Source organism: Sceloporus occidentalis, unplaced genomic scaffold, assembly GCF_023333645.1.
Source record: "Sceloporus occidentalis isolate IW3139 unplaced genomic scaffold, rSceOcc1.0.p SCAF_271, whole genome shotgun sequence".
Lineage (NCBI taxonomy): Eukaryota > Metazoa > Chordata > Lepidosauria > Squamata > Phrynosomatidae > Sceloporus > Sceloporus occidentalis.
Window position 1 is genome coordinate 201,858 of NW_028317251.1, and position 71,365 is coordinate 273,222.

The window sequence follows — 71,365 nt, forward strand, 5'->3', positions numbered from 1 at the left end:
AATTTTAAATCTAAAAATAAAAAGCTATTTGTGTGCGTCGTTTTTGTGTCGACAAATTGCAGCTGAACCAACAACGTAAGTAATTATAAAGTGAGCAGCAGGAAAAAGTAAAGTAAGCAACAGGAAGTTATAAAGTGAGCAGCAGTGATGGTACCAACAGGAAGTTATAAAGTGAGCAGCAGTGATGGTACCAACAGGAAGTTGTGTTATGGGTCGCACATAATTACGTTGCGAGGGGCAGGAAGTTGTATCGGGAATAAAAAAATATAATTTTTTGGGGTGTTTTTATTTCTCATTTAAATATCTAATTATATTGGGGTGAAAACTGTTTTATGCCTCATTTAAGGGGGGCTTATTATGAATTTTTCATTCGAAATCAGTCTTACTTTTAGTAAGTTAGTGGGGATTTAACCGTTTGAAGGGAGGATCATGCATCGGCCCTTGCTTTGGCCCTCAGAGGGTCAGTTAGAAGAGGACACTGGAGGCGCAGCGCGGAAACACAATCCGTGACGCCGTCAGGGCGCTGACCCCGTGCGGGCAGGGTGCGCGCTGCGCCGTCTCAGGTTTGCCCGGCAGATGCCAAGTAAGCGGGAGATGCGGCCGTCTCATGGCATCGGATCCTGCAGGAAAGCTGAGACGGGCTTGGTGACCGAATCAGAGCAGCCACCGGTGTCCTCAGGTACCTTCTCCGAATAAATAGCCTATTCTAGCGTCGCCATGGTAACGGGAAAACTAAGTGGGTTGACGGGCCCCACGGGTCTCACATCTGAGTTTTGCTCCCCTGCCGGGCGATCCGATTCAAACTTGAAGATGAATTGTCCGAAACTGCGGCTCCTGCTGATTCTGCATTTTACTGCCTCGGTCGGTGAGTTTTATTCCATGGGGGGGGGTAGTTTTTTTTTTATTAAACAATCCTCAATATACAGAAGCTGCGCCCCCCGGGGATCCGCGCACGCACCGAGCAGAGAGCGCGTCTGTCGCACGCGGGGTCCTTTCCACAACCAACTCTCCTCAAAGAACCCGAGTCTGTCCGGTTGCTGCGGACTACAATTCCCACTATATTCATCCAAAAATCCAGCTGCTCTCTGTTTCCATGGAGACCACAGCAGGCATTATGGGGATTTAATGAAACCTAGTCTTATAAAGATATCATTAACCAAATTGTCTTAACAAAGTACAAGCGAGAATATTATTCCAAAGGAGGAGAACGAGAGACCGGAATCTAACTCTAGAGGCTCAGAGGAACGGAACAAACTTTAACTTTACAGAGAGGGTGCTATATAAGTGGAACAGCCTCCCAGCAGAGGTGGTAGAGGGTAATACAGTGAGGGGATTAAACATGGACGGCATAGACATACGGCTCCTGAATCTAAGACGAGACCAACGACTGATTAAGGTTTGAGTCGTTACAGCAGGAGAAACGGGAGACTAGAAGGGGGCCGGATGGGGCCGCTCTGCCGGCAGGGTCTGGGTTTTCGCTTGTAGTGCAGCGAGATAAAGCCATCGAGGGACCATGGTGCCTTTTGCTGCCTCTTGGGTTTCATTAATGAGACAATGTTTCAAGGTGACATCGCCCATCATCTCCGCACCAAACACTCCACGCTCCTCGCCCCGGAGACGTTTTATATGAAACGAGGAGACCTCAATCACAGCCAATTCCAGGAATTCTGGAGCTTCCTTTATTAGCATTTTTTTTTTATTCGCCGTCTCAGTGTCCAGGAATCGGCGTCACTTTTATTGTAAAAAGCCAATTAATTGGTTAAAAAAATGTTCTCTCCGCGCAGAGCTAGAAATTCCCGCAGGGCGTTCGCGGCCCCCGACATTTCAATACGATGTCACCGAGACAACGAGCGGGAGAAGCCGATACATCGTTACAATGGTTACATCGTTACAATGGTTACATCGTTACAATGGTTACATCGTTACAATCGTTACATCATTACAAAGAATTCTATAACGGGTCTAGAATGTAGGCAGTCAGAGCAGGTTATATAACGGGGGGGGGGGGTAAATGTGCTGCGTTGAAGCCCCTGGCAGATGTCCACAGGTCGACGGGGCAACTTCTACTGCTGGAGGTATTAAGGATGACAATTAATGGATTGATTATTTGTTACCCCATCAAGGGGTATAACTACAAAATTCAATTAACTGGTTAATACGATGAAGCAAAATAGTTTATTACATACATGTTACTTCATTTCAGGGCTGGGGTATCAAACCAGTAAATAGGGCCTTGGGGGGGGCAATAAATCCTGGAGCCGGCCCTGACACTCCATGGATGTGAACGCTTCTAACACGGTTGTGGTTGATTGTTTGAGTTTCAGGCGAGGGTCTGCGGAGCATGCAGCGTATCATAGGAGGACACGTCGTTTCGCCGTATTCCACCCGGTATCTCGTTTCCTTGAAGAGAAGCACAGGACTCCATTTCTGCGGGGGGTCCCTGGTCAGCAGGTTCTGGGTCCTCACAGCCGCCCACTGCAAAATCCAGTAAGGAATCGAGTTCTTCTAGTACTTAAAGGTGTTTATTTCAGTTTAAAACTCTGTTTTTTTGGAAAGGCCTCTTTAATGTTCCCACATAGAGGCCAAGCGCTCCGCCATCTTGTATTTGACCTCTTAAGGGGCTGTAACAAGATGACTTATGTTGGGGGGTTTCCTGGGATCCTGACTATTCAAGCTCAATATATTGAATTTGTTTTGTGATATCAGCTCCTTAATCCAAAGGTACATTCTGACGTCATCCCCTTCATTAGGCTTGTGATGTCATCGCAGGACATGATGTTACCGAATAGGAAGGTGTCATTTGTTTTTACCTCTTTTGCCACCAGGAAGAAGCAGATGCTAATAGTGGCCGGAGAGTACACTCTCTCTGTGTTTGAGGGCACAGAACAGGTCTTCCGCCCGGTGAGGCTGGTAGCCCATCCTGATTACAGCCCATCCTCGAAGAATGCGGATATTATGCTAATCAAGGTGAGGAGCCTGCAGTTTCACCCCTGAGTGGGGTCATCGAGCGACAGAGCCCACTACAAAGACCAAAACGATCAAAAATGTCCCTCCTTTCCTGAAATGCCTAATTTTCTTCTGTGACTCTTCCCTCGCCCTCCGCGGCCCCGGCGTGGATCAGACTGCCCTCTAGTGGCCGGCCGGTGAATCACGACTTTTCGCTCTTCTGTTGAAATGTTTCGGTTATTATGTATCAGATTATTGGTAACGATGTCTCTGCCCCGCAGCTAAACCGCCCGGCCCTGTATAATTCCTTTGTCTCGATTGTACCCCTGCCAGCTCAGGGGTTGGCACCAAGTGAGGGCCGCTTGTGCCAGGTGTCTGGTTGGGGATACACCAGCGTGACCGGGGGGAAGGCGTCCGATACCCTGAGGAGCGTTAAGCTGCCCATTGTCCCGGTCCGGAGGTGTAATGCTTCTGCTTCGTACGCCGGACACATCACGAGCAATATGATCTGTGCGGGATTCAGTACCGGGGGAAAGGACGCCTGTCAGGTGAGTGTCTTACCACCAGGGGGCAGAATAGATACAGAACCCAGGAGAGCATTGAAAGGGAAGGGGGGGGTGTTGGGGGATCTAAAGGGGCAGAGCTTCGATTTTAGATTTAGGAACAGGATGCATGTAAAGGGGGGCAGCCACGCGTGGTATCAGACGGCTTCACGGAGAAGACATGTTGGTATGCAGTATGCCTATCCCATGCATGTTTAATCCCCTCACTGTATTACCCTCTACCACCTCTGCTGGGAGGCTGTTCCACTTATCTACCACCCTTTCAGTAAAGTAAAACTTCCTTCCATCCCATTAGAAAAGGCGATTTTATTACAAACAAAAACTCAAAAATTTAGACAACCTGACCAAAAAAGTGCGACTTTTAACATTTTATAAATAATCCTAACCCAAAAACGTGATTTCCAAACCGTGGCGACCGCTTACACTGCGCGATCCCGCGAAACGCGTTTCTAAGCCGTCGCATTTTGCGATGTTTTCGCGGAGTTGGAATTTTCGGAGAAGGATTGGTATCCTAGTAACGCGGTGCCCCTGATGTCATTAATCATAGTTTTATCTCGTCTTTCTCCGCGTGGCGCGGCCGTCGGTTTACGGGAAGCCAGGAGCCTCATCCATTACCCGTTTGTCGCGCTGAGGTTTGTTTTCAGATAAGGAGAAGCGAAGCTGTTCTGCACACGATGTTGGGTTTTGGACACTGGCCGGAGGGTCCCTTAGGGATGAAATGCATTTAATGTATGTTTTTCTCTCTTATTTTTCAGGGGGACTCCGGGGGGCCGCTCGTATGTGACGGAAGGGTATTTGGGATTGTTTCGTGGGGTCACAGCTGTGCAAACCCCAGATACCCAGGCGTATACACGGCCGTGGCCAGTTTCCAGAAGTGGATTTATAGAACTATATTTTAAGAAGATCATTCGGCTGTTTGAGATTTTCATCCGGCTCTACTGGCCGAAGACGTCAACAAAACGTCCCACGACCCAGCCGGCAATAGTCAACCTAAATGAGCAAGGACCCCCCAAAATAGCCCCGTTAAATGACTGTCTCCAAGGAGACGTTGTAGAAGGTTCTAAGATAGACCTTGCCAAGGATCCAGCCGGTGGTACCTCGTTACTCAGCTGCTTCTGTAACCAGATGCCCCCGGTGGTCGTGTGATGAATTACATGCAATACACACAGCTGCCAGATTACAGCAGGGGGCAGGGGTAACTAGAACGCAATAAGGAACCCCCCAAACATCTTTTCCCTCCCTGGCCAACGCTGTCCTTAAACACTCACTATCCATATCCATTGTGACTAATTGCAGAGAAATGGGTGGAATTCAGATGATTTAAGCCCAGTGACGGGGTGTTTTTATACGATTTAAAGAAGATTACCAGGTTTAGGGCTGTGAACCCTAAATGTTCCAAAATTTGAATTTTCAATAAAAAAGAAAGACTTCTTCCGTGTACTGAAGGGTGGATGGGGTGGATGGGGGGTTAAAAACAAGTGGGGTTAATAGAGTAAAAAGAACAGGCGGGTGGAGGAGAGGGGCTGCACCCTGAATTACCCCAAAATGTCTGACGGCTGCCGTGCGTAAAACAGCTTAAGGTGCAGGAGCAGCGAGCGTTTCTCTGTTACGTGATAATGACGGCGATGATGATGCTGACGACACAAGAATGTTCTGTGGTTCTTCAGTACAAGAACGAGGCTCTTCTTCAGGGCTTTCTCAGTAAATATCCCGAGCTGGGGCTAAGGGCTCAGGCCGTGGCCCCTGGGAGTCATTACCGGCCCCCCATCTCTATATATGAGTTCATTTCAGCCGATGGTGCTTTGGGAATGACAGAACGTCGCGGCTCCTCCAATCCTTCCCGGAACGTCGAGGGAATGTATTGATCGGGTAAAGTGTCACGACCTGCGGTGGAGAAAGACGTGCCGCGGATTAACTCTTTATGGCGGCTTGGATGAAGGAGATATTGAACAAAGGTCCATGCCTGCCAAATGTCCTGGGGTTTAGTGGAAAAGTCCTGCTGTCCAGGATGCATCTTCCAAAGATACAAAGTTACCGATAAGCGTAACATGTAAAGCTCTATGGAAGGACGCGCAGGGCGGGATAACATCTAAAAAACCCCCATGCCAGAGAATATTCCGGAAACTATTTTAGACACCGGGAAACTCGTGAAATATTTATATGGGTCGGAAAACAAAAGATCCTGCCAGAAACAAACCGCGAATTGATTACAACCCATTAGTGCGCCTTAAATAACCCATCACAATAAACAAGAGGCTATTTCGGGGAGGGGGGGCAGCAAGCCGCGTTAGCGAGACGTCAGCCGAGGCGCCGTATCGCTACAGGACGGAAAATCTGTTCAAATCAACAACAACAAAAAACAAAAAAGAAACATTTTGTGTGGGTGGGGAAAAAAAACCAAGTGAAAATATTTATGTAAATTAGAGTGCTGCTCGTACATCGGGGCATCGGGCACTCAAAGGGTTAATGCCGGTAGGGGCAGATATCAGTGGCCTCAGGTGGGCCCTTTGGCGGAAAGAATACGGGAATGATTTCTGGCCCCGTATCGATTTGTCCTCCAGAAAGCCCTTTTTTGTGTGTTTACTAACGCGATGGCTTTAGGTTGTCGTCATGGAAACAGTCGTGACGGCATCAAGTGGAACTGGAACATCTGGTTTTCGAATGCCGTGTCCTTCTCTTTGGAGATTTGCGCTAGTATAGGAGTCACGCCGTTCTATGTAGGCACACGTAGCTATGGAAGTATTTTAACCCCGTGGGGGGGGGCATGGGAAGGCTTGGCGAACCAGTGGGGTAATAATTGGGGTCATAAGGCCCAGCTGTCTGACTCCACACTCTAACAGAATGGACGTAGCTCCTTATTGTATGGTGAAGTCAGAGTGTGATGTCATAACCGGGCGCCAGCAGACTGCGGAGCCAGACAGAGGAGCAGAGATATGGGGGGGTAGATATCACTTGAGGGGGGTCCCCTAGTAACCCCTCCCCCTTACTTTCTGCTTTTCCGTTGCTTATTGGGTCCCAGGAAGGGAATTTTCTCACCTGATTACAAATAGTAGAAATTCCCTTTTTTTTCCCCACAAATGCTTTAAATTTATGATTTTTCCATTATTTTTTTTTTTTAAATCAAATTAAGCATTATTAGCTAAATCGTATGACCCGCTCAAGACATTGGGGTATAAACACCGCTGATGGGGTAGATCTTTCGCTTTGTCATTAACCATTTCATTGCTGAATGAGGAGCGTAACTCTTGTTTCCCATAATGCCGTTCAGCAGTTCCCATCCATCACAATGCCGATAACCCGAGTCTGCCCGATGGATTGTCTTCTGAGTAATAACGATGTATAATGTGACGCGACCCCCCGGGGACCTTCTACCCACCTCTTGGTACATTTCAATATGGAAAATGGGGGGGGGGCATTTTAACCCTTTGTGTTCCTCGGATTTCTTTCACGCCAAGGGTCAGGCACGTACCAAGCATATTCCGCACCGCAGATATAAATCACGGCCACCAACGGTCCGTTGACCTTAATCTTCTCCTTGAGGAGTCGGATTTTTGTCCAAAATATTGCCCGAAAGTGAAGATTTCCGGGCGCGGGTGGCAGCGGCTGCTGGGAAATATTTCATTACAAATATTTGTGGGTTTTTTTGTTTTTTTTTTAAAAATGACTTTTCCATGAAAACATTTAACTAAAAGGAAAGTGTAATTATTGACGCAGGGCTCGGCAGGCGGGCGATCGATATTTAATGTACTTTTGTGTTACGGAATGAGAATTCTTCGGCTAATTTTATTAATGCAATAAAAAAAAGATTTAAAGCCGTGGGCTTCTTTTAATAGTTTTACTAAAAATGCGTGAATTAATAACATTAACGCAGCATTAAATTGGTTACATTTCCTAATTTAGAGACAGAGTTCCTGTTTTGGGGGATTTCAGGGATTTTTTTAGGGTTTTTTTTCCGGTTTATTTTTATGTTTTTAGGCTCTTTTTGAAGCGTTTTATCTCGCGAGGAAGTCCTTCTCGGCAAACACAAAAAAATATATTTTCCCGAATCCGGAGGAAATGACGAAGTCGAGGACATTTGTCGATTTTGTCTAAAAAAAACCCCATATTAATGATTATTGCAGCGTTACGCAATATGATGGCGCTACAAGAAAACCATAAATAACAATTTAAAATAATTTAACCCCCGCATTCCCACATTATATTTGATGGTCTATATCATGCCTTTAGGTTTTTAGGGTGAAAAGCTCGTATTTTAGGGTGAAAAGCTGTTTTTGGGGGCTTTAGAGATGTCATCCGAGGAGCAAAGAACTTAAAGAGCCCGGAAAAAGCCGTCGTATTATTTAAACTTAACCCCTAAGTGGAAGTGTGTTTTCAAATCTACAGATATTCCATATTTTAACGCCGTTTTCTAATTTCCAGGTTTGGAAAACTGGAAAGAAAAGCCATTCAGATAAATTTAGAAAGCCCGGGTATGAGTGACACCATGTCTACCGGTAAAAGCTCTAAAGAAGCGCAACCATAAAACAGTTTGCATCACGGCTACACATATTCATTCATGGGCAGAAAGGGGTTAAAAGGTACTTTTTTAACACAAACTGTGTGTTTTATGACAGTATCAGCAGCCGCAGGCATGTGTGGATCTCAGGCATGCATTCAAAGGCAAATAAAGACGTCAAAATGAATTTTAACCCTTTGGGGTGGAAGTAAAATGTATTAACCTGCTGATAGCCAGAGCGCAGGTCTTTTATCTCCTCTGCAGCATGGAACGGGTTAATCAGTGATCTATTTCTTTTTCCTTTTGACCTTGAACGAGGTAACCGTAAATTTAGATAGGACTAAAAGGGGTATATTGCCTGATAATTAACCCTTAAAGGATCAATATAGAGGCAGGGTGCTCGCTAGAGTTATATTACTGGGAGAAAAAAAATCCCCAGGGGCAAATATTTACACCCAAAATAAATCCGGCTGCAGAAACGAATGACGGAACCAAACGCAGAGTGTTTCAAGTGACAACAGATAATAATCATTTACAGTAAATAGTTCAAAAGGTGAAACTAGTTCCAAATAATAATAATAATGATAATAAAAGCTATTTGCCGATATGTTCCACACGATACAAACCATTAGGGCCACACGGAGCTGTTGCAGAACCCTTTTGGGTGTTGAGAGGGTTAAATCCTCAACCATGTTCTGCCGCATATGAAATAATTCAAGAGTTGAATGTTATCAAGGGTTAATTTATTTACATAATAAATAAATAATCATCAATATTGTATATATAGATCCAGATCCATCTGGGTGAAGGCAAAGTCGCCTCCAATGTCTCTCCCTGATCCAGATACCAACCCCTGGCGCATGGTGATGATGGGGAGTGACCTGGCAGCGGTATAGTTAATAACACATGGGGAGAAGAGCTGGCAATCTAATTGAAGGAAAGCAGATTGGCAGCTCTCCTGCCCAAGATGTTCTGCAGCAGATGAGGATTTATCTGCACCTGATCCTGAATTAAATAGAATGGATAACCTCCCATGGGGGGGGGGGGAGTATCTGACACCAGTTGCCCCCCATCTACTGTGCATCTTGGTTACCCCCACAGTGCAGTATCAGCATATAGTCCTGAGGGGGCACTTCCAGAGCTGGGTGGGGGGCTTGTAGGCACAGCTGAGGTTTTTGCACAGGGCTCTTTGGATGCTCAGCCTCCTCAGCTCATTGGCCAGTTCCAAAATCGTGTCCCTCTCCTGCTGGGCAGTGAAATTCTGCCCCGGGCTGCCCCGCTCTTCCTCTGCATCCTCCTCTTCCTCCAGGATGGAGCTGAGCCTAGGGTAAGTCTTGATCCTCTCTGCCGATGGGTGATAGGGGCAAGTTCCATTCAGAAGCTTCCTCTTGGGCATCAGGGGCACTACAGAGCTGCCCAGAAGCTCCTGCTGCCCCCTCCTGAAGTCACTTTGCCTCTTCAGCCTCTTAAACTCGTTGAAGGCAGCCAGGGAGGTCTGGCCCAGGGTCAGTGCCATGGCATGTGCCTTTTCTGCCCTAGACACCAGCACAGCATGGCACCTCAGCACCACAGCCTTGTTCTTGATCTGGTGCCTGTAGACCCAGGAGAAGACCTTTGGGTGGCCAGAGTCTGCTGAGCAGTAGGTGATCCTGTGCAGCAGGTAGGAATGCACCGCTTTCCTGGAGCCCCTGGGGCAGGGGGTCATCCTGATCCCAAAACCCCCCAAAGTCATCTTCATTTTGGTGCTGAAGCCCCCAAACTCACTCTTCTGCCAGATCTTCTGGACACAGTCCTGGGTGCAGCCTTCTCCTTTGGCCTGGAGGGTCACAGCATTGCCCAGGTACCACACCGTGTAAGATGGCTCTTCTTTATTCAGCTCCACCTTCTGCTTCCTGGGGCTGAAGACACTGCCCAGGGGCAACTGGGGCAGGAGGTCAGGGCAGGAACGCAGGAACAAGGACAGGGCAGAGGAGTAACTCAGAGCTTTGCCCTTCTTCTCTGTCTTGACCAGGACGAACTTGTTTCTCCTCCAGGGCAGCATGCTTGGCAAGGGTCCTTGGCCAGGGCAGAGGATTTCATCAGGTCCACCAGTGGCTCTGGGCGAGGAGGCTTTAAGCAGCAGATGGATGTGAATTGCCTCCTAGCTATGGGAGGGTAGAAGAGAAGACACGTGGACCTTCCTCCTCCTAGCAGTTCCACTCCCCACACAACCTCCCCTGCTACTCCATTAACTGCCCCTCTTGCCCCACAACAGGTTAAAGAGCAGGGGAGGTGGGGGGGGGGCAGCTACCCAAACCCCATTCAATGAGAAAAACAAATACCCCCATGCATAACCCCTGGAGCCCCCTTCTGGCATTTAAGGGGTTAATATAGGCTATTCATCTTTTTTTTTCTTCTCTCCCCAAATCTTGTAATTATGTATATTTAAAAAAAAGGGGGGCATTTAAATAATTTAACCCCCTGTGTTCTGCGCTGGGAATAGAGTTTCGCTTTGTTTCAAAACAATGGTTTGTTTGTTTGTTTAAACAGAGAGATGTAACAAGAATGATATGAAATGTAGCAAGGTTTTTAGTAAATAAATGCAGATGCCTGGGGGCATTGAGGGGCATTCAGGGGCTTCCAGGGGCAATTCACAGCATCGTGCGGCCGAGTTAATCACACAGATGCTTGAACACAGTTGGCGCGTCGGGGAATGAGTACCTACTGTCAGAATTCCATATGGGAGCACTGGGTAGCCAATTGGCTGCTCAATCCTGAACCCCTTATACGTTTTAGGAAGTTTTACTTTACTGAGAGGGTGGTAGATAAGTGGAACAGCCTCCCAGCAGAGGTGGTAGAGTGTAATACAGCGAGGGTATTAAACATGCATGGGCTCCTGAATCTAAGACGAGACCAACGACTGATTAAGCTTTGAGTCTTTACAGCAGGAGAAACGGGCGACTAGACGGGGGCCGACGGGGGGCCGATCTGCCGGCTGGGTCTCGTATTGTGACCTATTTGTAAATCGCCGCGTCGGCCCAACCTGCCCGTAATAAAAGTCCCTGCGTAAAATATTCGATAATTAAATGGGTTTTCATAACAAAAATGAATGGAAATGACGCGGCGGCAGAAAACGTTCTATATATATAACAGCCGTGTTCGGTTTCTACGGTAACTAAACTTCGAAAATTGATGTCAAATAACCAACTTCATAGGGTTGCCATGGAAACTGCCACGCATGGGGAATTAATATAGAAATAAATATTTGCCTTTTCTTGACTCTGCTGTAACTTCTTGTATCTGAACCGTACCAGGAAATGGCACGTTCCAGATCATTCAACACCCCGCTGCTGGGAGCCTGTTCCACTTATCTACTACTCCCTAAGTATAAACTACATGTTGCTCATGTTTTTTTTTCATTTTCTTAAGCTTGAATGAACAAGAATTCCTCTTATTCTCCGCTGTGCTGTATGCAGGAGCCGCCATCGCGGGGTTAAATCGCCCCGTCGCTTTGAGATATCTGTGATAATAGCGTTACGGAGGGGCCTGCGCGGCTGGAAACAATCTCTAGCGCTAGAGGCTCATGCGCCGTCCGCTAAACCAACGCGGGGAGACAACAGGACCATGGGAAATAGAGGCATAATATTATTATTATTATTATCGTTTGTTTTATATAGCACCATCATATTCCACAGCGCTGTACAATGGGGGTGTTTGCATGAATCCCCTTATCCTTTTGATCCCAAGCATTCTTTCTTGTATTTGCATGTTCTACTTCCGCTGGAAGTCTATTCCAGGCATCTACTACTCTTTGGAAAATGCTGTGAATTCTCAGCCGGCCCTTCCCCGGCGTTCCAGGCGGAGAGAGGCGAGGAAGGGGTGCGTCTGGTCGTGTAATAGTTAAACGGCCGGTGCGGGGCGGGGACTGCGGCGTAATGCGACCCCAGATCGGGGCGGCTGTCTGATGAGTGACAGCTTCCCGGGAGCATGTGTGGGCGGGGGTAGCTTCATGCCCTCACTGCACGTCATCAGTCAGCGCCTGGCCGGGGCAGGAAGTGAGTGACAGAGAGGGGTAAGGGGACAAGGCTTAACTCTTTCAGTGCCGGGCAGTGTGTGGGGTGCATGGTGTCATAGCTCAGCTGCGTGACAAAGGGGGCTCGGGGACAGAGAGCTGTATGGAGCGAGACCCCCAATAGTAGGGGCAGGTGTGGAAAGGCCATAGGGCAAATATGGCAATTGCTGGAGAGGGGGCAGCGGACCTCTTTAAGTGTATTAATTGTATTTGTCGGTCGCTTTGCTTCCAATGCTATATTTTAACAATGACCTCTTACATGTAGCACTGGGGGCATGAGGGGCAAGGTCATCCCCTTCGTGAAGTGTTACCGGCAGCTCAGGGGGCAACAAGTGACATCAGTATTAACGTGTGCTAAGCGATGCTGTGGGGGTATTAGCGCATCTTTTACTCCGATATCTCCCAACTCTGGAATCCAGTCAGGCAAGCAAGAGTCTACCCGTGTCAGTTTAACCATTTCAATGCCGACATGTGGACGATGGCAGGAAGAAAAGAATCCGCTTCGGCACCGGGCTACTAAATAATACGCTAAACACAAAGTTACAAAGTCGTATTTATCGTGAGCCCGCGTTCTATCCCTGTTATATAAAGTAATGCGGATGTTTGACACGCAGATGGAGTTATGTTTAGATTTTAGAACGTATCCGTATCGGCTGATACATTGTATCTGCCAAAGCAAAACAAATAGATTTATTAACACAGCAACGTCTGAGATCGTTACAGTACTGCTGGCTGCAATGAGCTTCTGCTGCGGCAACAATGTGCGCCAAATACAGCTTCTCCTTCGATCTGATGGACGTGGAAAGACAGCAGCTTCAAAGGGTTAATAAAGTTTACTTATAAATGATAGGGGTATCAAGGGTTATCACTACCCCAAAGATTACTCGGAGTGCCCCTGAATACCCCCTGCCTATAACCGATTGGGCAGGTGACATGTTGGTCTGGGGACATCTGCCTCTGGTAATTGGTTGGTAGTTTCCCTACCCCAAAAAAAAAGACTTTTTTTCTATATAGCTTGCACTAAAAAGTAGGTCTTATGGGTAAGACCCCAAATTTAACTCTTTCCTCAATATATCTGCTTTAAATTGAAAAAAACCACCCATTTCTGGGAAGTTTCATGGAGCGTAACAATCCGTGAAGCTCCCAATCCTTTGCAGTCATGTGATAAACGGCATTCTACTCCTAATACTCCCAGTCGGCAGGGTAAGTGTGCGCCTTTACCTCTCTCTGTAGGAATGGAGACCGGCGGGCGTCCTTCCCTCGGACAGGTCATTCTCTTGGCCTCCAGCTCGGCTGCAACTGCCCTGTTTTATTCCATCTACCGTAGTAAATACAACTCCGCGCGGACCCTAAAGGTAAGGTGCCGTCGCCAACCTGCCGCTAGGCACTCGGGGCGACTTTATTTACGGAGGGGCCTGCGCGGCTGGAAACAATCTCTAGCGCTAGAGGCTCATGCGCCGTGCGCTAAAACACCGCAGGGAGAGAACAGGAAGCGGCTTGCGACTTCCTGCTCGGGCCGACCAATGGGATTCCGATGCCGTCTGCACTGAGGGATCATGGGAAATTGCATGAGTTGTATTGGCGGTGACTCTGATGGCTGTCGGAGCCGGAGATTCTAAATAACTTTCCATGAATTCGTATTTTGTTGTTAATGTTAAGGGAGCCAGGAAGATATCGCTGAGCGATGACCTTCAGAGCATCCTCCTGGAGCTGCCCGGTAGATGCGTCCCGTACGCGGTTATTGAAGGTGGGCAGGATTCCCTTTTTCCGGAATAAAGCAGACCCTGTGGTGGATTTCCGGCGGTCCGTTCATGGCTTGTCTTTGTGTTCCAGGGGTTGTGAAATCTGTAAAGGACTCTCTAAACAGCCAATTTGTGGAAAACTGCAAAGGCGTGATCCAGCGGCTGTCGCTGAAGGAACACAAGATGGTTTGGAACAGAACCACTCATCTGTGGTGGGTATCCGCGCCGGCCCCCGGTCACACCGGATCCAACGATTGTAACTCCCGCTCCACTCCATTTTTGTATAAATATTTCCGTTTATTTTCTGATTTCCTTAGGAATGACTATGAGAAAATTATCCACCAAAGAACAAACACGGTCCTCTTTGACCTGGTACCCGATGACGGCGTCGGACCCGGGGTAAGGGTGGTAAAACCCTTAGACGCCACCGAGTTGGCTCTTGAGATGGTGTACGAGAAGTTCCACCCAGCGGTGCAGTCGTTCACCGACGCCGTGGGCCATTACATCCTCGGAGAGCGTCCCAAGGGAGTCCAAGAAACAGAAGAGATGCTGAAAACCGGTGCCACCATAACCGGCGTGGGGGAGTTGGTTCTAGATAACAAAATTATTAAGCTGCAGCCTCCGAAAGCGGACATGCGGTATTACCTGAGCAACCTGGATTTCGAAGCGTTGGTGAAGAAACAAGAAGCTCAGGTCCGGCTCTGGAGGATTCTGAGTTTGGTTTTCGGTTTCGCCACCTGCGTCAGCCTGTTCTTCATCTTGAGACGTCAGTACCGGCATCACAAGGAGAAGCAGCGCTTGAAGAAGCTTCAGAGAGAGTTTCAAGCGGCGACGGCTCGGGTGGAGAAAGAAGGCGGCGAGGACGTTCGCAACCTGTGCGTCATCTGCCTGAGTAACGAGAAATCCTGCGTGTTCCTTGAGTGCGGCCACGTCTGCTCCTGTTACGAATGTTACCAAGCTCTTCCTGCCCCCCAAAAATGTCCCATCTGTAGAAAGGAAATATCCAGAATGGTTCCTCTCTATAACAGCTAAGACGTAGAGCGTGGTGGGAAGGTGGACATCCTCCATCGTCCTGAAGGAACCTGCGATGGGCTTCTGGCATTGCTCGGCCCGCTCAGGGGAATCTGACATCACTGTCTCTTCGTTATGAAAGCTTGAATATTTTAATTTGGTTTTGGAACATGGGATCCAAAGATTTTCCTCCAATACAAAGACCAAATCTAAAGAGCTTCCAAAATAAATTCTGCTTTCTTTGGCAAAGAAACGTTCTTCTTTCTAGCAGCCGGTTAGACTTTTTTTGGAAAAACGTGTATTTTTGGGGGGTTACTTGGTAAAAAAAATAAATAAATAAAAAAAAATTACAGGAAATCCATCAAAATGGAAACAAAAAAAATTGTTTTCGCTTTATTTTTATTTTCAAACCGACAACGCCGGTAACTTAAATACGTCGATGTCATAATCCTACTCAAAATAAGATTTTCCTTTTAAAAAAAAAATAGAGACATTTTTAAGGTTAAATCTCTATAAATTGTATCAACTACTCTAGAACCAAAAATATTGTCATGGGAAGAAAAATATTAAGAGATAGGAAGGAAGAATCAAATATTCATTTTGAATCACCAATTTTCAGACTATTGTTTCGTTACCATGGTGATTGGGCAAAAGTATTGCGGGATGGGCCATGCTTTTCCTAACACGGATATCTTGAGGATTATTGTCCCAAAAAAGAAAGTTCTAGGTCTCGATTAAGAGTCCATTTGGGACAGAAGAACTTGTTTCTCCAAATTCATAATTTGTGATACATTGTCTTCAAGAATGTTTCATGTTTCGTTCTGCCTTCCCAAGTGCCTCCAGAATTATAATCGTTACAAGGACGAAAATGAAGATTTATACCATAAAACTATAAAAATATTTCAAGAAATAATTTATGAAACAGCGAGTAACTTATTGTTTTTGGTTCTTCTTTCTTAGTTTTCATTTCCGCCCCCCAATAAGACATGAGAAAATTGTTATCTTATGAGCCCATCGCTTTCTTTTTATGAAATAATAAGGATTTGGTGAATTGTGCTATATATTCTTGTATAAATCAATCTAAATAAATGTTTATTTTGGAATCATTTCTATGAAAAATAGATTTTGTAAGCCGCTTCCACATTATATATTTTTAATAGAATATTTGTATGTCTTTATGTACCCTTATGGCCAATAAATGAATACTTATGTAGAAATAATTAACAAAATAAGCAGTAGGATGAGTCTCCGGCACTGTCCACGGTTCAACCAGATGGTTCACAATTGATTCATTATAATCCTTTAAAAAGGAAAGATTGGCGATAAGGATTGAAAGAAACATTGACCCTGGCGCGTTTCGCTCTGCCTTTTCTCATAGCTGTATCTGTATAACATTGTGTCTAGCATGAATTATTTAAACTAGAATGATAGAGTTTAGGCATTTTAAAATAGTTTTACATGTAGAAGTTTTCTGGTGAGGAATGTTAATTGCCTTACGCGTTTCGCACAGGTGTTTCTTCACAAACACGGTTCAAACCCCTCCACGGTACAAAATTATTCTAATTATACAGATCGGGATGAGTCTACATTGCTTGGAAATCCATTTTATATAATCCCCCCCCCTGTTTTCCTCCCCAAGGGGTTGTTACTCTCCTGGGTAACACTGTTGGGTTATAATCAGCCTCACAACCTCCAGTTTTAATTTGAGGGTGAAACTCTAATGATATCAATTAAGCTTCTCTTTATGTTTGGTATTCTTTTTTATAGTGGGACAGGCTGAAATTTCCTACAGAAGGAAATCTTCCTCAATAAATCACAGTTCCGGCTACGAATGATCTCTGAAAACCCAGACCTTCGAAATAAGATGCTCCACTTGTACAAATTAGAGATTGTTTTCTATTCTGGATGAGGATTATCTCCCCGGTTATATTAATTAGTGTTTTATGCCTATTGGTGTAAACTCACGAGCAGGATCCTCAAAAGCCAGCCATTCCTGCCAGGACCTTTGTATAAGGGTACCATAAGGCTAGATGGCCACACACGGTCAGGGTCCTCAACACCTGTTCTGTCTGTATGTGTTAGTGTATATTGTTATGTATGTGTTAACCGCCCCCCCCATTTAAATTGTACAGCACCATGCCATTTGTTGGCGCTTAATAAATAAATATATGAATTGACCTGCAGGGGGCAGTATGGTATGCAGGGAACATTACGTCTCATTAGTATAGTGACATCTAGTGGCAGCAGTGAGACCTACATATAATGTGACATAGTTTCCATTGTCAGGTTGATATAATAATATAGTAATTCTGAGGTTCTTGTAGAAGTAGCTGACGTGACGTCTAGTCTCCCGTTTCTCCTGCTGTAAAGACTCAAACCTTAATCAGTCGTTGGTCTCATCTTAGATCCAAGAGCCGTATGTCTACCCCATGCATGTTTAATACCCCCCCTCTATTAACCTCTACCACTTTTGCCGGTAGGTTGTTCCTCTTATTTACCACCCTCTATATATTCAGCATAGCTGTATGCCTATCCCATGCATGTTTAAAGGTAAAAAAATGTAAAAAAATAAATAAAGCTATCTGCGCCTCTCCATTTTGGACACTAGATGGAGATTGCACTCCTCCTATCGCCTGATATCTGGCGGTGTACAGATAACCGTACTCCCCCTCGCAACAAAACATAAGAACCGAGGCTTCTGCATTTCTCGGCATCGGCTTCACCAGAAGGAGGAACGTCGGTGAGTAAAACCTTCCTCTAAAACCAATTTTATCCCCCAAAAAAACAATGCTGAATAATAACATTTTTAAGAGCGGGCCTTCCTTGCAGAGATCCATCGTAACACCCGCTGGTCACGCTCGCCCGCAGAGACACCTATAAGCATGAGACGAACCAAGCAAAAATCACAAAATTAACCCTTTAAATTTCCATGTTAACCCTTCATTCTTCCAATGATGGGGGGGGGTATAAATAGCGCCGCTGCTTCAATCCAAAAGCAACAAGGCATCAATTAAACCTATGAATAATAACCAAATAATTGGCACTTTGGGTAAAGCAATGTGGACGCGGCTTATGTAGCCATTAAAATTTAAATGTTATCTTAAAATCTTATTAAAGGTGCGACTGTTGACACGAGGCCCAAATTATCAAAGTTATTTTCCTTTGAAAAAAAAATTCTACACGAAAAGTTCAGGTGTGAAATAAAATATAATAATAATAATAATCAATAATAATAAATGTCAGGCTCGAAAGCGTCCATTAAATAAAGATATTTAATGTTCTGGAATTTATTTATAAGCAATGGGGAGGCCCAGGAAATGTTATTACGGGTTAACGATTGATGGAGGATAATAAGGGACCATTTTTAGGGTTACCCAGACAATTTTGTTAATATGTATCAAATTGTGCTGTAAAAACTAGTAACATTTTGTAATCAGTTTTAAAAAAAAACTTTAAAAACCCAAATTTTCTGGCCTTTAATTTAGCGCTCAAACATGATGCAACAAAATATCTGCCGTAAAAAATCTATGAATTCTATACACAGAAGGTCAACGTTTGACAAGGACATGTCAGCGGTATAGAAAATTCCTACGCTAGTAAAATGAGTTTAAAGCGGGTGTCAGAATTCCGAATGGCAGCATGCAGCTTACAGAGATATCCCTATGGAATGGCCGTTCTGGGAAGACTACTTTACTGCAACCCTTCCCGTTACAAAAGTTAGAAAACTCAGTAACTTTAGGCTATAATTGTTTACCAGTCTGTGGGGTTTATAAAAAAAATAATAGGAACAAATTAATTTTCAGCTCAATTCTGCGTCACGCCACAAATTAACCCGCAGGCTGTTTACAGAAATGATGAGAGCCAATCAGCTTGAAATAACCGTCGTATTATAACCCAGGAGAAAACAGGAATCCTGGGGTAAGGGCAAAAATATAATAAAGAAAAATATTTAGAATGCTAAAATTATTATTTGTATTGTTTTAATAGCTTAAAACAAGCCGATCATTAGTAAATCATGTGTTGTGGTACACGGGTGTTGTGGATGGGATGGGATATCCTATCATGCCCTTAACTGCTCTTTCCTGATAAACTGCCCATTTTAAAGCTTTTTTAAATGTTTGTTTTTTTAAATTACGAAATAAATGAAAATATGAAATGTCTGAAGATAGGGGTAGTATTTTTATGTTTACTAATGTTATATTTATTTTTAGTGTGAATAGACGTGTATGTGTGGACAAACTTACACCCCCACCAATGTCAGTGGTCATGGTAGATTCCACAAGTAACCGCCCTCGCAGAGCCATGTGAGGAACAGAGCCTTGACCTCCAGGGATAAATAACTCTATTAACTTACCTGTACAAATCGGGGCCCCATACAATGTGGGTAAAAGCTGAAAATGGCCATTAGAAAACCAGGAGCATCTATAGAGCTGTGTATTTTCCATCAACCAGCACAATGTATAGATCAAGACATGGCAAGGGTAGTTCCACATGTATTTATTGTAGGCCGTTTCCTGCTTGGTAACGGAGGGGTGGGGGTGCAGTTGCTCTCTGGACCTGGCACTCCCTGCCTGTGTACATACAGCACGTCACGTGTTAGGGAGAGGGACTGTGTACTCAGCTGATCGCAGGCAGGGCTGTCACCGCCCTGTCAATCATGGGAGGTCTTAAGCTTCATCCGCAAACACAGAAAGCCTTCTGAGTCTCCCAGTTCAGAGGATTTAAGAACAAAAATACCACCTTTCAATGTCTAAGCATGAGAAATAACCGTGACTGGTCTGGAGGCAAAGGTATTTGGAATTAAGTCACCTGCATTCAAGCAGGGATTCCAGCTGTGATATAGCAGGGAGAAAAGCACCAATCAGGAGTCTCAGATATCATTAAATCAGAGGAGAATATAGAGCGGTCGGCTCCAGACTGTGAGACTCTGAGAACCTGCCCATTCACCCTGACACCTTATGATTGGGGTAAAAAGAAACCTAAGAATCTGCCCTTTCCCTCTGAGACTCTGAAATTGGGGAAAAAAGACAGAAATTTGGGGCATAAAAACTGGAAGTTCTGGAATAAAGTATCTCAGCCGCCCCCGAAGCTTTCGATTGGTCGATTTATTTTGTCAGAAAGTTATTTAAGGAAACGCGTGGTTTGCGGGGCCGATGAGTGATCTTATTTTACGGAGCGACTATGACTCAGGTCTCCCACATGTTTGTATATAAAAGCAGAACAATATTTTTCCAAACAAAAGAGTATTTTGGAAACAGTCGTGCAGGAGGCGTGTCCTTCCACGTCCTTTTTACAGGGACGGGTCGGCAAAGTGCGGGATCTGCTATTTATTAACGTTAAACCGCATCGGTCATAATGGAACAAGTTCAGATTTTGTTATGTTCTTGCTGTATCTTTATTAATTAAGTGGGAATTAAAGAGGCAAAATAGCCCCTTCTGATTGGGGAGAGAGGGCTCAGGGGTACAATGCAGGGGCGTACACCGGACGCTGAGCGCCGGCACATGACGTCACCAGCGCTCAGCGTGTTACCCCGGGGCGCTCTGCAGCGTCAGCACAGACTCATCACACAGACACAGCTTAGTGCTCCGCAGCAGATGCACACAGACCTGCGAGTCTGCGATACGGCGGCGGCACTGGAGGTCACCGCCTCAAGGCTGGAGGTCTATATCAGCGTGATGAATGGCACTTGGGGCATACACCCCCACACACAGGGGGTTCTAGTGATTACTTCTCTTAGAAGAAGTTAATAATTAATATGAATCTGGGTTTTTATTCTTAATAAAAACTACTCTTTCCCTTTAAAAAAAACCACAGAGTTTGCTGTAAAATCCCGTAAGTGAAGACCGTCCAGGTGTGATGGTGCAAAGGGTGTGAGTTACTGTTTATGCCGAGGACTTTTCAGGCCATCAGAGCCACAGGGAAACCGGGGTTGTAGGCTACAATTCCAGAGATGTTACGGCCCTTCTGGACTCACTTTCCCAATTCTGCTTTACGCAGAGATCCAAAGAGGAGTAGGCCTGTGGACTAAGAGGTTCCACAGCAGCTGTGAACATTTATCTCCCACTCGCCCCTCTGAGAATTTCCAACTGTTGCCAACATGCACTGTGCCCGTGGGATGCTATCCGAGCCCCTGGCCCTCCCTGGACTGGTACTGCGGCCCTGTGTGGTTTCCTATGCAGAATACTGCAGGGCTGCTACGCAAGGTTACAAACACACACGCCAAGCGCGCTGCCGGTCACAGCAACATAATGCAGCAGCCGCCGGGCACCGTACCGCTCGCGCCATATATTATCACTGGTTTAGTGCCAATGCTCTCTGCGGCACACATACACACTACCGTGCTGGCAGTGCCAGGTTATAGAGCTGTGTCACTGGCTGTTACATTGTGTCAGTGTGTTGTGTTGCTGTGTGTTATGTTACTTTGTGTTATTTATTATTATTTTGTTGTTGTGTAGTGCTGTGCTGTAAGCAGATGGCACCACTGGGCTGTGTGTGTTATGATACACTAATGTTGTGTTTGCATGTGTTGTGCTGCCAGGCAGTGTGTGTGTGTGTGATACACCATGACGTGGTGGACTGTGGTTCTGTTGTAGATTTGGACTGGTGTACAGGTTGTGTTACGTTGTATCTCACGCACCAGGCTGCGTACTCGTGCAGTGTTGCTCTTGTCTGTGTTGTTATTTGTGTTGTGATGTGTGTAGTTATGCCCTCCTGTTGCTTTGTGTCCACACAATATCTGCCCCACACACCCCTGATTCTCCCCCATTCTCCCTACCCCTCTCCCCCAGCATTAGCCTCTCTCCCCCAGCCTCAGTCTCCCTACCTCTCTCCCCCAGCCTCAGCCTCCTTACCTCTATCCCCCAGCCTCCTTGCCTCTCTCCCCCCAGGCTCAGCCTCCTTGCCTCTCTCCCCCCAGCCTCAGCCTCCCTGCCTCTCTCCCCCAGCCTCCTTGCCTCTCTCCCCCCAGCCTCAGCCTCCCTTCGTCTCTCCCCAGCCCCAGTCTCCCTGCCCCTCTCCTGCCTGCTACTCCCCCTCCCCTCCTCCTGACTCTCTCTCCTCTCCAGGATCTGCCGCATCTCTCTGCTCTCTCTGGTAGGATTCTATTTTTTTAATCTTGGATATTTTGCTCTTTTCCTCTGATACCCCCAGCCTCCCCTACATGCTCCCTGCCCCCCCACCTGTACCCCTGTACCCCTTTAACTGGTGCCCCCTGATGCTGGAGGATTTATCATGTTTTTGTTGGATAATTACCCCAAGACTGAGCTGTTTTTGCTTCCAGGTCCCCTGGGCTGCTGCCCGAAAGATGGTCTCTTTATCTGCCCCTTTCTACCCCTCTCCATCTTTGACCCTTTTGCCTGTAGATGCCCCTGCCTGTTGCTGTCTCTCAGATGCCCCCCTCCCCTGAGTCTCCTTTTGTTCAGTATTCACCTCTAACCCCCTGGGGCTTCCTACGTTACCCTCCTCCCCTGCCAGGTCTATCCTCTGCCCCTCCTGGCACCCCTTTTGTCCTTCTCTCTATCACCAAAAACACACCAGGTTTAATACCCCTCCGCACCGTTGTATTTGTCTGCATTGGCATCCCTTTGCCCCTCTGCCCCAGTTCTTTGATGCGTATCTTAGGGATCCTCTTCCATGGGTTGGTCTCCTCACCTTCATCCTCAGTCCCACACAAACCAGCAATCTGCCCCCAAACCCCTTCACCCGCAGCTACCCCCTTTTCTCTGCTCCTCTTTTTACCAGCCAGTCTTCCTCTCCCTCTCGGTCTGTCTTTCCTCCTCATCTTCAGCCTCTCTGCCCTCCTCCAGTAGACAGGTGTTTTTCTGCCCCCTCTCTGTCCCTGCTTTCTGCCCCCTCTTTGTCCCTGCTTTCTGCCCCCTCTCTGGCATCTGTCTCTGTGCCCTTCCAGTCCCTGGCAGTTGTTCTGCTCTCAGAGATTCCTCTTTTATTGCAGTCTCTTTCTGTGCCTCCTTTTGTTTTCTCAAGTAGCCTCTTCTGTGTCCTAAGGCACCTAGCAGTCTCTGTACCCCCATTTGCCCCCAAGAGTCTCTCTCTGTGCCCCCACTTGCCTGCCCCCCAGCAGTCTCTTATTTGCAGTGCCTGCTCGTCCAACCTTGTTCTCTGTGCCCCCAGGTGTCTCCCCCACTCCGTTAGCCCAGCCGGAGGATGTGATCCGGTGTCTCTACCTGCCGCGTGTGATCAGCTTCCCTCCGGAGTGGGCCGTGAGCGGTGTACCCCGAGTGTCCGTGTCCGAGGGGGGAGATCCCCAGACTCACAATGTCCGAGGTGCTGCCCTTCAGCGAGGCCGAGCAGCGGGGGCATTATGCGGACGGAGGGGGGGACATCGCGGGGCAGATCCCCCTCACCTGCCGTCTCCAGGACACCGGCAACTTCTATGGCAGCTCAGGCCAGGGGGGCGGCAAGAGGCCCCCCAAACTGGGGCAGATTGGACGCAGCAAGAGAGGTGAGAATCCCCCCCAAAAAGGCATAACCCCTCTCCACACTTATTGGCAGAGAGCCGGTTCCCCTCATACACAGCAAACATTCTGACCTCCTAGAAAAGAGGGGCATCAGGGGAAGAGAAAGGGGTAAAAGGGGAGGAGAGAGGAGGGCATCAGGAGAGGAGAGAGAGACATCAGGGAAGGAGAGAGGGTGACAGGGGAGGAGAGATGGGGCATCAGGGGAGGAGAAAGGGGCACAGGGGTGGGGAGAAAGGTATCAGGGAGGAAAGAGGTGGACAGGGGAGGAGAGAGGGGTAGAGAGGAGGAGAGAGGGGGGATCAGGGGAGGAGAGAGGGGGGATCGGGGAGAAGAGAGGGGTACAGGGAAGGAGAGAGGGGGGATCAGGGGAGGAGAGAGGGGATTCGGGGAGGAGAGAGGGGTACAGGGGAGGAGAGAGGGGGGATCAGGGGAGGAGAGAGGGGATTCGGGGAGGAGAGAGGGTCGCACAGCATATTATTCTAACTGTAAGCGTTGCGTTTGTAGTTGTGATTGAGGATGAGGGGATCGATACAGTCCTCACCATGGCAGAGAAGGCTCCTCCTGACGTCTAAAGCCTCCGGGGACCTCCTCGTTATCCACAAAAAAACAACAACAAAAAAAACACAGAAAGAAAGAAACGGAGAAGAAAACGCCGACCAACAAACAATTTTATAAAAATTCCTACTTCGTGTTCGTCTAAAACCCAACCGCGGATGGCGGATAACAGGAGCAGGCGGGAAACGAGCGGCTGGCGGCACGTCGATGCAAAAAAGGGGGGGGGAAACATGAAAGAAAAGACTTTTTGGGGTAAACCAAACCTTTCGGATTTTGGAGAGAAAAATACATATTTGGGGGGAGGGGCAAAATATTTTTTTGCATCTCAATTTCCATAATTTGGGACTCCGTGTAATTCGCGGTGGAATTTTTTTTTCCCTCCAGTTCGGAGGTCAATTTAAGGCTCGTTGGTTGAGGCAAAAAAAAAAGATCATGCTTTTTGAAATCATAGAAACAGAAAAGAGGGGAATTTTGGGGGGAAATCTTTTTTAAATTTTTTTGGTAGGGAGGAGCTTAAATCATCCAATGGGATTTCACGAGTTCCTTCCATGGAAAAGAAAAAAAACCAAGACATCCCTGCACTTCTGACTTGCGTGTTGCTATCGAATCGTAAAGGAGAACAGAGACCGTCTCTTGTACGCGGAACGCGTCCCCCGCAGCCATGGACTTAAATCGGGGGGGCCGTTCCGAAATGTGGGTAATTTCTGCTTGGAAATGCCCCTGGGGCATCTGCAGATCAAATCTTCCTGTTACTTTTGATCATTGCAAAGTGTTTACCCCTCCCTACTGGGTACCAGGTCATGCTGCATTACATAGCGGTACTAAGCCCCCCCCGGGATACATGTCTGTAATCCCCCCGGGATACCTTATCTCCATTAAAAAGTGGGCATGATGTCATGGGGTATAGTTTTTAGACAGGTTGGGGGTCTCTTAGGAGGGGTTTGAGGGTCTTAGACATAAGAGGCTGTCTAAAACTGTCTAAATTGACCTAATTTATACGCATTTATTCCGGGTGATTGGCAGAACACAAAATGCGTAAAATTCTTAGCAATAAAAACCTTTTTTGGGGGGGGAAATAATTCCCTAACCTTGAGTTTTAAGGATATAAAGACGACGCACCCCGGGCCGACCTCTGCCAGCGCTTTACTTAGACAAGAGATTGCAAGCTCTTTAGAACAGAACATGGATGTTTAAAATAGATTGCAAGCTCTCAGTTCTTGAAAGCTTTTAAGATTTCCGGAGTAGAAAAAGCCAAGGTGGAGAACCTCGTCCGCTTCAGACGATGAACGTCGGCTGAGGGTTGTGGCAGCCGGCGCGCGTCGGGTTAGAGCCTGGCTGGTCTTAATAGGAGTCCTTACAGCGGCAGAGGTCGGCTGAGGGTTGTAGCAAACATTGCCCCAGGCAGCCTATGATCTGCCCCGCCGCGCGATGCTGTGCAGCATGACGGGACGTGGGATGTACATACGCGGATATTTAAACCATTTCTACCGCCGGCGCGTTCCGCGTTACGTCTCCGGCGGTGAAAGAATCGGGGTTTTTTTTCTTTAAAACCCCCGACGATTTAACGTTGTCTGAGTTCTTGACGGAGAGCGGAGGGTAGGGGGGTGCCATCCGAGCCCCCCGACCCCTCTCTGCCCTCCATATCTTGTTTACATAATTTAATCTTGCAAAAAAAAAATCTAATATATATATATATAGATATATATATATATAAATAACTGTGCACCTGTGCATGCAGAAACCCTTCCGACGTGTGACATTCATGGACGAACAGAATTATTTTTAGCCGTCGATAGAGCGAACGAGGCAAAAAAAAAGTTGTTTTCTAAGCGGAATTAAAAAAAAAAAATAGAGGAGAGAGAATTATGATTTGTATTTTTTTAAGAAAAAAAAAGAGTTCTATTTAAAGGTTTTATGTTTGATTTTGTGCGGCAGGGGAGCGGCTTTTATCGTCGGGATATTTAATCAGCGCTATGACGGCGGCTTCCCCGTACGCTGCTTCGCGATGTTCCCCCCGGAGAAGCGGCGGAGGGAAGGGGATTAACCCCTTGAGGCCCAGGGAGGGAGTGAAACCTGTTGATGGCCGGCACTCAAATGGTTAATGGTTGGATGGTGGGGGGGATGTGGTTAACTCTTCTGCTGCCGCGAAGGGCTGGCGGAGGGATGTGGGGTGTTTGTAGGACATCTGGAAGCAGAAGGGTTAAGATAGTAATAATGCTGAAAATGAGCCTGATTGGGGTTTGCTTTGATGATGTCATAATGAACAGAGACTGGCTGCGTACTTAAGAGCCGTGTCTGCCCCCTCCCCTGACACACGGAGCGCATGGAGAATAAATTAAAAAAAAAATAGATAATTTAAGCAAAAAAAACCCAGATAATAATAATTGGACAGAAAAGGGATAACAATAACTCCTTTTTGACATCATAATCCAACTATACATTCAAATGTACCTGTGTGAAAGCAGCCAATTAGCATATGGGGCTGCAGTAATATGACACAGCAGAGCGGCCGGCATGGATTAACTATTTATATTCTTTTGTTCCATACATTCTCCTGCAGCTCCGGTCTCTCATGGGTTAATTGTCGGCCATACTGGAAACATTGTATTGTCCACAGTTTCCTTTTTTTAGGAACGACCGGTCCCCATTAACCCTTTCTGCGCCGGGGCAGACCTGTGGAGTGGTTGAGCGCTGCTTCTTCTGTATATAGTGCCAAATTTCTGTCCAGGGGGGCCGTTTCTGTTTGGTGGAGATGTGAGTAGTTTGTAGAGTAATTCACCCAGTTTTGGGACGGTTCAAGGATTCGGCGCGGAAAGTCATCTTTTGGCCAGTTGCATTCTGGGACTTTTGTCTCTGATACGGGCGATGATATGGTCACATGACCATACCTGGGAACTTTCTAAATATGGCCCCCTATAAACATTAACCCTTTAATAGCCCCAATTTTTCTAAGATTTCATTAATTTCTAATTCACATTTATTGTTTAGAATATTTGGTTCAAATTGTTGAAAATACAAAAAAAAACTTATGAAAACATTTGAAATCTGTAAGGACTGGAAATGCCCAGCTGTCAGACTCCTAATCCTATCACTCTCATCCAGAATGTAATTGAAGGCTGTTACGGGGATTGTTGCAAGAGAATGAAAAGGAATTTTGTCCATAAACTGGGTGAATTGCAATGTGATTATTTGGGCCGGATCCAATCTTTAATGTTTTTTACTCCCAAATTTGTCAGCAGTGGATACAAAGTAGCAATATGATTTTAGAAACAAAAAAAAAAAAAAAAAAACTAGAAGTAAACGGAGTAGTAAGAGTTAAAACTGACTTTATTCTGCACTTTAATTTTTTTCTTCTTAAAGATTTTTGGGGGTTTTTCTTTAGATTTTGTATTTGGTTTTCTCGTAGGAAGAAGGACAAACGGGGCTGTATTAACTTGACCAAAAAAAAAACCTAGATTCTGGTTTTTAGTGGAAAGAATGGGATATTGTGGTCTGGCGGAGGGCTTAAAAGCCTTTAGGGATTTGTGCCGTGATGTAAATCGAGACCCCGGTGCAAATTCTGATGTATGTTAATAAAAAGTTCCGAGACGTTCCGTGACGGCGGGAGGATTCGCGGACTTGCAGAAAAGACCCTGAAGGTTAAATATTGGGGGGGCGTTCGAGGGGCTTGTTGGGCATGCTTTCCATGTCGAATTAATATAAGCAGTGTTATTAAAACTCCGACTGTGTTTGTGATCTACGAACTTTAACTTATAAGCAATGATGGAAGCGATAAAAAAAGGCTGGTGACAGATTCTGATTTTAATAACTTCCTTTTATGGGTTTTTCACGTCCATTTGTTTCTGGTTTTTCGTTTGTTTTGGATTTTTCACCTAGATTTTTTCCTTTTTTTTTTTTTTGTAGATTTTTTCACATAGATTTGTTTCTGATTTTCCAATATATTTTTTCAGATCGAATTTTCATGTTTTTTTTTTTATTATTATTTTCACGTAGATTTGTTTCAAATTTTTCATATTTTTTCACGTCGCTGTTTTCCTGTTTTTTTTTTATTTTTCATGTAGACTTGTTTCTGATTTTCCGTATATTTTTTCACATCGTTTTTTCCTGTTTTTTATTATTTTTGACGTGGATTTGTTTGAGATTTTTCACGTAGACTTGTTGGCCGTCACCCCCACCCCAGACTAATTCTAAAGCCCAAGTTTTAAGCAGTTGTTACATTTGGCCAAATGTGCGCGGATGACTGGCGGGCAGCCGGGGGGCTCAAGATACTTAAATCTCCACCCCCCCCACGCATTCCTCTCGACTGTAGACATATGAGGCCATCAACCACGGCCCGGGGGCTCCTCTTCCTCTAATGTATGAGCTCCTGGTACACTGCTTCACTTCTCCCAACATCTTTATTGTTTCTTTTTATCCAGTTCGGGGTTCTGGAGATCTCCATTTTTTTATTTTTTTTTTATGTTTTTGTTGTTTTTTTTAAAGCATTTAACTGTTTTAGTACCTAGTTTAGTTCACGGTGACCAGATTGTCTCTTATACATGATCCTCAATCGTCCCCAATTAAAGGTTTAATGGGCAGTGTAGCTAACCTCGCATGCCCTCACCTATAAAACGAAACATAATATTTTTAAACTATATAAAATATATATTTAAATTTGTTTTTATTGTTTGTTTCTTTAATTCTTGCCACAGCAACACGTCATATATTTGAAATTCCAAATGTTATTTATGTCATTTTTAGGGGTTTTTTATGTGCACTTTAAATTCTGGAGGGGAAAAAATCCCCCAGGAACCTAAGAAAATGTGATCGCCATTTGGGGTTCGTTCCCAACATTTCCAAATATATATATTTGTAGCTATAAAGGCCTCGCTTGTGGGGTGGCGGGTCATTTGTATTTTATTTTATCACAATGAGAGCAGGTATAACCTTTATATTGCACGTGACGTCAGGGGGACCGGCACTTTCTGGAGGGTTTCTGATCTTGGAGACTTTGGTGCTACTTTTCACCTCTTCCGATAAAACTAAGAAGCGATCGAGGGACAGCAAAGGCTTTGTACGTCGTCAGGACCTGCTTTCGGCCGCGTCGCATCACCGTTTTCCCTTCTTTTTCCCGTACTTATTCCATGTTTTTTTTTTTCTTGTGTGGCAGAATGCACACCGTCCGTTCTCCTCTGTCACTGAAGGGGTTAAAATGCGGATCTGTAAATGAAAGGCACTTGAATCTATTTCTCTTTTTATTGCAATAATAAAATGTTGATACTGTTAAAACCTTGAGTCTCCATTCAATGATCCAGATTCCGGGCCGTAGCAGGACCTCCGGCTGAGAGTATTCACGAGAAGTTAAGTGGCTAAACCCCCTCCCTAAAATACCTGTGTGAAAGCAGGGAACCTTCTTATTAGGATGTTAACAAATCAAGGGCTTCGTAGTAAGCTTTTGTTTATTAAAAGCCTTTTGGGTTCTAAAGTCTGTATTGTTCTAATAAACACTTCCTGCTGTTTTGGAGATACCATTGTGGGGAGTCATGTGACCTTTGGGCGCCACCCCCAACACCAAGACTTCCCTAGGTGAAGCGCTTTATGGCAGAGCTAAAAAAGTCCTAGAATACGGGGCAGAAACATTGAATTTATTATTTACTGATACTTTCTATCTGCCTCTCGGATCCTACAGATGTATCTGTAACGTAATGAATGTATCTCCAGAGGTTTATTTAAAGCAGACCCATGTGACCCCGTCGGAAGTATGTATATCTTAAACAGCTTTTCAGTCTGTGACCTGTTGGATTTCTTTCCTGAAAGTCTCTCTTTTTACCTCAATATAAACACCCAGTCTGTTGCCGGGGGAGATGACGGGGTCTGTGACCAAGGACTCTGTATACTCGGGGCTTCCTGTTCGGAGGAAGCAGGCGCTCTAATGAGTTGAGCTGGACTGTGTCTCGGAGCTGTCACGGACAGGTAGGCCTCTTGGCAAGAACCTCTAGATTGCGATGAAGCCGGGTAAACGAGGAGAGCGATGGATTATTTAGTGAAAGCCAACAGGGAGCTCGTAGGCTTTGACACCAGGGGATATAGTCACAGGGTCGCTGAGCCCGAGGCTTTCCAACAAGTTCAACGCTCTTCCAACCAGAGCCACCCAAATGCTGCTCTTTGACGGCCAGCTTGGTAATTCCCGGTCTGGTCCATCGGAAGAAACATTTGGAATTGAATGTATGATCGATAGAACCCGGGGGGGGGGGAGCATCCACCCTGTGACATCATGCCGCACACGAGCATTCCTGAAACATTACACGTTGTGATGTCACGGGCGGGTCGCTCAACCTCTATTTCTCCTGCTACTTTCCGCCATGTTCTAGCTGAGGACCGGTTGCCCCTGGTCGCCCCGTTATGGAGGGACATTGAGTGTTGTAGTTCACAGTTGACGCTGGGATAGGGATGCTGGGGATTGTAGTTTTCTTCTGGTTTTCTCCTATTGACCGCAGCCCCAGAATGACGGAATCTGGATTTGTCTGGACGGCCGCCCCCCCCAGCTCGGCGCGCCTCGCTCAGAATGCTAACGAAATGTATAATTGATACGAGGTCTGTGAACCGTTACCAGGCAGTCGGAGGCCTCATTAGGAGCGAGGCTCAGTTCCGTGCTCTACTTAGACACCTCGTCCCTTCATTATTTATCGCCCCGCTCAGGAGTCTGAGGTCACCGCCAGCGCGTTTTAACCCCTTTATCCAACACCTGATTGCATGACTTCCATGAAAAATATATAAAGGGCAAACAACAGGGAGCTCCCTGGCTGGTGTAGGACTATAACTCCTATGATGCACAGCAAGTCACAGCCGAAGAGTATAGACTCTTCCGGCAGATCGGCCCCATTCGTCCCGTCTGGTCCCATGTTTAAATCTCCTGACTGTATTAGCCTCTACCACTTCTTCTGGGAGACCTATCCACTTATCTACCACCCTCCCATATGACTCAGGTAGCCTGGAACACACTGAGGATGACGTCTTATTCGTAGAGCGATGGGTTTGTCTTCAGGAAGCCGGATACGTTTCACATAAACATCCATTCCAATGTATATGACAGAGGGACTGCAAAGACTAAACAGGGACACTTGGCGGGTCTTAAACCTTTCTAAATTAACATGTTACTTGCCGGTGCGTGTTGGCTGGACGGGGGTATGATTAGGGAGGTCGGGGCATCGGTGGCCACAGGATCTCAGCTGTCATAGAGGTGACCCGACTGATCCTTGTCGCTCCTCTCTACTGCCCCGGACATGAGTCTCTGTTGCCCCATTTGGGCCCAACGGCCACCTGGGGTTGGGGCTATTAGTGTCTCCCATGTAGAGCTGCCTCATTAGCACTGGATCCGGAGGAGAAACCATAAGGCACCTGGTTGCCATGGAAACAACAGACTTTCCTACGCTCTCCCCCCCTCCCCATAAAGGAGGGTGGGTTATTTTAAAGGGGGTCACTTCCATTTCAAGGAGAAGCAGGTGGGGCGTGTTTCTTAACGAGGGGGGGCAGCATGTCACCCTAATCTATTAATCACGGAAGGAAAGATTTATCCCGGAAACTAAAAATAAAATAAACGTCATCATCCGGAAACCGGGAAAACAAATCAGCCTCGTAACACAATGCAAAATGTTTAGCCCGGCTGGCTGGGGGTATTGGGAGTTGAGAGATGTGACCTCACATTGCCATGTTATCATCTATGAGATGAAGAGAAGGGATCATCTGCAGGTAGTTTCCATAGCAACAGGAAGGATGGTCGGAGATCGACGAGGATTCCTCCTTAACGTTCCTCACTGACCGTCCGGCGGCGGCTTATGGAGACCAGTGGGTGGTCCCGCTGAAAGCTGAATGTTTTTAGAGGGGAAGTGGGCGGGGAGTGGGGCGCGCTCCACCAGGAGTTTTTCTGTGCTAAACGCCGGAGATCTGGAGAAGCGCCGTCTCACCTGAGAGAGTTCCCAGATATGATAGCAAGAATAAGAGAAGTTAAACATGGAGAAAAGTAAGGCTACTCAATTTAAGACCAAAGGCCCGAAGGGGGGACTCTGGGCCTGGTTTATGTCTCTTTGGGCTGCTGCCATCCTCTCGCATCCTCCATCAATCGACTCAGGTATTCCGTAGGCAGGAGGTCTGCCTGTTGCTATAGCAACCGGCCAGGATTATCAGACTGAGATGCATCTAATCTCCGGCTCCGCGCTGTGACCTTGGTGTGAAGTGCGGCGCGGGTTAAGTCTTCGGCTGCGTTATATGATCTGGTATCAAGTATCCGGCCTTTGGGTGACTTTTCAGCGCAATTAACCCCTCAGCTTCCACAGGAGAAATACCCCACAGCTCTTCTTAAATTGAACCAGAATCGCCGGAGTTCCATACGCAACCGATGAATTAACTTAATTGCACCCCACAGGCAGTATGATATGGAGTCAGGGCTTTGTCTAGTAGATCGGGGCTCAGATAACCGAGAGAGAACTCTCTTATGTAATGGGCCAAAAACTACAACTGGGGTGAAATCGGAAATCAGAGCGATATTTTTAAAATATATTTTTAATCTGAATTGAAATGTTTCCGTAGGATTTGCCCTTTAAGTAAAAGTCTGGTAGTCCCGTCCTCGTGAGACCTCTCTCGTCCCGTGTTGTTAATCTGAGCCGGGTTTGCGTTCCCCGTCAGTCAGACTCCGTTATGTGTTTTCTGCCACCTGGAGCTTTGTCTCCTCGATATGACAGCAGTCACAATGCACAGATGGGTGTCTCTCTGATCACGGGATTCCCACGTATCGAGAGAAACGTTTCATGGCTCCCGGGAGATTAAACAGTCAGGAAACGCGTTTTACAAACTCAATAGAACTCAATAGAATAGAACTTATTAGCAGCATGAATCCTGTGGAAGGATAATATATTACTAGAGGACTCGCTTGTCTTTTCTTTGGCAGGTGAGCAGGATATGGTTTTGCTGTTCCACTGTGCAGACTAACTGGTAACAGCTCACATCATGAATACCAGCCGCTCTCTGGGGACCGGTTCATTAATAGGAGCACAAAGAACGAGACGTCGTCCATTCAGACTCAGAGAAAGGAATTTTCAACTAAAGAAGCGAAAAGAGTTCATTACATTAAGAGCAGAAAAGATGTGGAATCCACTCCCCACAGAGACTGCGCTATCAGATCCAATAGATGCCTCTATAAACGGTCCAGAGAGTATATAGTATATAATATGAGGAATATACAGGATATAACGGGTTATAAGGACGGGATTAGTTATACGGCCGGAGAGTATATAATATATAATATGAGGAATATACAGGATATAACGGGTTATAAGGACGGGATTAGTTATACGGCCGGAGAGTATATAATATATAATATGAGGAATATACAGGGATATAACGGGTTATAAGGACGGGATTAGTTATACGGGGGGGAGAGTATATAATATATAATATGAGGAATATACAGGGATATAACGGGTTATAAAGACGGGATTAGTTATACGGCCGGAGAGTATATAATATATAATATGAGGTATATATAGGGATATAACGGGTTATAAGGACGGGATTAGTTATACGGGGGGGAGAGTATATAATATATAATATGAGGAATATACAGGGATATAACGGGTTATAAGGACGGGATTAGTTATACGGCCGGAGAGTATATAATATATAATATGAGGAATATACAGGATATAACGGGTTATAAGGACAGGATTAGTTATACGGCCGGAGAGTATATAATATATAATATGAGGAATATACAGGATATAAGGGGTTATAAGGACGGGATTAGTTATACGGCCGGAAAGTATATAATATATAATATGAGGAATATACAGGATATAACGGGTTATAAGGACGGGATTAGTTATACGGGGGGGAGAGTATATAATATATAATATGAGGAATATACAGGATATAACGGGTTATAAGGGCAGGATTAGTTATACGGCCGGAGAGTATATAATATGAGGAATATACAGGATATAAGGGGTTATAAGGACGGGATTAGTTATACGGCCGGAGAGTATATAATATATAATATGAGGAATATACAGGGATATAACGGGCTATAAGGACGGGATTAGTTATACGGCCGGAGAGTATATAATATATAATATGAGGAATATACAGGATATAACGGGTTATAAGGACGGGATTAGTTATACGGCCGGAGAGTATATAATATATAATATATAATATGAGGAATATACAGGGATATAACGGGTTATAAGGACGGGATTAGTTATACGGCCGGAGAGTATATAATATATAATATGAGGAATATACAGGATATAACGGGTTATAAGGACGGGATTAGTTATACGGCCGGAGAGTATATAATATATAATATATAATATGAGGAATATACAGGGATATAACGGGTTATAAGGACGGGATTAGTTATACGGCCGGAGAGTATATTATATATAATATGAGGAATATACAGGATATAACGGGTTATAAGGACGGGATTAGTTATACGGCCGGAGAGTATATAATATATAATATGAGGAATATACAGGATATAACGGGTTATAAGGACGGGATTAGTTATACGGGGGAGAGTATATAATATATAATATGAGGAATATACAGGATATAACGAGTTATAAGGACTGGATTAGTTATACGGTCCAGAGAGTATATAATATATAATATGAGGAATATACAGGATATAACGAGTTATAAGGACTGGATTAGTTATACGGTCCAGAGAGTATATAATATATATAATATGAGGAATATACAGGGATATAACGGGTTATAATGCCTGTAAGGGGAAGAGCAAAGTCCCTGCTGTGTGTAGCGCAAAGTCCAGGAGAATTATTTCATACAAAGCTCAAAAAGCAAAACCAGCGATTATGATTCTCTTGATTAAATTGTTGTCCGGTAATCCCAGCCGCCGGCGTCCACCGTCTGCCCCTTTAACCTGATAACTAACCCGTAGCATGTCTTTCACTTAGAGAGATGAATGCATGTGTCAGGACAGCCCATGTACTAAACAACCACAGTGAAAGGAAAAAAATAAACATCATAAATAAAAATTATTTAAAAAAATAGTTTGGTGTGAAATAGTTTTTTCATTTTCTTTTCCGGACTGTATGACTATCACTTACTTTTATACGCGGTACACTTCTGCGTTGGTGCGATGACATATTTATTGGGTACATGCTAAAAACTTAAAAGTAATCATTTTCATGTCTGTACATTAATAGGTAGCCAGTTAATTGTTACGAACCGTACATAACATAAGTGATACGATGTAAAAATAGCAAACTAATATAATAATGTTTTTGTACTAAACTGCTCCTTTTTATTTTTTATTTTTGTTGTGTATATTTTTTTATTTTCCTTTTGTTTTCTTTATTTTGTTATTATATTTTCTATTTATTTATTTTATTTATTTTTATTTTGGATAATTTCTTTCTGTATTCATTTTATTTGTTTTGTTTTTACTACATTCACTACATATAAAGTTCGGTTTCCTGGAATCTCTGCATGCGTACGTATATTTCCAGGAAACTGTATAATCCCACATTGTGTATAAAATCCTCTTTTCCCAAGAAAAAAAGAAAAACGAGGAATGCATGTCAGTTCACCAAATATCACTTTATTAAAAACAAAGTTTCAGTAACACAAAAACCAAGATTTCGATGAAAATTGGAAAAAAGAAATAAGGCAGGCACGGACGGGGGGGGGGAGATAACATATTTCGCGGAGTCCCACTCAAAACAAAACCACAGAAGGTGTGACAGCCTGCGCGTTATTTATCCACAGAAAGAAGAGCCAACTGGTTATACGGCGCATGAGGTTATAAATAGACTGGGTGCTGACAATGGTTACAAATTTAAGCTGGTACTGGTACGACGGGTTAGGGGGACAGCGGTACAGGGCTGTATTCACTAAACACAGAGCAGACGGTCACAGCTCATGAATGAAATGTCTCATTTGTATGGAATATGTTGGAATGAATGCTTCTTTATATATATATATATATATATATATATATATATATATATATTATATATATATATATATGTTTTCTGAAACAAGATTTAACCCTTAAGTTGCCTGTGGTGTAAAATGCATTGCACGTCGTTCAACAATCTAATAATCAGGGATTCCGTTCTTTCAATCTGTTCTTTTACGGCAGGAAAGTCAGAGTACCCCTGCTTGAACACAGGTAACTGCATAGAAAAGCCTTTCAAAATGGTTCAGGGTCATTAAAATTATGTATAAGGGGCAAGCTTGATGCAAACTGATTAAAATGAAGCATCCGACCAGCAGCATTCCGTTGCTACGGTGACTGCACCACTTTTAACATTTTGCTCTACACTCCCCATAACTACACATAACCCCTCTTGCACAAAAGCCATGCCACCAGGCACACAATGGGTTAATACTACACATTCCAGTTCCGTTTAACCCTTCTCGCATCCACGCTCGCCGGTCACACAACCTGTAAATCCGCCGACATGCTATAGCGTGACAGTATATGCAGGATCACACGTCATACAAACATATGAACATATGGATATATATATATAACAGCCAGAAAAAGTAGCTACATACTGGATACCATGTAGAACAGGATTTATTTTAATAATTAAGACCCCCCCACACACTGAGCTGGTGGGACCCGAAACCAAATCCCATGTACATATAACTCTATAAGAACACCACGCAGCAGCCGGTAATACAGAATAATAAATAACCATCAACGGGTAACTTCAAAAACACAAGAGCCCCAAACCCCATGCATAGAACGGATCCCGTGTGTCTAAAAAAATGGATTCCTCCCTTAAATGTAACTCTTTGCTGCTCGTGTTACATTGTATCTCGCAGACAGCTCGGATGAGGCGTCACTCGGGGAGGCGGACCGGCCCTCGTGGACACAGGGGCTTTATATATAAATATTACCGTCTAACGTAAGGAAATCTCATGCAATGCGCTCAGAAAATGAAAGTCGGAAGACAGGAAAACACTCCACACCTATAAAGACCTGGGTCGTGTGAATTCCCCCCCTCGGAGTATTAGATACGCCGGGAAGCGGACTACATGGAGGCCGACGTCCTCACACCTACTAGAAACATGTTTAGGGGAATATACACGGGTATCGTCTCCAGCTGGAAGGCAATGCTGCAAAAAAAGTCCAATCAGGGATTGCAGAATGTGCCGAGAGTTTCTGTATCAGCCCCAAACCGACGTCTGGCGGCGTCTCTGTGGTTGCATCCATCACGGAGTTCATATCGCTGACCCGGAGGACTCGTTACTTGGTTTGAAAATGGGATTAAGTTTCATGCTAAAAATTTCAGTTTTTATACCGGGAGGCCATGCAATGTTGGTGCGAAGACGAGAAAGACGTTGGGAAGCGTTTGCACCAGGGGAGCACAGAAACACCTAGGACGCACGCATCAACCACTGGAGGCAAAATGCGTTTCGGAGCCCACATGCAGGGGACATCGCCAAGCTCAATGACTGTGACACCAGCACTCCACACAACACTCAAACCACGTCTCGAATGCAGCTCTGTTGTTCCAGAAACTCACTTCTTCCCGACGTTCCCCCCACCTTACACACTGCTTGGGTTGTAGCACAAGACGTTAAACTGAAGGTTCTCATCCCAATGTCGAAGCAACACGAACAGCTGCTGGGCTGCGGACTTCACGGATGCCAGGGTACGTCCCTCGGGGATCTGCTGCCGGCAGAGCCATTTATCTGCCTTGGCTGCGAGCAGCTCCCACTCAGTGAAATAGGCGGCTGAGCTGTTCTCCAGCCACGCGAGGGCAACTGCGGTGGCCCACACCATACTTTCGGGCTGTGACCGACGCTGTTCCTCTATGCCCTCCATCCAAGATTGAAGTTCGGTGCTCTCCGACTCTGATCCCAAACCACTGTCTGTGTGAGTGGAGGCAGAGTCCTGGGCACTCTCTGGAGAAGAGAAGCGTCTAAGAGATAACACAGGGAGCGAGAGTTCATGAGAAGAATGGGGGGGACTTTGAACTGCACTAGAGGATAGATGGCGGGTTCGGACGTGTTGAGAAACATCTTCGCCGAACCCATTAGGCGTGCTGTGATGCTCAGTGTCCGGGGCCAGTAACTGTGTGGTACTAGCAGCAAGGCCGGCGTTCTTTCTGGAAGGGGAAGAGCTGTGCGACATTGGGCTTAGAGCGGCACGGTGACTATTGAACGGAGATGTCCACTTCAGCTTGTCCAAAGGGATGTTGGTTGCATCTACGAAGGCTTGGTTCAGCAGAAACGCTCCACAAGCCAACTGCAGCGACACCTGCGCCACAAAAAAATCTTAATGCAAGGGGACACGTCTACAACTGGTCAACCAACTTCAGAAGTCTGTCCATTAATACTCAAACCGATTGGACGGATAACTCGAGAGTCCCCCGGTGGACCTCGAAGCTCTAGAATTTCCTAGTAACATTGTATAGAATTCCGACACATATAGAATTCCGACATTATAGGCAAAGTTGGAACTCAACTTCAATGTCTATGTGACGGAAGACGTAATTCATGTATAAACAAATACCGAAAGCCATGTGATAAGATTTTTTTGGGATGTTTTTCCCTTCACCTACCAGGGGTAGATAGTCACTATTCTTTTCATTCTCGCTTTCGTCGCTGCCTTTCCCGGGAGACTTGATCATAAATCCTTTGGCGGCCCGAGTCAAGAGTCGCGTCTTGTTTAGGCTCAACCTGGAACAAGATAAATAAAGATGGATTTCCGTGGTGGCGAAGCGGAGCCCGGAGAGCGAGTTTTCATTTAATGTTACCTGGCAGCAAAGAGGCTTTCTATGGATCTCTGGGAATGCGAGGACGAGACGGAGGGGCTTCTCTGCGGAGCTGAAAAATCAAAGCGTCACGGTCGTCAGTATCTCTCTGGGTTTCGGGTCTATACTGTTAAGGATCTTTTAATCCTGAGTTTGTGATATCTGAAGCCTCAGGAGCAGGGGGTGATAGAATTGCGCTAAGACAAAAATTTGTTCTGGACACCTCCAGGATTTTGCCCCTTTCAAAAATGGCTGCAAAAACTGGCGGAAAGTGGCAAATTCCGTCTCAAGGATGCCATGACGCAGATGATGTTTCCTGAAGCAGAGTCTCCCATGGGGGGTTACTTTCTGAAATTTCTTGGAGAACAAATAAAAGTCTTCACTCATCCCTAGAAGCGAGAGATGACAATACAGCTTCATGGATAACCAACAAGGAGGGAGCGCCTCTTTGCTAGGATCATTAGTGGCTTTGGTCTCGAAGAACTCGGCTCTCTCGTTTCTATCACTTTTTTTTCCAGTCTAAGGTACCCACCTTGTGGAAAACTGCATCGCTCCCATCCCGAGGAGACCGGAGTGGTACAAGGAGATGTCGCATTCTCATCTACACCTGTAGGAGGACAACGGTCATTTCAGGATGGGTTTAGATCATCAGATAAAGAAATTAAGTGGAAAAAGTTGAAAAGTTCCGAATACTTTTACAGTCCCTTTTTTTAATTTTAATATTCTGTTCCTTTATATATTGATTTGATTGATTGACTTGCATCTACAGCTGCTTCTTTATAATTCGTTATGATTTACCGGGGTCTATAACGTAAGAAAAACCCAAATCTTACTGTAAAATCGATCATCCGATGACTCGGAAACGCAGGTAGACTGAGACCTCCCCAGGCCGACGGAGAACCCTCTCAAGCGACGGCTCCCCGAATTTAAACTCCGCTGGGAACCCTGCCGGAGAGCAGCACCTAGCAGGGAAGGAGTGCATCCTCCTCAGTCAGAAGAAGAGCCCTCCAGACAAAGACAGAGAGAGGACCAGACAAGAGACTCACAGTTAACAAGACGGAAGGGTGGGTGATAGGAGACGGTGGGGATCGGAGAGACTGGACGCAGGAGAAGGGACATGTAGGTATAGGTGGGGGGGTTAAGCATGTGAGAGATGGAGGAGCGGTCACTTTAAGGATGGAGGAATTCAGGTCGATGGACACAGTGATGGACAGTACCTGTGTTGGCGTATTCAACCACGCTCGGCAGGTATGAATTGCTGCTCAGGTCTACGGGGACGAAAGCCGTGTACTTGCTGATCACGTTGCACGCTTTGCTGGTGTGTATAGCATTTAACTGAAACCGGCGCCCCGGCCCTAGAAGAAGAACAAAGACGCAACGCCAAGTGACCGAAAGCTCTTAGATGTGTCCTCATAAGAGCCTACGATACAAGTATACACCGCTTGGGTAAACCCTTACTCCAAACATCACCAGCAGGTCATGGTTTAAGGATGGTCATACCGGAGCACAGGGTCAACCAGTGACGGGGTCGTCTACATCCTGGGTCACATTATTAGGTATTAAATTAATTTATTTTTATCAATTTATTTTTTTTATGGATTTTTAAGGTTTTTTTTAATTTGAATGTGTAATATCCATGTTATTTCTTTCTTTACCGTGTTCGATATCAGATTCCCGTTCGGCCAGCTGCTCAAAGTCTCGTATGATGGACTTTGCGGCCAGGTGGTGGAACGTCTCGTTCCACAGGTCGCTCTCGTCGTCCTCCCTGCTCTCACGCTCTCTGAAAAGCTCCTGGATGTCGAAGGAGATGTCCCACTGAACGGGCTGGTTATTCTTTAACCCCCTGACCACAGCCTTGCACATGGAGTGTGAGTGGGGAGCAGGGGCTTTAATCCCAGCGGCCTGGTCTTGTGAGAAGGACTCTGATGCCGATTCGGTTTCAAAGGTGAAGCAAGGGTGGTTGCATTCTGTAACACAAAAGAGAACAAGGAATGGTTCCAACGCTGGCAGCCATGACGGCGATGATCCGGTGATTTCTCCCCGTTAAGTTATCTCTCCTCTATTGTTAAGTTGCTGATTGTTGTTGATTGGTGTAGCCAGCCTTTGGAAGGGAGTGGACTTCCGGGTTTTTTGAAGCCAACACGATGGCCAACTCCTACAGAACCTACGGTGAAGTCTTTCCCAAAACTGATTCATTGAACCTCCTAATGTTTCACATTTTCCCCATAAATCTTTAAGAATAAAAAATATATATATATTTGAAAAGCATTGGAGTCGGAAGTACCCGATACACTCAAGGCATCGCAGGTCCGTGGCTTGAGAATAGGTTAACAGGAACGGCACTGGGTTTGCACCGCTGAAGCGAGGCTCTGCACCAAGAACATTAAACAGACTGTATTGTGTGATAAATACTATGCCACATATTTATTAGGTTAATTAAATACATTCCAACCAGCTGATTGCAGGGTGTATTACTCAGAGCCTGCGTATGAATGAATCCCCTGCTGACTCTCCTCACTTCATTCATAACATTGTTATTAAATAACACATTTCTCTATTTTTATTTTTTTAAATATCGCAAATATGAACCTCGATTATACATTCAGGCTCTATAACTGCAGATACCGAGCAGCCAATGGGCCCTTGATTGTATCATGCTCAGGCCAAAATATTCTCCAGTGGCAATAACCAGTAACTCATGGAAGAAAAAAAACGTAAATATACATTTTAAGGAAAAGTCTAAGTTTTTTTAATGCATTTTGGAGTCTAATCGATTTTATCGCATGGAAATCAGTGCAGGGATTGTTTAAATATCGGAGTTAGGATTTAACTCCTCCTCCAGCTTTCTCTCCTGTGACCGGGAAGCATACTTCAGTATGCTCCTTGCACATGCTCAGTATCCCTCCTGCTGAAATCACCCAAGCAGCAGCCAATCATGTGTATGCTAGCAAAACATCAGTGATCCCCACTGGGTGCTCATCACCCATTGGCTGGAATAGGAGTTTTACTGAGCATGAGCAAAAAGCGCCCTGAGCTAGGACCCCTGCTTTCAAAGTTGCCACGCGGCCACCGCAACGCACAGAAAACGACGATCAGATCTTCCTGCTGAGCACCACCAATGGATCCAATGTTCCTGCTGGACCCCACCAATGGTCCCTCATCTTTATCCACACATGGTCAGGGTCTTCCAAAAGTGTCATTACGTGGGGATTTTTGCTGCCTAGTGGTACCACTGATGGAGACTGGAGAGTGGCACCAAGCGACACACGCACACACTTACTCACACTCACGCATGCGCACACACATCGTTGAAGAGAACCTCACCCATTTCCCCGGGGCTGCTGAATGGCTGACTGTCAGAGGAGGATTTCAGAGACAGTGATGTCTCCTGCTGAGCGGAGGAGCTTCCCGTGCTGGCTGCTTGCAGACCCTCGTGTGTCAATGAGGTGTCCCCATCATGGCAGAACGAGAGACAGCCCTGCTGAAGGAGGGAAGGACGCCTGGCACCGGCACCCCTTATCTTTGTGGTGCCGGCGAACTGGCTGACAGATAAAGATGGCTGATGGGAGTCGGAAAATGAATGGGGAGAAGAAAAAACAAACAAGGGGCAACATTATACACTTATAATTACTGGTGACGTGTTTTATCATCATCAGGTGACATCACATCAGACGCACCATCTCTCCACAACTCTGCGCAGATACCTATCATTCCATTTCAATACAGCGGGAACTGGGGGTACTTTCTCTATGCCTGTGGGGGCTAGCGAGGGTGAGGTAATGGGGTAATTGCCCCCTGGGCTGCTCTGATTTGAAGATGTTGGATGTTGCCCATTCAACGTATCATCTGCCAAAGGTTGTCGGAGGGCCATTTTTCTTTACTGGGCCAATTATTATTATTATTTATTGTTTTATATAGTGCCATCAAAGTCTGTAGCGCTGTACAATTAGAAGAACCTGCAGGGGTAGCTGACAGGCAGATCAACAGCTCGTGCTAAACTACAACTCCCATGAACCTCTATTATTTTGGCACACGCAAGCTGGGGGTGCTGGGAGTTGGCCACCTACAGGTTGGAGAAGACGGTGACTCCTGACTTGAATTCACTAAAGCGAAAGCTCTTTGGCTCAGTACAGTGGATTGTTGCTCACGGCGACGTTCAGCACCAGTAATTATAACAAAATAAAGAATAGCGGAGCGTTTATGGATTCGTGATTAAAAATCCTCAGTCCGCGCTCCGGTTCTTTATTCAGCGCATGCTCACCACGGACACAAAGAATCAACCGCAGAACTTGGCCCACCATGCTTAGTAACGTCCCTAAAATGATTCTGCGGGGCTACAACTCCCTTCACTCCCAGACAGCCAGGGGCCCTCTACTGGCTATGGCGGAGAGCGCCATTACTAACATCAATCTTTTTGTGGCGCCCAACTGAGCGTTATGGGAGTTGGATCCATGAATTAATGAGCTGGACGACCGGTGATGGGGGGGTCATTATTCCTTCACGTTCCCTGCAGGGTATCATCAAACTATTTGCCCCATGGGGTCCCTGGGGTGGGGTATCTGGGTTCCGCTCCATAGTTTCCGAGGGGTTTGAGGCCCAGGGCTTCCTGCACCCTTTACTCACCTGTATCTACTAATTAAGGGGAAGGTAGTTAAATACCCCCTGCCCCCAGGGCAAAGGAGCCCATTGTCACACACACACACACACCCCCACACCCCCAGGGCAGGATTTGGGTTTCCGCACCATGACCGCTGGCGAGGAGGAATCAGTCGGCCCCCGGGGGTAAGTGGCTGCCTCGCGTGTGTTAATTGCAGGAGACGCTTCCGTTTTAGGGTTAATGTTTTGAAAGGATATTGCCCCGGGGCAGTTGGTTTAGCACTTCTGCATTAAACCGATAATAGTTTAACCATGCGATGTAATCAGGAGAAGCAGCTGCTACTTCGAGAGCGTTTATCCCCCGAGCGCCGGCGTCTCAAGGACGTCAGCCGAGCCGACCATATTTCTTGGAAATCCATCCAAAAACTCTTCAGAAGCTGGAACAGGCTCCCAGCAGAAGTGGTAGAGGGTAATACAAGATTAAAGATTAAGACCTCTTGGCCGGCTCCGATCCGGTCTGAAAAAAGTATCTTTTTGGGTATATTCCCCAGCAATTTCCTGTCCTGATTGGCGTAGTATTTACTGTTTCCCGTGGCAGGGGGGAGATGGTTGGACACGGACACCGCGGCGGATTATATAAACGGCGGGGGGATTAACTCTCTCAGCGAGGGGTTCGCATCACGTTCTTTTTCTCGGATTCCTCGGAATGCTGTAAATGAGATGCATTAAAATCTTTAACCTGCGCCGCGTTGCTATGGAGACTCGGGGAGAAGGATCTGTTTATAACCTCACGGTTTTTTTCCGTAACAAATCATGTCCACGAAGACATGGAAAGACATGCCGAGGGGGGCCGAAAAACATACTAACGGCTACAGGGTACCCTGCTTCCAGGTCACCGAGCAATAGATTGCTAGCCCTTCTGCCAAGGGTAGGATTAGCACGTTGAGGGGCAGTGTGCTCTAAATATAATACTATAATGTTGGCGCTTTATGGGTTTTTTTTATCACTTTGGGGGATTCATTCGGTTCCAGAAAATGATTTTATTAAATCTCGTGCCCCGGAGTATAACGCCGAGGGCCACCCGGGTCCGATCTGTAGTAATAAACAGCTGCATGTAATTAGAGCGTCTCTGACAGTCCTGTTAGGAAATGCAGGGCGGCGAGAGAGAGTGGGGAGAGGGATGTTGGAGGAGGAGATGGAAGGAGACGGGGAGAGAGACAGAGAGACAGGAATGGAAGGGAGGAAAGGATAAAGATAACAAGAAAGAAGAGAACAGATGGCGGCAAAGCGAGAGAGAGCGAGGAGAGACCACTCTGTACACGGACAGAGAGACACGTAGGAAAGGGAGAGACGTACAGGAGACAGGGAAGACCGTCTAAAACATGGATCCAGAAGGGGGTCACATAGAAGGTACACAATAAGGGGTAACTGTGCGTGTGAACAGCCGGCGAGGGACGAGGAACATGCGACCGGCCGCCATACCCAAGTCAAGAGTAACAACTAGCAGCCCCGGCGAAGCCTACAGGACGCACTATACAGCGGCGCATGCTCAGCACATCTGTACCGTAACAACCAGTGGGGACACCCCTGTGGTACCTTGCCTGGGGGCTGGGTTTACTATTTAATCCTAAAACGAGCAACGGGGTTAAAAGCCCCCGAAAAGTGATCCAACGGGTTTGCATATTAATTATTTATTTAATTCTTCTGGGCGCGATGGGTAGACCCCACATGTTCACGGCGCGATACGCGGTCTCGTTACCCCCACCCGGCTGTCCCCTTTACCTGCGCGTCCGCGGGGATCATCTCTGGGGACCGGAGCTCATGGATTTCGATCCTGCAGATCTGCCCCTTCTCCTGCGCGGTGCTGGGGTCGCTGGCCGTGTGCGTTCTCGGTGCGAGGTCGCGGTCAGAGATCTGACTCGTGCTGTAGGCTCTCCGCTGGAAACCCGCGCCGGAGGCTATAATGAAAATGACGCGTCCGTGGAACGTCCTGTCACATGCTACGTGTATATATATATATATATATATATATATATATATATATATAATCTATATCTATGATTCCGTTTAATATCCGCAAACCTCTCACATACCAAATATTCTTCATCACCCAAACAGTCACCTGAATCAGCGTCTCCGCTGGAATCGGCTCTCGGTAATCCGGTGCTTTGTAGGAAATGGGGGCTGCCATCTTGCTGACCCTTCGAGCTGCTGCTTCCGGATGATTCTTCTTGGGACTGGAAGAAAACCGAGCTCCCAGACTCCTGCGAGTGCATCATGCTGTACCTCCGACGCTTGTCCTACGGGGGACAGAAGAACGGTAAGAGGTACCGGCTCAGCATGCGATCAGGAACGGGAAGAGCGGCGGGTTATTCTGAGATTCCGGCAAATTGGAAGATTCCGACGGAACGGATTCGCAACTACGTTAGTAGCAAAGGATACATTCACTTTACGTCACTACAACTTTAATAAACCAAACCCGGCTCTGAAACCATATCTCGGAGACCTCAGCCTCATGTCGCTAACTCTTCGTAAAATGAAAGGACTTTGGTCAACGCCTCTTGGCTAAAGTAAGATCCAAATATACGGCCATCTCTTGTTGAAACTCTACCCTTGGAGGACCATCTCATGGCGAGAAGAAAATCATTTTAATAATTTTAACGCAATGTCTTGGTGAGGGAAGACTTCAACTCAACGTCAACTGCGAAAGAAGGGCATTGCGGACCCAGAGGAACTCTATGTTCTAAACCTAGAAATGGAAATTGTCACGGTAAGGATGTAAAGATTACAAAGGTGACCTTCGAAGACCACTTTTTTATTTTTTAGCCATAAAATATTTTCCCCATAAAGAAGTAGGATAGAGTGGAGGATGCTCCACAGTCGTTATCGCCACGTCATTTAAAGACCAGTTTCTGCAGATAACGAACCATCGATGACCAGTTCGTGGTTTATGGAGGACTAATTCCCTATGGTGCCGTCTCTCTGGCTGAACTCACATGCGCTGAACTTGATATAACCCTGCTTGGCTACTAAATAAACCTAATTTCAGGAGGACATCTTTTCTCCTCGATGGTGGAATGATTGCCCCCTTGTTTGGCCACGCATTTGTCCACTTAACTCCTTGAGACAGACGCACGGAGACCCTCAGCTGGTTTCAATCTGTGGCATCCGTTCAGAACCAACGCCATATCCCTAAAGAGGTAAAAACGTTGATACTGTATCTATCTTCTTGTGGCTTATTGGGTAACTTTGGCAAAAGGTGGCAACCTTCCATCAATGCCGAGGTCACTAACTATTCAAAGGGGCGGAATATCAGACACAGAAACCGAACAAACAGAGAAGAACAGTGTGGAGCATCATGATGAATATATATCAAGAACTAAGAGGTAGTTCTATGATTCTAGAACTTTCTATTTCTTCATAATAAGACTAGTCTTCCCTCCTGTCTCCCTTTCTTCTCTTTTTGCTGCCTCGCTCAGCTATGAGGACTCCCTCTCCTCTCGGCTTGCGGTGGTGATCTTACTCTCTCCGCACTGCGCCTGTCAATCATTCCTTTCACCAAATGAAAATACCCCCGGAATTATTAGGATTGTTCTTCCGACGTCGGTAGAACTGATGGGTCAATTAGCGCTGACGTCCTATACCCCACTCAGAAAGCGTCACTCCGCTGCTCTGGCGCCCCGGTCACTCAACGAGTTGGTGTCTCGTAAGACGTACGGTGACAGCCATTGAAAAGCATGGATGGGTCTTTGTGTCTCTCTAGGAGAGCTCTCCGGCCCCCAGGGCCCCCAGGTACCTTCTGTGGCTGTCAATATATGATTTATGAAGCCCTTCCTGGGTCTGTTGATTTCCGTGGAGTTCTAACTGAAAAAAGAGGAAAGGGACGAAAAACCTGTCCTGTTTTTCATTTTCCTGGGGAAGGATTGTAATAAAGAAGACGTAGTGCCGGGGAGAGACGTCACCGACATCGAGGCTTAGAGTGAGTTAAGGAAATGATCTATACGGTAATATATTGTAAACGATAATTAACACTAATAATAATAATAGTTCTCCCCCCCCCCCCCGTCAACAGGAATAAATCCAAAAACTGCCACTGTAAAAAAAATGTAATTAGCGATGTAAACTGTTTGGGTCGTAATGAATCATTTTTAATAATGAGGATTTTAAGAACTTGCCGTCGGCACCAACAGCTGTTTCTTTAGTTTCTGTGAGTAACAGACATTGTTAACAGCTTAAGGAGCCCCTAGGGGCCACCGGTCACATGTGGGGCCCCTGCAGGCAGATAAAGCCACCTCCTTGTTCTGAGTGTGACCCCCTCCGTAGATCCTCATCCTCTCTAGACCTTCTCTGAAGACCTTGATGCTCCCCACAACACCATGTGCTACCCCTTTCTCCCCGACGAGACCTACATCCATCTGCCCCACTGTAAACCTTTCTGCCCCATCATCTGCCCCACTGTACAACCTGTTAGCCACTCCATTCTGCCCCTACAGAGCTTTGTGAACCCTCCATCCAAACTTGTCCGGTCTGCGAGGGGGCGACCAGGACGGGGTGTAGAACATGGAAGGTCGAGAGGTCAATCTTAAGATTCTATTCAGATACAATGCTTGAACTCACGGAGCGAGGGTTGGAGAGGTATCGAGCAGTGCTGCACACCACGCCGTACCCCACCAGGCGGTCTCCCGGGAATAGGAAACTCGAGCTGATCGGTGAAATCAAGACCTCTGTGCTCTCCGGGAAGACCCACTCCACGGTGACGTCCGTCAGCACCGGCGCCATCGACTTCTTCAGGGAATGCAGCATCTGTAATCGGATCATTGGGAATACTCCTCACGTAACTTGACTTAGTCTCCAGGATTTACTTAGAGGAGCTGGAAACCACCTGCCCGCCGGACGAGTCTTTCACAATAACTAATTTACCAGCTCCTAAAAGGAGATCCTGAAAGGCTTATCTGATGAAGAAGTCCTAGGTCCCGTGATTTTAGAATCTATATCTGAGATAGTTCCTGATTTATCAAAAACTTAACAAAGGGATCTAATACAGAATCGCAAAAGTCAATTCTCCACGCTACCTTGGGCTGGAGTCGTTCTCCTTCCATTAAGAACTTGGCGCACCCTTTGGAGACACTGGCCACTCCTTGGACGAGCCGCCGGCAGGCATTCTGCCCGATGCCGAAGCTGTAGCATCTATAACGGAAGACGGGGTGAATACACAGCATGCCATAACGTATACATATGTAGGGGCTCTTCATAGGCCGCTCGGTGGCCAAGCTTGGTTCTATAATGGCGGCACCAATATCCATGAGCTCCACCGTGTCTTATCTCCTGTTATTCTTGGAGGAGAAGGTGAGCCACCTACCTGGTGAACGAGGAGTGGTGCCGGATCAGCTCGATCACTTTGCCCGTATTGCTGACCGCGCCGTCCGTAAGCAGGAAGAGAAGTCGCGGGTAACCCTGGCACACCGGCTGCCGGATGATCCAGTTCAGAGGGGACAAGATGTTGGTGCCGCCCATGTCGGCTCGGAGCCTTTTGATGCTGTCACAGGCGACGGCCAAACTTTCCTGCGGGAGAAGCCATGACAGGCGATCACGCCAGCCGCCATGTTTATCCGCCAAGCGTAGGCGTTTATGCCGGCATCCTCTAGCAATACTTTTTGGTTTTGATCGCGGTGAAAGCCCAGCGACTTAAAGGGCCGTCACATCTGCGCTATTCAGCGGGGCTCAAAATATGTTTATTTTAATCATTTTTCATGAGATTCCTGAGACAGCACCGGCTTGGCTGAGAGTCCTGGGAGCTGCAGTCCACGGAATATATTAGGAATGGGCTGCTCCGAGTCTCTTAACGTTTTTTTAGTTTTTGGTTTTTTTCTGTAAATTCGGTAAAATGGAGACGCCTGTCTGTTTCTAGACGTTTTGGGTCGCTGCCACTTCGCAGTCTTGGAGACAGATAAAGATAACAGATTGCGAACTAATTACGGCAGGAATTCCCTCCTCGTAATCTGGATCCTAATACGGAGACGGATTAGACTCGGCTTTAAATAGACCCGAGGCTACCCTCAATATTACCGGAGGACGGGGATTAAAAAGCCGCCGGGGGGCTTTACTCCGTTAGTGTGGCGGAGGGTATTATCTAGCACATAATCATACATTTATTTAATGATTGATTGATATAGCGCCATCCTATTCCGCAGCGCTGTACATACCTTTTCTGATTAAAGGGGTGTATATATAAATGTTATATTTATCTCTCTTATAGACGTATATTTGGTTGCCTCTCTTTTATTTGTTATTTAGTATCAGAGTAAAGATTTCTGCCCAGAAGATATGAAAGACCCTGATAGGGTTAAGCGGCTCGCTTGCTATTACACTGATGGCAGCAGCAGGTGGCGCTGTTTCTCCACGTAGGTGCCTTCGGCGGGGGGGGGGGGAGTTGGGGTACGTAGCATGTCAGTGTCTGGGGATTTGCCACAGACGGGGTATCATGACTGCAGAGAGGCCGGAAGGGGCCAATCCCTGTTCTGCCGACACTAAGGATCGGGGATGACCTCGGTGTCTCCGGCCGGGGTGACACAAAGCCCCCGGTGGCGTCTCCAATGCGGCCGATGCGCCGCATCCCAAAGCCTCCAACACATTTCCCAAACAGGGAGCACAGAAAGGACCCAGCCAGGGGGTAAAAGCTGCCCAAAATGTAGGCAATAAAATCTCTAGATTGTTGCTTCACTTTGTAACACAAAGGAAATGTTTTCCATAAACAGGCAGATTAACTCATTGCCTGCGGGTATTTCCATTAACTCTTTGACTACTGTGTGGCACATTCTCATGGTGCCCAACAGGTTAAGGATCCCCCCTAAATACTTCTGCCAGGGCAACAAAGGGTTAAGGTGTTTAAGCTTCGGTGTTACAGCGTGGCAGTGTTGCATTGTTACAGTGTTGCAGTGTAGTGTTGTAGTGTTACATTGTTGCAGTGCTGGTGCCGCATCGGTCACGTGACCTGTGACATCACTCTTACCTCATTATAGCTCTGGCTGGATGGAAACAAAGATTTGAAGGTGGATCCGAATCCAATAATGTTGAACAGAGAGGAGGGCATTAGACTCTTCAGTATCACCAGCATAGCATCCTGGTGGGGGGGGTTAGAGGGGGTAAAATCAGTACTTTGCCCCTATGATGGAGGAAGTTACCTAATCACTTCTCCAATAATCCCATGTAATGGAACAATTCAAATAACTCAACATTTAATCCCCTCTTCTGTGTGTCCCGCGGGAGCAGTCACTTTAGCTTCCTGTTCCCAAGATCTGCAGGATTATTCCTCCCCATTAAGTTATCTCTCCCCTTGGTAGAAGCTGATTTAATATACTAATATAACATGGGAAGAACATCCCGCGCATGTCCCGCACATGTCCCGCGCATGCACCCCCAGCTCCCAGCGCCAGACCAGTAGATGAAGACTTCAGTGACAGCGGAGGATATAGAAGAATAGCGAGCGCCGCGCTGCAGATAAATCCGACGAACGTCTTTATCGTTCCTTCCGTGAAGCAGAAAACATTTGACTCTCAAACAATGAAAGAGCACAAAACACCCAGCGTAACGTCTGCATTACAGGCTGCCCTGCGTCTGGCCCAGGGGCCAAAAAAACACCCCGCCTCCTCGCGGTATACAGAGCCCCCGACTCCCCGCGGGATACAGAACCCCCGACTCCCCGCGGGATACAGAACCCCCGACTCCCCGCGGGATACAGAACCCCCAACTCCTCGCGGGATACAGAGCCCCCGACTCCTCGCGGGATACAGAGCCCCCGACTCCCCGCGGGGATACAGAGCCCCCGACTCCCAGCGGGATACAGAGTCCCCGACTCCCCGCGGGGATACAGAGCCCCCGACTCCCCGCGGGGATACAGAGCCCCCGACTCCCAGCGGGATACAGAGTCCCCGACTCCCAGCGGGATACAGAGTCCCCGACTCCCCGCGGGGATACAGAGCCCCCGACTCCCCGCGGGGATACAGAGCCCCCGACTCCCCGCGGGGATACAGAGCCCCCGACTCCCCGCGGGGATACAGAGCCCCCGACTCCCCGCGGGGATACAGAGCCCCCGACTCCCAGCGGGATACAGAGCCCCCGACTCCCCGCGGGGATACAGAGCCCCCGACTCCCCGCGGGATCCAGAGCCCCCGACTCCCAGCGGGATCCAGAGCCCCCGACTCCCCGCGGGGATCCAGAGCCCCCGACTCCCCGCGGGGATCCAGAGCCCCCGACTCCCAGCGGGATACAGAGCCCCCGACTCCCCGCGGGATCCAGAGCCCCCGACTCCCAGCGGGGGTGCGCCCCGTCATGGCAGTTTTCAGGTTAGCAGCTCGGTTACGCCGTGTTAACCCCCCGTCCTACCCCTTTGAGCAGCGCAGACGGCGCCCGCAGACAGCGCAGCTTCGTTTACTGGTTTTGTGAGCGTTCGCCGGGTGTTAATTGCGTTTTACGCGTTAGAGATAATTACAGCCTGGATATTGCATCGGAAATATTAAGAAAAAAGCTTCCTTTTGTGGCGTGTGGGCTGGAAATAATCGCATTCCGTCTCGTGTCTGGGGGTTTAAAGCGTCTGACTCTCTCCCTCCAGGTTTCTTTTCTCCCTCCCTCTTTCTCTTCTTCTCTGGCTCTTCTCCCCTCTCATCCTTCCTCTGTCTTTCTCTCCCTCTCGTTCCTTCTCTCCTTGTTTTTTTCTCTCTATCTCTCCTCTCGGCACGTCACCTTCTCTTTTTCTCTCTTTCATCCCCATCTAAGACGCTCTCCATGATGTATCTGCACTCCCACCCTTTGTGTTTCACAATCACTCGGCCAATAAGTCGATGTTTCTGCTGCCTTCCCGCGGGCCTAACGAGTCCTGCTCTTGGGTTCTGTCTCTTCTGCGCCGTTATAAATCATGATCTGTCTCGCTCTGTCTGAGATATATGTTCCTGGGGTTTGGAAGGAACTTGAGGGCTCTCTTCTGGCATTAAAAGCTCTGCCGGTGCCAGCCGGTCACATCCCAAGACACCGGGGCAGATCCCAACATGTGTTAGGAGGACATTGTGAATACCTCAATAACTACCAAGATCTCCGTCTCACCACAAAGACCTTAAACCCCCAGGAGCCTCATGGCGTGCTCTTCCCCCTAAAGCCACCATCGCCTGGGGCATTTCGGCCAAGGCGGTTGTGAGTTTGGGCCGCTTAGTGAAGAACTTGTGAGCCCCGGTGGGCTTCGCTTCCCCTCGTCCATCACTGCTGAGTACTTGTTTACGTTATAAGGAGGGGGTCACATTAATAGAATGGAAATGTGGAACATGGACAGCTTTAGCTGATATTCCATGGGGGGGGGCACCACAAGAGTAACCCCCCAAAATGTCCTCCTTGTGCACACTCCCATTGAAACGATGTTAGGTATACGGCACCTAAGTTGTCCTGAAAGCTTACGCTCTAATTCTACTCGGTCAATAAACGTATCCCCTCGATTATGTAACCGTGTTACTCGATACATTTCGCTTGAGTTTTCTAAACCCGTAGACGGCGACCATCATGGCAACAGCCGCCATATTCAGCAGCCAACCCCCTCTAACCCATAAAGCACTGGGAACTCAATGGACGTTCTGAAAACCCCAGTTAGGCCGGCTGCCTGGAAGACGCCATTACTAATAACGCCTCAACTTCCCTCTCATTCCCGGCCCTTGGCGCGGCCTCCTGCCCTCTTACCCCCATCCGCTTCCAAATGGTTTCTTTTCTCTACCGAGCGATTATGCCCCGGCTCTGGCGCAAGCGAGAGAGAGAGCCCTCGGACAAAAAAGTAATTACTGCTTTTGTGACGGCTCTTCGGGAAATAAGATCTGATTTCATATAATGGGAGGAATTATCTGAACCGGGTAACTCCACGCGATTCTCCTCGCACCAATTTCTCCCGCATTTAAATATAATCATTGTGGCTTCTTTTATTCCGCGCGGTCTGAGAGACACAGAGGGGGCGAGTAGGTCAGACATTTAATTTCTACGGGTGCTTGGTGCCCGCGGCTCATCTCCGGCCGGCTCCGACGGCAAACCGAGACCTACGGAACGTGTATTTGGGGGGAAAAATACCAATTTCTCTGTTTTTCCACCCAATTCCTGGATCATTTTAATCTCCCCCGCTGTCTAATCCCCGTCTTCGTTTGTCCCGCGAACCTCCCGTCATTAAAGCAGCGATCGTTTCTAGCCTCGCGTGCCGACCTGAGAAGACGTCGCGTAACCGTCTCCCGTGGAGCTCGGCACTCAGATTACAAATTAAACGCCGGTATTCTATTCCTAATTAGCAGAACAACCGCAGGAGGACGCCCGGATCTCAGAGGAGGAGATTTACTAAGGCCTGGGAAGTCGGAGATCCCCCCCCAAGGTTCCAATGAAGCCTGGCGACGGGACGCGGCAATAGAATAACATGATGTTTCTCAGCTCGCATCGCTTAGTTAATACGCCCCCAGAGGGATAACACCTGATTCCTGTTATCCGGCTTCTGCATCGCTGAATCGACCTGCGTACCGGCCAGTCCTCTGCAATTGCGCAATTACATAAAGCTCTCAGCGGGGAAACGGGGGGGGGGGGCAACATGCGCGGCAGCGGGCGGCCGATGCGGTGGGATAACGCGGAGGGCAGCGGTTGAGTTAATGAGTAGTACAGCCGGCCGTGTAGTGAAAGACGACCTATTGATTTAAGCAGAAAGATCAGCGCCGAGGCTGCCCCCGGAGGGCTGCAGGATTAACCCTACTGATCCAAGGCGGGGGGGAGGGGGGCAGAAGAAGACCCAGCAACGCAACGTCTTATATGTGTCATTGGGTAACGCAGGTGACATTTAATCGCTCTACGCGTAGAGAGAAATTAGAGTAACATATAAATAGCGGGGATAATTACTCCGGGATTCAGCATTTAGGACGAAATATCCATTTCTGGAGCTTGGGTCTCGCTCGGCTTCAATAACCTTTAAAACGAGGCTAAAACATGACCTATAGCGAAAATGCCAGGAAATACACGGAGCGGACAGATTTACACCTAAAGGTTTTCATATTACCGCAAAAAAACACCACACAATGCACCAAACGCCGTCCGAAAGCCCCATGAGTGGAGCGCAACGCGGAGAAGGAATTGCCTGATTACACGCGTGCTGTCAATATGTCGGGACAGGCAGCGTTGTGCGTTCCCGGCAATAAGTGGCGTATCTTTTGGAGTTTTTTTGTTTCAAATTATTTGTTTCAAAACTCCCCAAATACTGGAATTTAGACCCATTTTGTCCCCATTCTCTCTCTAAGAGTCTAAAAGCAGGAGGAAGCGGCGTGAAGCCTCAGATCTGGATGTAAACGTAAAATATTGTGGTCTAGATTCCAAGAATCGGAGTATTCTAATAAATCATTCTAATATCCCCGCTGAGTTAACCCCTTCTCCGCTAGGAGACGGCAAGGCGTTCGCCGCTATTACCCGGACTCTGGTGATGTTGACCCCGCTCATGCTGCCGCTGCGGTCCAGGAGGAAGATGAACTCCCCCTGCGCCTTGCTGAGGTCGGTCTGGGAGGCTTGAAGGTCGGGGCAGAAGTTAAGCATCACCACTGGGTTATGGCAGATGTCCTTAATAAGACGTTTCCGGATCATTTCCGTCTGGAATAGCAAAGAAACGAAACATTTTCGTGACGTGGGAACTTTTGCCGACTTAATCTGTTTCCAGCGGAATGGCAAACGGCCCCCGGGTGCCGCTACATATACAACAAGGGGATTATCTGGGTTTTCGTACCTTTTTCTCGGCACTGGAGTCCTTTTTGATGGCTCTGATGAAGTCACTCTTCCCCTTTAGGAACTGTTCGTATTCATAAGGAGTCATGTCGCCTTCTTCCATCAGGATATGAGGGAGGTGAGGCTCTGGGGGGGGGGGACACGAATAAAAAGAACTGGTTTATTATAACATAATAACGATGTCTTTCTTCTAAAATCTTCGTGTAAAATGAGGTTACGCTGAAGAAACTAAAAAGTTGATGAAGTGCAGCGTTTTTGGCGAGGCATCTCTGGGGAAATCACCGGACACGGAGCCCCCGATCCACACGGCTTCCCATCCGATATCAGCTTCCTAGACCGAGGTTAAAAGGAGACAATTTGGGAGCCGAAGATGGATTTTCCGTCCCGGTTTCTTCAGGTCAAACGTTACGCGGCGGCTCTGCCCATCAAGATGAGCGGCTCCCTGATCTGGGCCAACGAAACATGAACTCTCTGATGTACAAAGATGGGCTTCGTTCACAAGGAGGAGATCAAAGGTGGCTTGGTGGGCGCTGGAAGATGCGTCAGAATCTCTACTTCCCGGGACCTGCCGGTACGGAGAGATCCAGACCGGGCCGGCTTTGGGTTTTAAGGGGTTGTTTTTTTCGGACCCTGTTTTTGAAAGCAGGATTGGAACGAGATCCGATGATGACGTCCGCTTAATCTTCTCCTATGACAGCGAGAGTTATGATGAAAGAGAACGAGCTACGGAACTCCGAGCAGCAAGAAGCCACCGTTTTAAATGTATCGACTTCTAAACGGAACGTTTGGGCTACAACCGGTTCTAACGACCTATTAACTATATATATAAGTATTTTTCGTAGCATAAACTATTTTATCTCTTCTTCTCTGATGCTTTATGGTTTGACGGCTGTGTTTTTGCCATCGTTTAACCGGATACAAGGAAAAATGTTACATGGGGGGGTAGGAGGTAACGTGTGGGGGGTTGGGTTCCAAAGCTACCCTGTCCTGCTAAGTAAGGACCCTTAGGATTTATCAGATCACCAAATTAATCCGTTTAAAGGAACACGGCAGGAATACAAGAGACATTTTGCATCATGACAAGATCTCTAGTTACCATAGTGAACATTAAATGACCTCATTGAGTGACCGCAAGCAACGAGAGACCTCCAGCTAGAAAATATTCATCACCGGAACAATCCACCATCGTTAGACAGAGAAGTGCTAATGAGATATAACTCAGTATGAAGAACAAGCAGATGCCGCATTGTTGAGGGCCACACATCCCAAACTGGCCCCATCGGATGAAGGACTCTTCGATCTGCCTTCAGTACGTCTGCGGTTTTCACATCTAGAGCTAACCAATCATTATTATTTTCCGGAGGCTACCGTTATCACCCACACAACCACCAGATTTGTTCCTTAATTAATGAAAGATATTTTTGAGTTACTAATTAGAATAACAAGCCCTGGATGTGATATCGAAGCCGGTGCTGAAGTATGAGGCTTCGCTGCTCGTTAAATGAAGCCCTGATCCCGGAGGGGTCCTGGTGGCCCCTGCCATTTAACTACATAAATCCTACATGCTCATTCCTCCTCATTCTAGAGAATGCTTATTTTTTGTATCCCTGATCTCTACTAACTCTACAGTGAAGGTTCTTGAAGGCTCTCCAGCTTCCATTTCATGCAGAGAGCTGGTAAAAGAGGCAAAGAGCTTTAACCCCCCCCCCCCCCAGACGTTGTGATCTGAAATGTTTTGGAAATGTACCGCTAGGATGGATGAGGATTTCCACTGGCCGGTCATACGTGTGCTTGTTGGCCAATGTGATCATGATGCTTTTGGCAGAAGGAGCCGAGGGGTCAGCGTCTGCTCGGATCTCATGCGTTGGGCTCTCCACACCTGGAAGACAAGGACGTTCCTGGTTACTGTATGGGGTCTCTCCCTTCCTGGGATTCACTTGGTCACGCTATTGGGTTCAGACTGGGTTATTCACACGATTGGTACTCACCCGCCAAAAGATAGGGAGCACGAATTTCCAAATGAAAGGTAAGTTCATACTCAATGGAGTTCACGGCCTCAGTTTCTAGCAGGGTCGCCAGGCAGAGTTTCTTACTGCCCCCGGAAAGACCAGACTCTCTCCTGTCAATGGAGAAAATATCAGGGTGATATCTGTACACTACCAATGCGTCGGTGCACGGTATGTAGGACATTATAGAAGCCAATACATTCTGAATAGGTTTTGGTTTCTTTGAAAAGGGATTTTTTAGTTCAATGTGATAAAAATAATGTTACGCATTTGTAAAGTAAAATCTGATTAATACAAGAAGCGGCTTTCCGACATATTTGGATGAGTTATTTCATACTCCAGTTTCTACGTGTAATTCCGCATGTTTTCTTACAGTCTTAAAGGGGTGACAGAGGCCAGGCCATAATCCGTCGTGCCGTGGGACACTTTGGGAACGCACACAGGAGGGAGAAGCACCCTCACGGCCCCGCTGGACAGGGTGGGAAGCTCAGAGGAGGTGCTTATCAGAACCGACACGCTCTCCTGAGCTGGGACGGCTCCGAGGTTGGCCACGAAGATGATCCTTTCCAAATCTTCATCCAGAAGGATCCTCCCTGAGGAATAACGAAACACGGAATCACTAATCTGAAAGTAACAATCGTCTTGTCTAATCCACCCAATCAGCTCCATTACTTCATTTCCTAGCCTAGTAGACATTGGACTCCCCAGACCATTAGCCCTTCCACTCCATCTCAAGGCCTCATAGAGGAGATAAATATCAACATAACACGGCAAAACTATATCGAACAAACTCTGTCATCTTTCAAGGAGCCTTCTACCCCTGCTGGCTTCCAATTGACCCAACTGGGGAAAAATGTTTCCACAAAGCCAGGAGATCAGACAGAACCAGTCTTGGCTTTCAGGTGGGTCATGGATGGTCCACCACAAGCTTTTGCTCTTATAAATACCAGGCCAATCGATTACTAAATGTCGTATCTACCCTGACAATAAAGACTTCGCCCATCATTCATCGTCCTCCGGTACCAAGGACCAGCCCGGGAAGTTGTGTCTTCTCCACAGCAATTTAAAAAAAAACTTAATTTATCAAAGTGACCGGCGCGGGGACAATCCGACGGCGAGAAGACATCCTCGCTGGAACGTCCGTCCTTTCCCGTCTCTGTTAAGATTTCATGTTCTTATTGTGTAAAGAAGATACGAGGCTCGGGGGGCTCGAGTCGGTGTCTAATCTGCGCTACAAAAACATTGACTTTTTACTGAGAATTCTATGGTTTTTGGTGGCCGTCTCACCATTTCCTTCCGGGAATCTCCCGCTGGACATACTGCAGTAATCGTAGTAAGACTCGTCCATTTTGGCTTTGTCTTTAATCTGGACGGTTACGATGCGCCTGCAGATCACGGCCTCGAAGCCGACGACCACCGTGTGCTCGTTCAGCGGATAAACAAAGAGCGCTGCAAGAAGAAGGACGTCTTTACTGAAAATCACGCAATGCTGCCGCTGGCCGCTAGAATTCTGATTTATTCTAACACCGCGAAGTGCATTAAAATCATTAGGCGCCCTGCATGATGTGGCCCCCGGGATGGGATTAATGGGAGTTACCTTCGACCGGCTGGGAGTCCGGGTTGCTGTAGGTAAGTGATGCTGTCATTCCCAGGGCATAACCACTGACACAGGCACTAATCTCAGCCGTCGTGAGGGGCAGAGGCGCCCCGGTGATCCGGTTTAACAGCCCAGGCATCCTGCAGCTTCCTTCTTCAACAGAATCCTACAAAAAAAAAAAAAAAGTGCCCGGAATGTAGGGTAAGCGGGCGATACCACTTCTACTGGGAGGCAGTTCCACTTATCTACCACCCTCTCAGTAAAGTAAAACTTCCTTCCGATCCATCTCTAAAGTCTCCAGGAACGGCACTAGAAACGAGAGATCCAATAATGAGACTCGTTCTTCTCGGAATTCATTCCGATTTCTTTTCTCTTTTATGTCTTTTATTTATTGGAATTACTAAGAACACCCACTTTGGCTGCACTAAATGCCGCGAGTTAAGTAACTGACAGCGAGCAGAACGGTAACATTAATGAAACACGAAATGGATACAAAGAACCTCATTCTTCACGACAAACACAAAGCGGAGAAGGATACTCTGATATAACGCACGCTAGTCATACAATAGTCGATAGCAGTCAGTGCCGGGGGGGGGGGGGGGCGTTCCCCGCATTATTAAATGTGATTTAGAAGATATTTCTGGAGTCGGGCCGGATGGGTCCGCCGTTACCAAACATATAGGTTTTCATTTTTGGGATTGGGAGGTGATCCAATAACAATATGTTGCTCGTTCTGTTGTGAGTAAAGGGGGGATAAATTGCTCCTCATCTGAGGGTTTTGGCTTCAATGATTATGAGCCCAGCTTGCTTGGCACCTGCCCTGACTTTCCACCTGCGGTGCAACCATCTGGACGGTGCCAAAACTACTGTCCAGGTCTAAACTCTAGCATGACGGACGTGTGACTGTACGCCCCCTAAAGCGCTGACCGTAGGTTGTAAAGTGGGACTTCGAATATCTCCCCCCTGCCCTGACCTTAGCATTATGTATGAATCGATCCCTGTCTGCCCTGACCTTTTGGCTTAAAGTATGAAACTATTCCCCTGCCCTGACCTTTGGCTTAAGGTGTGAATCTATCCCTCCTGTCCTGACCTACCTTGACCTCTGCATTAAGCATGGTCCTGAATCCATTTTTCTCCTTGATCTCCATTACGACATTAAACAATGAATCCGGCCCCCCTTCCCTGACCTTTGCCATTAAATATGACTGAATTGATTCCCCGTGGCCTGACTTTGGGCTGCAAGCTCTAAATCCATCTTCCCACCCTGACCCTTTGGGCATCTTCCTGACCTCTTCCATAACCTCTAGTATCTCCCTCTACCCTGAGTGTCTCTGCATCAACTGACAAACCTACGTCTTTAGTATGGGGGTCTTCTGCAAAAAAACACTCCCTTTCTTCAACGTTCATCAGCTCAGCTCCTCGCTGACAAGCAACCCACACCAAGGGTTAATTGTATTAACTCCTCTGCTGTTTGAGAGCCTCATAAAACATTTCGGAACAATGCTCCGAGCTCGGCAAAGGCGAATTAAAGAGACCCCCAAACCCACTGCTCTCAGACACATCGTAATAAGACCTTCTGCCCACTGAATAATGGCTGCCTCCGGGGGGGGGGGCGGTTCTTGGACTATGGGTGGCAGATTTCAGTTTCTAAATTGCCAGAGTAGCCAAAGTGCCCTGTTAGAGGTGGTAGGGGTATCATTAGGGACTCTATGAAGGAAGAAGGTCTTTAAACCAAGTGTCTGTCCCAAAAACCCTGCATTTTCAGTTCAAAAATTACATTTAATCAGAATGAAGAATATTTGCTACCGGAAAGAGACAGTCCATGGGGGGGGCATTATTACGAGTCAATTAGAGATGAATTGGGTGAACAACGTATCTTTCCAGGCAAATTAGGGCTCCGGCGATCAGCCGCCGAACGCAGAAGCCTCAATATCATCGGCTTCTTTAACGCCCTACGGAATCGAACGAGAGAAATAAGTCATAAAACCCATCAAACCTTCCGGGATCCGCAAAATCCGAACGTTTTTCATCTCCTGCTACAGATACAAATCTGAAAATTAGGAAAACGTTTTTTTTCAATTTAGCAAGTAAATTAAATTTCAGAATAAATAGATTCCAACATCTGTTTGAAATTAAAAGATATCAACGGAAGGCGAGATCATAACGGCCGATACGGGCCAAAGGGCGCATTACTCAACCTCGGGAGAGTCTTGTGGGTATAAAAGCTCCCGTAATAGCGTTTTCTGAAACATCTTCCGTTTACACCTGGCGGTAGGAGGTAAAATCTAGGGGAAGATAATGATAAGCGGGGAACGGTGTATACTGGCTCAGACTGGCCATCTGGCACGCTGGGCAAATGCCCGGGCCACTGACAGACAGACAGACAGGGCAAAACATGGAAAGGGGTGAGTATTTCTACATTCTGCGATGGCAGGTGAGACCGCCGAGACACACCAACGACTCGTTTAAAAATTAGCGTTTAGTTATCTCCAGAACTGACTATAAGGAGAAAACCCAAAGAAACGAGACCCTCACAGGCATCCCGAAGGACTAGCTGCTTAAGGTATCTCTTCCCCGGGAACCCCTACATTTCCTAGAGTCCTCCATGAAGCGCGGCTATCCCTTTAAGAAACAATGTTTCTTTTTAATTAATGTCTCAATATGCAAATTTGATTATCATATGTGGAGGAGGAGTCACTTGCTAACTTCATTAAAAACGGCCATATTCTGAAAAGTAGAGAGCATTAAGGTCAGAGCGCAGACGATGGGTTCCTCCTCCATCCGGCGGGTTCCTCCTCCGTCCGGCGCGTTCCTCCTCCGTCCCGCGCGTTCCTCCTCCGTCCCACGCGTTCCTCCTCCGTCCCACGCGTTCCTCCTCCTTCCGCCGCGTTCCTCCTCCATCCGGCGCGTTCCTCCTCTATCCGGCGGGTTCCTCCTCTATCCAGCGCGTTCCTCCTCCGTCCCACGCGTTCCTCCTCCGTCCCGCGCGTTCCTCCTCTATCCGGCGCGTTCCTCCTCTATCCGGCGCGTTCCTCCTCTATCCGGCGCGTTCCTCCTCCGTCCGGCGCGTTCCTCCTCCATCCGGCGCACTCGGTTCTGGTTCGGAACAAGTAATGAAGGTATGGAATTAACAGCCGATAAATATGATCTCCACAACACAGTGACTTTGTGACCTTAATTATTAAGACACGGAAGGAGCCTATCGCTCGCCAAGCGAATCCTGACCCCTCGATAGATTGGATTTCCAAACTGTTTCGCAATAAGGGGTAAGAAATAGGAGCTTGTCGGGAAGTCTGGTCGTGCAGATGATCCAAAACTTGAGGATCATGGGGCCAATCTGCTGTTTCTACGATAAATAAGACTTGGCGCATCAATAGTTTGCTCAGGTTCTAGGGCACTGGTGGCCCCTGCAGACCAAGCTGGACTCCATTGGTGTATGATGCCGCAGAACCTTTAATGGGGTTTGTAACGTATCCTTCTTCAGACCGAGAACGCTGATAGTTTTAAAGTTGAAGTCGCTATGGAAACATCGTCCGTATCATCCGCCTGACATTTGATGGCAGCGTCTGGTTTTTCCCGTACGCAGATGTTTGATATTTCACATGATAAATGTCACCCGCACCTTCTCCTCTTAAGCTGTCGTTCCCCGACTCTCGTCTTTAGACGACCTCGTTCTTTGGATGTAACCCAGACTCGTCGTGATTAAACAAACCATTGACGACCGTCTCTAATAAACGCGTTGTGACATTTTTGGGGGGGCGCTGTTTTTCTTCTTCCCATCACTCTTTTAGAAGGGTAGATCCCTCAAACCCCCGTCAGATACCAACAGCAAAGTATAGCTCAAAAAGAGGTTCATTCTATTTGGAGTTTGGTGTCTTTTCAGCTCTTGGAAATATTTCATGAGTTCATTTAATACAAAAAGAGAAAACTGATATAGTTTTGATCATGTGTGTAAAAGTTCCGGGTCTATAGCTTTCCAAAGACTTCTTCTGGATGTCTCATTCCACCACTTGCTCTTTTAATGGTTCTATATATTCTATACACATAAATCGGGTTGTTCATCTGTTTCATTCATTGACATTAAGGCACTGATGCTTCTATAAAGTATCCATACATTTAAATCTGTAAAACATCTTGAGGCAGTCTTAGAATCCAACCAAGCTGACTTTCCATCCATCTCCAGGCCATCAACTCCACCACTTGCTCTAAAACGCAGGTTCTTCTAGCGGTTCCTTATATATTATATTTATATATCGGGTTGTTTCTCGGTTTCATTCATTTATATTAAAGCACTGATGTCTCTTTAAAGTGTCCATACATTTAAATTTGTAAAACATCTTGAGATAAGCTTAGAATCCACCTTTATCTACCAACAAGTTGACTTTCCATCTATCTCCAGGCCATCAGCCCCACCACTTGCTCTAAAACGCAGGTTCCTTTAGCGGTTCCTTATATATTATATTCATATTTCAGGTTGTTTCTCGGTTTCATTCATTTATATTAAATCCATACATTTAAATTTGTAAAACATCTTGAGGCAGTCTTAGAATTCAACCAATCTATCGACAAGTTGACTTTCCAGCTATCTCCAGGCCATCAGCTCCACCGCTGCCTCTCGGCTCAAAACCACATCTGCAAATTCACAGCCTTCAGCTGATCGCGTCAATAAAGTGACAGGTAAATTTAGGGAAATTTCCTTGATTACTGCTATTTTGCCACTTTTTTAAGGTTTGTGCATAGCTCCCACTGTGTCCCTCTCCTTCTCGATCCGTGCCATTCTCAATTGCCGGGGCGAGCGCCGCTCTGGGTGAATGGCAGCAATTTGAGGGCTGATGTCGCGAAGGGAAAATCAAAGCAAAAAAAAGAAAGGAAATGTTATGTGGGCCACACTTTAAAAAATGTATAAAAACACTCAGTTGAAGACTAAACTCCAGCGTGTCATTTTTAAATCACAAAAAAAATAAATTATTTTGATATTTCCAAAATTGTAATGTTTGGCTTGTGTTCAAAAATATTGCTCTTTATAACTAATATTTTGCTGGAACACACCGAAAATCCTGAATAGATTATTAGGTAATAAAAACTGAGATAGAGGAATTATATAGGAATGCAGGTAAAGAAATAACCCATGGAAGATATCAGCTATTGCCAGGGGGGAGTCTAGCGTTAGTGGTGCCTTGTTGCCATATTTCTTTGGTGCCTCCCGTAATCAACACACATAACAACACGCACACTTGCTCTAACACCATACATTAACACATTAACACTCACTCTACACACATACTCTCTCTCTTCCTGCCATTTTTCCCCTCTTCCCTTCTCTTCCCCTCTCCCAGGCACCACTAGCTCTACGCTCTCCATTGACACTCTAACACCATATGCCAATACACACACATACTAACACCATACACCAACATAGACTCCCAATCTAACATCATATTCCCACACCTACATACACACTCCCGCTCCCCCTCTCTTCCCTTCTCCCAGTCATCACTTGCCTGTGCTCTGACATTCTAACACCATACGCTGACACACACACATACTAACACCATACACTATGGTTTGGTAAAGTGACCCCGCTGGGCACCTCTATTACTGGAACGCTACACCTGCCTTAGCGCCCATTGATATTTTCTCCAAAAATATTGTTCCTCCTACTCTGTTCACAGAAATCATTTTTTAATCGTGGAAAATGTTGCCTCGTTCTTAATTTTTTCAGGGAAAACTCTATTGCCATGTGATAGAAAAGCAGGCACGGATTGGTTGTTGCCGTAGATACTGAAAAAGCGTTTTTATGTCATTAAAACCCTTAGAGGGAAGAATGAAAAGTCAGACTGGATTAGAGGATTATTTGCTGAACAGTTTAGAGAGTAGAATGTTAGTGAATAACGCCTTTTGGGGGGTTTTATGCCCTGAGCCTTTCACGAAGTGATTGTTGTAACCCAGAAATAATATATAGTTCTCTTCTTTCTCAGAAATTGTTGACAAACTGCCCTAAATCTAGCGTGAGTGGTGAGCAGGTTTGTGGTTAATGTTTATATGGATCGGTGACAGCGTGCTGTGACTCTCATGAATATATCCATAGAAAATGAGCTCTAAATATAACGGAGCGCTTTCCGCTAGCCGGGAACGCGCAGGTTGAAGTAGGATTTATCAAAGTAAAGGGGTTCCGGGATAAACATCAAATTCCTCGTATGTATTAATGTCACGCTACATGGACCAGGATCTCGGGGAGGACTTAGGTGCGATCAGTTCCATCATTACCATCGAGGGCTCATCGTCATAATTCCTTAGAGACGTCTCAAGACCCCGGATCCATCTTTATTAAGGGGATAGAGAGAATTTGCTACGCAGAAGGCAAAGTCGTTTCTTCTCAGTTCGCAGTAAATCGGCCATGGTTCACTGCAACCAGCCGAACCGTCCAATGAGCAGGAACTTTCCACTGGTTGCTATGGTGACAAGACCATTTTTTTAGAAACAAATCGCACCATAAACACTCCAATTTCCGTAAATTAGCCGCGTGGGTCAGTTAATCTCGGGGCAACCCCAATGCAGCTTCTAATGAAGAATTTGTATCTACTCCGGGGACTGTAATTCCTACCATCTGTTCGTGAGTTTTCTGTTTGTCACCTGATGTTACTAAAAAAACTGTATTTCACCCAAAAAACTGACAGCGCATCGCCAGGTTTAGTAGTTTAATAATACGATTGTATTATCTTCCGGCCGCACCAATACATCAAAGCAGGGCAGTACGGAGGGGACCTGTGTTAAAGCAGGGGCTGTGGGATGCAGCGAGGTTGAGAGATGAGTGACCCTGGAAAGAGTAAAGACAGGATGCCACCTACTGGCCAGACACGGTATAACCATACAAATTCCCCAGCCGCAGCAGGCGCGCTAATCTAACGTGTGACATTTCACGCCACGTCCGCGCCTACAGGAGAACTTCGACAATTAATAAAACGCGGGCAAAATATTTTATATTCCGCTCAATTATTATTATTATTATTATTATTATATGTATTGTCTGTGCAATAAATATTTCAAAGACAGAGAATGAGGGTAACGTCAGTTGGGTTTAATGAGAAATGGGATGCTTGGATTCTCCAATTGGTTCCATTGTATTCTAAATATGATGAACACCGACACGCAGATACAAATGCTTCCATTCTTTCTTCATCTATTTATCCATCTGGATTGATGGGTGGACAGAAAAGGGAAGAAAGAAGGAAAGAAGTAAAGAAAGAAATAAATGAAAGAATGAGAAGAAAGGAAGAAAGAAAGGGGAGTGAAGGAAGTGAAAGAATGAAGATAAAGGAAGGAATGAAAAAGAAGGAAGGAAGAAAGAGAGAGAGAGAAAGAAAGGAAGAAAGAAAGAAAGAGAAAGAGGAGTGAAGGAAAGTGAAGAATGAAAATAAAGGAAGGAAGGAAGAAATAGCAAGGAAGGAAGAAAGAAACACAGAAAGAAAGAAGAAAGAAACAGTTGGGTATGTCTGTATGCAATGCATGAATTACAGAACAGGATCAGTTGCTGTTGTTGGCTGCACATAATGGGAGTTGCTTTTATTGACGGTCAACCTGCGCTAGAGTTGCTACAGAAACAATTCATGGAGTTTGATTTCCAGACTCGGCCGATCCCAGAAGAAACCGCGATCGATTTATCCGAGAGAAAAACAAACAGATTGCGGGGATGAAATCGCGGAACGCGCTTTGTGGTGAGAGATCTGGCGCGGTTTGCGCATCCGGTGTGACAGATCTGGGATCTCGCCGGTGCCCGAGGACGCATCACGCTGAGTAATCTCACAATCACCGGCGTCAACAAACCAGACGCAGATTTCACCGACAGCCACACGCCAAAGATCATTGAAGCCTCTGTAATGGATCTTTCTAGCTTTTTTGTTTGTTTGTTTTGTTTTTTCTCACAGGAACAAATATACTTCTTTATTTTTTTTTAAATCACAAAAAAGGATCCTAGAAATTCCATATATTTATATATATATGAGAGCCTTTACCGGAATCAATAAAATCATTTACAATGTCCAGAACTGTATCATTCTACAGATACAAAAAATAAACACAATCCTAGAAAAAAAACAGCATTATTAGTTTTAACCATTTTGTGCCTTAAAGTCGGTGCAGAAGGGGAAGGCTGCCGTGACGTATTATTATTTATTGGATTCTATAGCGCCGTCATATCCCGCAGCGCTGTACAACGAGCGACTGTTTACTTAAAGGCTGTACGCTCGGAGTCCCAAGACGTTACTTAACCCTTTGGCACCCAGCGGGTTAAACAGGCATTATATTAATATAAATAAATGTATTTACGGACGGGTTATATGTTTAAGCTTCGTTGTACTCAGCAATATAGATTGTACAGCGCTGCGGAATATGATGGCGATATATGAAACAATAATATTTATAATATTAATAATAATAGTAATAACAATAATAATATAATAAAATAATAATATAATTAAAAAATATATATATAATAATATAATAAAATGATAATTTAATAATATAATAATAATAATGATAATAATTGTGGAAATCTCTTGTCTCCGGCGTCACTATTATTTGTAATGATAATTTAATAATATAATAATAATAATGATAATAATTGTGGAAATCTCTTGTCTCCGGCGTCACTATTATTTGTAATGATAATTTAATAATATAATAATAATAATGATAATAATTGTGGAAATCTCTTGTCTCCGGCGTCACTATTATTTGTAATGATAATTTAATAATATAATAATAATAATGATAATAATTGTGGAAATCTCTTGTCTCCGGCGTCACTATTATTTGTAATGATAATTTAATAATATAATAATAATAATGATAATAATTGTGGAAATCTCTTGTCTCCGGCGTCACTATTATTTGTAATGACCGGCATGTCTGCGGGAAGGGAATGGCTTTCGTTTGAGCAGAAGCCGGGGATTTGATCCGTACGAGAGGCAGGGGCAGGGCGAGTGGAAATCCACCAGAGACGGCGCGTTTCGGGATGGAAGATGATTGCTAGCCAGTAACTACGATAAAGGCAGAGGAGATACTGAGCACACGCTTGGCACATACATGATCTACCCACGGAGCACCCAATCAGCAGCACTAACCGGCCATTAACCAGCACTAACTAGCCATTAACCAGCACTAACTAGCCATTAACCAGCACTAACCAGCCGTTAACCGTTACTAACCAGCGGTAAACTACTAATAACCAGCCACTGATAATGGAGAAAGTGAATCTTTTCTCCCCCTTTAACCCTTGGCACGCAGTGCAGTGATGGGGGGGGGGGCAACTCCAATCACAAGCAACAAGCCATGGACAGAAATCTATAGCATTGCTGGGACTGAGGGTCACAACTCCCAACAGCCTCAGCCCAGTATACCTAGACAAGTGCACAGTATTACAGAGAGCTCACCAATAGGGGTTATCCTTACAACTCCCATCATGCTCAGGAGAGATGTGAGCTGCATTACTGGGATATTTCATATGGAATGTATATCAGCTGCTTTTAGCTCCCATCATTCCCAGCCAGCCGCATTATGGAATTTAAACATAAATACAGAGATCTGTTCTGTGGGAAAGATTAGAAAAGGGAAACTCTCACACTTCTTTACAAGTCTCATCACTCTCGGCAAGCCAAATGCATCAATATGAAGAGCGTCACTGTTCTCTGGGCTAAGTCAACACAGAAGATTAACTGTATCCAGCACACAATGTCTGCCATTCAGGATATTACTGTTTGCGGCTCCCATCACCCTCAGCCATCCATGGGCTACCCTCTGCATTATGTTTTAGTGCATGGCATATGGGGTAAATGATAAATAGGACCAGGGGCATCGTCCTGGGGATGCCTAGCGATGTCTCAGCAGCTGCCCCCGGGGCGGGGAGGAGATTTCAGCACCTTGGAGAGTGGCAGACAGACGCGCTCCGGGGCAGCTGGCTTCCTGTACTGGGAGTGATCCTGACCCAGCCACAGGGGCCACAGGCACAGGGGCCACAGCACAGGCAGGGTTAACCTCTACAATCAGGTACCCTCAGGTCTAATAATAAACAGCTGGGGGGGGCAGAAAAGAAGAGGGAGGGGGCAATAATAAGAGAGCACTTACCCACCAACGGGTCTGGAAGGGGCTTGTGGAGACCACCGAGCTCCGGAGATGAGGGGGTCAGAGCCGGCTGTCTCCGGGGGCAGAAACCTCTTCTGAGCTAAACAGGGGGCAGCAGCAACAAGTGTGAGGATCCTGGAGAAGACCCCGGGGGCCGAACCGAGAGGGTGCAGGCATCCAGCCCGGCAGCGAGTGCCTCCTCTCGGGGAAGGGAGCGAGGTCCTCCTGGGTGGGGCTCCGGAGTGGAGGAGATTCTAGATCCTGAGCTCCAGGACCCCCGGAGGTGAAGGCTCCCTGCCGACCCTGAGGAGGCGCAGTCTGGAGGCTGTGCGCACCGGGCTAGGCTGCAGCTGGAAGCCTTCTGAGTCCTCCTCTCATTGTCACAACAGTTTGGGTGACCATCATTCGGTAACCATAGCAACCTGTACACAGTCTGCTCTGCTCCCCAATCACCCCTCCCATGTTACCCCCCTCCACCAGGGGAGGCAATTAGTCTGACATGTGACAGTCAGGGAGAAGTCACAGCAACACAGCAGTCTCCAGATACTGGCAAGGAGGGGCAATAAGGAGTGACATGATGGGGGTATCAGGGGTAGAATGTGCAGAGAATGAGAGAGAATGAGAGAGAATGAGAGAGCGCTGTCTCTACGCAGGGATGTCTCTTTCTGATAAATGATACAATTAGATGGAAATGTATGCGACCCCGAGAGCTCTCTGCCCGCCAGGCGTCTTTATTTACCCCGCATCCTAATAGATTGTAAGCTCACGGGGACAGGGTCCTCCCCTCCCCGGGGCTCGTTGTGTAAACGGTCTCTGAGTGTTATCGTTAAGCTTCGATTCTCTGCTATTGTAACAGCGTTACCGAATGTCGCGTCTGTGAATAAATCAGACGGAATGTTTGCTCTTCTGTGTTTCCTTTTTTCTTGTGGGGCAAATAATTCTCATTTGTACAAAAAGGTCCGTTATGTAGAATCCGGCGGCAGATTGGACCCATCCGGCCCCATCCGGCCCCCTGCTGTAACGACTCAAACCTTAATCAGTCGTTGGTCTCGTCTTAGATTCAGGAGCCGTATGTCTATCCCATGCATGTTTAATACCCTCACTGTATTACCCTCTACCACTTCAGCTGGGAGGCTGTTCCATTTATCTACCCCCCTTACATTCCATCTAAGCCTCTGTAATACGGAACGTTAAACAGAAGTCAAATGGGAGGAGACAGCAACATCGCCCAACCTGCTGCGGAACCTCTTTGCATGTAGATCTGTGCCTCTCTTTGCCATACATTCTCCGACAGACCCGGCCGGACGGAGATGTATCTGCTGTCTCGCCTCTGCTTTTAATTTGAAAAAGGTTGATTTATGAGTAAACGGCACCGGGAACCGCGCTTTCTCTGGGCCATCTTTCTTGGTCGCAGCTACGTATATATTTAACCCTTTTGGCTCCCGGAAGGCTGTGGGGAGCGCTTCTATTAATGCAGAGACAGATTCTTGGCTTCAGGTGGCTTCAAAGCTCAGACCAACAGCCGTCTGCAGCTCTCTCTCTGTATATATATATAATATATATATATATATATATATATATATATATATATATACATATACAACACACTCTTCCTCCCTCTCTCTCTATATACATATATCCATACAGTATATAATAATAATAATAATAATAATAATAATAAATATATACATAGTATATATAAACTGTTGGTGCGTTTTATGCAGGTTGGGGGTTTTTGGGGGTTTTACACTCGTTAAACATGTTATATATTTGGTGGTTTCACTAATAAATACATAAATGACGTCGCCCAAATCTTTCCCCGCCGCGCTGTTTGTTTCCACGAAGGGCCGGTTAATCATTTATAGAAAATAAATAGCAAAATGGAAATATTTAGGTATCTTTGGTTTTTCTGCGTGTGTTTTTTTGCAAATTGCATGCAGAATCGAGCTTTGATGTCATCGGCGTCTTTCATTGGCTGAGAGCTCAATGCTTCGCCCAATGGCGCGGGAGGAAGAATGTTCTCACCACCGAGTGCACTGACAACAGTCGTGCCCACTCCTGAGCATCTCACCCACGGCCATTCCATCACGGTTTACATCATTGGGTTAACGCCACGGGGTCCTTGGATCGCCAGCATTCTAATGTCCCAAACATTCTATCTGATTGGATTATCGCCATGGATACCGCGCGGCGGTGATACAGATCCCAAACTTAAGGAGGGGATCCATTGTCACCTGGGGTCCTGTGTTTTATGACATACATAACATGTATGTATTAAGTATATGTATGAGAAACCCACCATACGTGTCTCCTATGGGAGAAGTCTACGTAACGTTCTGTTTCAAGATCTGCATACTTATTCCTCCCCATGAAGCTGCTCCTTCCCTTAAGTAGAAGCTGCAGCATTCTGCACCAAGCGCTTTCGCAAAGACCGTTTCAGTGAGAATAGGAAGGAAAATATGATTAATGAGAAATATCAAATCAAAGAATCAGGAGTCAGGAGCAGGAGGTGAAATATCCGAAGGATAAAAGGAAAGGAGCCGAGGATCAATTTCAGAAATTACAGGGAGTTTGAATACTTTGTGGTTTCTTTCTTCAAAGAAAAGCTGGATTTAGGTTTCTGCAAATTCATTTGGTGAAAAGAAATAATTCAAAAGGCGTGGCTT

The 71,365-nt window shown here is 46.4% G+C and overlaps 4 protein-coding genes and 1 pseudogene across 4 annotated transcripts; 3 read left to right on the plus strand and 2 right to left on the minus strand.

The window, feature by feature from the left end:
• Window positions 1–2,341: 2,341 nt before the first annotated feature.
• LOC149275666 (trypsin-3-like) lies at window positions 2,342–4,408 on the plus strand. Its single transcript, XM_089504466.1, has 4 exons — window positions 2,342–2,487; window positions 2,826–2,967; window positions 3,228–3,494; window positions 4,265–4,408. Exons 1-4 carry the CDS (start codon window positions 2,342–2,344, stop codon window positions 4,406–4,408), a joined length of 699 nt encoding a protein of 232 aa, XP_089360592.1.
• Window positions 4,409–9,112: 4,704 nt separating this feature from the next.
• On the minus strand, window positions 9,113–10,045 carry LOC149275667 (protein FAM43B-like). Its single transcript, XM_089504450.1, has one exon. It carries the CDS (start codon window positions 10,043–10,045, stop codon window positions 9,113–9,115), a length of 933 nt encoding a protein of 310 aa, XP_089360576.1.
• Window positions 10,046–13,290: 3,245 nt separating this feature from the next.
• On the plus strand, window positions 13,291–14,829 carry LOC149275668 (mitochondrial ubiquitin ligase activator of nfkb 1-like). The gene is made up of 4 exons (XM_089504476.1): window positions 13,291–13,410; window positions 13,715–13,802; window positions 13,889–14,009; window positions 14,115–14,829. The coding sequence occupies exons 1-4, from the start codon at window positions 13,291–13,293 to the stop codon at window positions 14,827–14,829; spliced, it is 1,044 nt and encodes a 347-aa protein (XP_089360602.1).
• An 8,254-nt stretch (window positions 14,830–23,083) lies between these two features.
• LOC149275669 (calcium/calmodulin-dependent protein kinase II inhibitor 1-like) lies at window positions 23,084–23,858 on the plus strand. Its single transcript, XM_089504477.1, has 2 exons — window positions 23,084–23,270; window positions 23,791–23,858. The coding sequence occupies exons 1-2, from the start codon at window positions 23,084–23,086 to the stop codon at window positions 23,856–23,858; spliced, it is 255 nt and encodes an 84-aa protein (XP_089360603.1).
• Window positions 23,859–37,402: 13,544 nt separating this feature from the next.
• On the minus strand, window positions 37,403–58,719 carry LOC149275670 (von Willebrand factor A domain-containing protein 5B1-like; annotated as a pseudogene).
• Between the last annotated feature and the right edge of the window lie 12,646 nt (window positions 58,720–71,365).

What these genes read in the sequence shown, in the direction of transcription:
- LOC149275667 (XM_089504450.1), bottom strand. Translation starts at nt 10,045, where the DNA reads ATGCTGCCCTGGAGGAGAAACAAGTTCGTCCTGGTCAAGACAGAGAAG.
- LOC149275669 (XM_089504477.1), top strand. Translation starts at nt 23,084, where the DNA reads ATGTCCGAGGTGCTGCCCTTCAGCGAGGCCGAGCAGCGGGGGCATTAT. An exon ending in GATTGGACGCAGCAAGAGAG is followed by an intron (nt 23,271 to 23,790) that starts GTGAGAATCCCC and finishes TTGCGTTTGTAG; the next exon opens with TTGTGATTGAGGATGAGGGG.
- LOC149275666 (XM_089504466.1), top strand. Translation starts at nt 2,342, where the DNA reads ATGCAGCGTATCATAGGAGGACACGTCGTTTCGCCGTATTCCACCCGG. An exon ending in GCCGCCCACTGCAAAATCCA is followed by an intron (nt 2,488 to 2,825) that starts GTAAGGAATCGA and finishes TTTTGCCACCAG; the next exon opens with GAAGAAGCAGATGCTAATAG. An exon ending in CGGATATTATGCTAATCAAG is followed by an intron (nt 2,968 to 3,227) that starts GTGAGGAGCCTG and finishes TCTGCCCCGCAG; the next exon opens with CTAAACCGCCCGGCCCTGTA.
- LOC149275668 (XM_089504476.1), top strand. Translation starts at nt 13,291, where the DNA reads ATGGAGACCGGCGGGCGTCCTTCCCTCGGACAGGTCATTCTCTTGGCC. An exon ending in CCCGTACGCGGTTATTGAAG is followed by an intron (nt 13,803 to 13,888) that starts GTGGGCAGGATT and finishes TTTGTGTTCCAG; the next exon opens with GGGTTGTGAAATCTGTAAAG. An exon ending in AACAGAACCACTCATCTGTG is followed by an intron (nt 14,010 to 14,114) that starts GTGGGTATCCGC and finishes TGATTTCCTTAG; the next exon opens with GAATGACTATGAGAAAATTA.